Here is a 62,594-nt window from a genome sequence, read left to right as displayed (position 1 = left end):
CCTCATCGAGAGGAAGATACAGCATAAGAGTGTATCACACAGGAACTCAGCTCTTCTTCTGCAGCAGACCTTCCACGGAGGCGAAGCTCTGGACGAACCATCAGCGCTGATTAGGGACTTAGACATATTCGATTTCTCACGCTTTATGACTCTGTATAACCGTTGCCACTTTACTTAATAAATCCAAGGTCCTCGTGCCGATAGACTTTATTACCTCTCCGTCTCATTTCATCTGGTCCAGTAACTAGACAGACCGTTTTTCCCAACAGGAGAAGCGGGGAACATAGGACCCTTTTCTGGAAAAAAGGGTCCTATGTTCCCCGCAATCTATCAATCTTTAAAAATATTTAAACTTTGCCGCGACATTCGCGTGATGACAGCCAATCGGCTTTCAACAGCGTGGCCACTGAGTGACATGTGTAACGTAACAGCCAATCAGCGTTCAACCGGCCAACTCAGTGCATCGCAGTCCGGGGTGAACTGCAGCATGGAGGAGTAAGTGATTGTTGCCGTTTGCGACTCCCGGAGCTCTTTATATAGTAATATAATATAATTGTATAATAACATCACTGCCAAAAGCTCTGTGCGCCTCCGGATGGCCGTAGCGCGGGGAGCTCTCGTAAGGCTTGGGCTACTCTGGGTTTGTTTACCGGCGTATGAATAGACTGCGTCAGGTTCTCCGACGTCTCTCCCACAAAAGGTAAAGACATGCAATGGTAGTTATCTCGGCCGGAATTTGGCAGTAATGGTGGAAAAAGTAACAGACCGGGGAACATGGAACCCTTTTTTTGAAAAAGGGTCCTATGTTCCCCAGTCTCATACAAAGAGGGGAACATAGGACCCGGGGAACATAGGACCCGGGGAACATAGACACGCTCCCGAACTAAATATGTTATGCCAAGGTTACGCTAGACTCGAGCGTGAGCACGTTCTAGATAGCAGCCTTAAGTGGCTATGAAAGCTATGCATGACTATTTTGCGGGTTGTTTTACTTTAGCTCATCTACCAAACATACGTTTCCTGTGGCTGTGTCCCTGCGCGCGTTGGAGTATTGTAAAAGTTGTTAAGTCAATTAGGTCGAATTCAGTTGTTTATTGTGCTCATCATTGGTCTTTTACATACTTATTTTGTGTGTTGTGTAATGTAATCTCATTGAAGATCAATTTTCTGCTGCTTTTAGTGTGTTCTTTACACAGACCTTCTGAGGTTTGTGTGTGTGAGAAATAGATGAGAGGTTCCTTGTATACCTCATAGTTAATAATTAGGTTGTTAAATGTATTCAAACTTGATCACATGAGCTATTTGTTTAACTCTTCACTTTATTCGTTTCCAAACATTTGACATTTTTTAAATGGTGTGCATGTTTACATTGTTTACTCCATTCAGACTGTTCAAATCCCTTTACTTGATATAAGACATTCAACATTTCTTTAAATTTTAAACTTTGTGCATGGCTTTATTAAAAAATATTTCGACCTCACTTTGCACTACAGCACTTTTCTGTGGGTAATGCATGGACTAGTTTTTTAATTTGAACTTTTTTGCGTTTGGATAGTTGATCAATGTATTAATCCTGCAGTATGTGTATTTTACACCAATACCATACCGGGGATAAGTAGCGTCATCATGCGCATGCGCAGAACCACTAGGTAGCAAAATCTGATAGGAAGCAGAGATTGGCAGAACACGTTTTCGTCAACTATCTGTAGAACATGGAGTTGTCGGTAGACCTGTTTAATGTAATGGTAATTTCATCTGCCAAAAAATGTACACTAAAAAAACTCAACCGTGATTAAACCAAATATAAAGCCTATTGTATTGCAACGTAGTTTTGTTAGTGAACGTGTAATCGCTGCTCTATAAGGTGTCCGCCATCTCCTATTCACGTGATCACCAGCTTTTGTGCATTGGAAAACCTGCTCAGCAAGCTGCAGTCTGCAACTTCTGCGGGAGGTATGCAAGTTGCTAATATACAAAAATATTCTCCAACGATGCAAAGCTTTCTGAAATATACGACCCCATCCCGAGTGGACTATAACAGGTATGATAGTAAAATCACAATACTGTTGCATATTCTCGAAGAAAGTAGTTCAATCCCGGGTTGCTTTAACTCACTTCATTTATTATAAAGTCGTCGGCCTGTTTCGGCATGGTAAGTGAAGCTATACGGAGGGAATTCTAGGAATCGTGTAGAACACGTGTGAGAGGAAAATACTGTGATCTACTTCAAGCCCCCCGGGCTTAGGCCCGGGTGGCTCTCTGCCGTCTACCTATTGATCTCTGGCCTTCTCCACCCTTTGTCCGTCAAGTGGGCGTGGCCGGGGTGCCGTATTGGCTTCGGCTTCTTCGTATATATAAAGGTGCTGCTATTTGTGGCTGGAGCAGCCTCCAATAAGGTCTTGCTCCCCTTGTGGCTATGTATAGTATTTACGGCTTATATGTTTGGTCCTGCTTCATTGGGTCTATGTGTGGGTAGCTTAGATTCTTAAAATACGTAACAATACCCAGTCCCTCCAGAAAAACGCGATTACGCGATCGCATAAGTCAACGCATAGTCAGCCTAAGTCCGGGGGCCGCATTTTTTCAAATATACCACACTTTCACTTCATAAATTGCCGTTTTCCGCGAAAAAAACAGCCATTTCCCCCTGTTGCCATGGGAACGTTATGGAGGGACGTAATTACGAGACGTGAACGTCATCGCAAACCCCGCGACGAAGGCACGATGAAGCGGTCTCATTTGCCGACAAAGATAACTGCAAAAGATCGTGCAAAGCAGTTTCCCAGATTGTTACATGACAGTGGGGGCAAATTATTTTGCACTCCGTACAACTGCGTGTTGGACCACAGGCGGAAGTCGACGCTGGAAAACCACACAAACATGCAAGGATGGTTAAAGCAGCAGCAGAAGCAGCTCACCTACGCCAAGGCGTCTACTTTCAAAACAGTTGCTAGGGCTGAAAGAATCAAGGTCAGTAGCCTACAAGATTAAAGCTTGAAAAGGTGAATAGTTAATAGTTAAATTGAAAACAGAATGAAAGATGATTGAAAATGATATTTATTCATTTTTACAGAAGTTGTAGCAGATTCTTTTTGTGAAGCTACAGAAGTTGTACTCAATGTTTTGTAAGTTTGAGCCATGTTTTAAGGTCTCAAATAAAACAATATTCCCAGCACTTTCTGTGATTTAGTATGCTTGTTTATCATAGAAAGTAATAAGAAATTACTCTTTCCATTAAGTTAGTAGCCTAGTGAGAACAGGGTGTTGGGGGAATCACTTTTTTCACCTCTTTTTCATCAAACCGCAATTTTTGCAAGTTCCCGCATTATTTGGCCGCATAAATCACAAAAGAACGCCACATTTTTCTGGAGGGACTGAATACCAAACATAATGACATGCATTTTTGGCTATAAGCTTCATTGGTTGACTGGCTAACTACTAGTTAAAACGAGCAGTGTTGGCATGGAAACGGTGGCGCTATTGTGTTTTCGCTGCAAAAAGTTGTAGCTTGTTGCAGAAAGACCACGTCTTGTAAACAAGCTTAAAGAGTAGGACATGGATCTGCACAGGGCCGACGGACTGCGGGGGAAAGTGAGGCAGTCCTGGGGGGGCCCAAGGCAGAGAGGGGCCCATGGGAAGTTTCGATTTTTGTTTTAAGTATTTTTTGTTCAAATTTTTCAATTACATAACTAACGTCATGATGAATATTGATCTAAATGCAAGCTTAGCGTATTCGTTTATTAGGCTACATATTGTATTCCAAAAAAGTGAACAGCTCTAAACACCCCTTCCAAAAAGCCCAAAATAGTTCAGTCCACACAACTGATTTCACAGCTCGATTGGGCATTATGCCCCCAACATAGACTTCGGAAGGCTCTCACCGCCCCCTTAACATTACCTTAACCATCACTACTGAATGCCTTACCTAACCCTGTGCGCTGCCTAGAAGGCTTCGTTCGGGGAACAGAATTCCGCGATTTCACCGCAAATTGCACCTTGCTAACGGTGAGACTTTTATCTGGATGGAGATGCGGCAACATGTCACAACTACAGAAGTTAAAGTCTGGCTCTCAGAAGAGAAAGGAAAAGAAAGAGAGGGAGAAAAAACTAAAACAAGGAAGTCAGGTTCTTTACAAAGAAAGGTGAGCACAAACGTTTAACCACAAGGTGAAACCCCATTCTTAAAGTATCGTTTTTAAAATGAACACAGACAACAAGTTAGCAAGAGCAGACAATAAGGCTACACTTTCAATTAAATGAGGCCTCCCTTGGTTAGTATGTTAATGGATAAATAAAGTGAACGGTAGGCTAATATTGAAATAGCAGGCTACTGATTTGAAGCAAGCTAATATTAAATTAATACGAGGCCGTTATTAGGCTACTACATGATAAATAATAACCTATGGCATATAGGCTATAGTTAGCCCCATAAGTCATGATATGACACAATGGCTATATCATCCTAGCTGCCTGCTAGTAAAACTTAATTTGCAAAACAAATTACAGAAACTGTCACAGAAAGTGGACCAGCAGCAACAACCCCCTCATTCTCCTCTGATGCAGACTTGAGACAAGGTGAGCTTAGTTCAACATGAAAGCAGAAATAAGCTATTTTGACTTGAATGATTGTAGCAACAAGGTGTTTGAGTGTGTTAGGCAATAATTAAGATGAGAGGCTAATTAGTTAATTATATCCTCCATGCTCCTACAGAGGGGCCTGCTGTTGTAGATAAAGAAGATGTGATAGACACACATGTGATGTCACCTCTTCAGCTCCTTAATGCCATTTATAATCTCCAACTACAGAGCATTTTTGGGGAAATCTGTATAGCATTGAGGATTTTCTGCACCCTACCCGTAAGTGTTGCTGGCGGAGAACGGGCTTTCAGCAAAATGAAGCTAGTCAAAAACGACCTGAGGTCCTCCATGTCCCAGGACAGACTGAACAGTCTTGCTCTTCTCTCGATTGAAAGCCAATTGGCAAGAGCATTGGACTTTAAGGACCTTATCAGGGATTTTGCCAACAAGAAGACCCGTCAGTGGGCATTTTCTGCGACTTGGTGATATGTTTGGGTATGGCCCTGGGGGGGGGGGGCTTCCGGACTTCTTGTATAGGGGCCCAGAATTTGGTGCTACGGCCCTGGATCTGCATATCATGTTGTGGTGGTGTACAAAAATATGATAATAAGCGGTCTCATTTGCCGACAAAGATAACTGCAAAAAAAATCGTGCAAAGCAGTTTCCCAGATTGTTACACGACAGTGGGGGCAGGGGGGTTCTTGAGGGATATCGATTGCCTATGCCTCTCTCATTTAAACTCGCCTTCAAACTTTTCGAGTGGGCTGAGGGGGAATGTTTCAAGACCTCTGCCATCAGAAGCTCCACCTTCTCTTCCAGACCCGGCTTCCATTTCATGATCGCTTCTGTAATTAGATTGAATTTGTGATCAAAAGTTAGGCGTGTCACCCACATTCAAAAATGATTTTTCCTGAAAGCTATTAATCTCTTGAGGATATTTTTGTGTGATAGTAAGTTGGAACTTGTTGCCTTGTGATTTCAACAGCCCCTCAAGTAGCCTTCTCATTAAAAATGAATGGGATTGTATGGATTCAGATGAAGTACGCATTCATTTTGTGCTACATTTTAGAATTCCATGTGGAATAGAAGAGGTGGTGTAGTCTGCTATAATCGACATGTATACACTTATTCAGATTGGTTTGGGGTGGCTGCGGCTCCTTTTTAACTTAGAGAGATGGCATCAGCAGTTGCAGTAGTTCGTCCGTCTGTACTTTTATGCACACCGAACTGGACCGCTGTCAAGGAAAGTGGATTTTTTGCCTGATTCACGTCTTTCTTAACACTCCGCAAGTAGTCCGATAATTTATCAACCCCAGCGTGTCCGGTTGCTAAGCAACGGCAACGTCTTTGGCAGACTTTCTCTGCTGAACAACACTACGAATGGTAAGTGTAAAAAAAACACACCGTGTGAAGATATTTTTTAGCATTAGTTTTATCGATAGAAAATTTAAGTCATCAACAAAATTCTTAATGATCAATTAGTCGATCGTCGATTAATCATGCCCATCCCTAAATGAGGAGTCTTTGGAAGAAACAGATCACATAAGCTAAAAAGTGTAGACAAATAGCTGAAACAGCTAAATAGATTTGTTTGCACATATTTAGACTTACGTTTGATGGTACTACCCACTGCTGTGCCAAGCAGTGGCATCTTCCCCTTCTTTCCCCTAACTGTACGTCCACACCAGAAGCGAATTGAGCGTCCAAATCGCCGGAAGTCATTCACTTTCTATGGGCAAGAGTGACCAAAGCGACCAAAGCGACCAACGCTACCAGCGGCCAAAGTTGAGACCAGAGCGTCAAAAAAAAGTTTAAAACGTTTTAACTTCATGCAAATGACTATGACACGCTTCAGCGGCCAAACACTGACAGGCAATCGGAATGTAGACGCTCTTCGCTTGCGTGGATCCCATGGACATATTAAAGGATAGACCACAGACTGGAAAATGGCCGCCCATTCATTCCTATACAAACTGCTCAGTGGCGCAGGGTAACATACAGGAGCGATTTGCTTCCGCGTTATGTGGCCAAGACACGTGACCTAGTCCGTGACGTACCGGATGCAGAGATCTTCTTCTTCTAGTTTAGTGGAGGATCATAGTTTTTCCCCATATACCGCCACCTACTGGACTACTACACAGGAGTTTGTGAAAAGGACGTTAGCAAATGATACTTTAAATCATAAAAATAAATTCAAAGAAAAAACCAAACTAACGAAACAAAATAAACAAAATAAAACAAACTAACAAAAGAAATGAATAAATAAAAAAAAATATATATATATACTTAAGGTTAAATTCTTCTAATTAGGTTAGTATCTTTTAGCTAATTTATCAGCAATTTCATTGCCACATATTCCATGGTGGGCCGGAATCCAACAGAACTGAATAACTAAACCAAGGCTTATAATATTTAAAAGAAGATGCTTTACCTCTATCACTAAATCTTCACGCATTGAATTATCTGTTATAAAACTTAGTATCTACAACCCATCTAAGAGCGGTTATTATTGTGGCCATCTCGATTGAGTATACTGATAAAGTCACCCACTCTATATCCATATCCTTTTTCAAATTCTGGAATATATATGCCAATACCACATTGTCACCAACTTAGTATCTACAACCCATCTAAGAGCGGTTATTATTGTGGCCATCTCGATTGAGTATACTGATAAAGTCACCCACTCTATATCCATATCCTTTTTCAAATTCTGGAATATATATGCCAATACCACATTGACACCATTCTATTATAGCTGATAACCAAGGTACACACTGTAATACTATAATCAAGAGGACATACAGGCAGTTCAAATAAAAAGAGATAGAACTTTATTGATCTGGAAACTTCATAAATATGTAAGATTGCTCCATATAATACCATAGTAACATAGTAAACGTATGTAGGCCTAAAAAATTCAGTTCAATGTTATTGCTTAAGAAACAGATTCCTTCCAACTAACTATTTACGAAAAATGCAATCAATAATTTATATAAAAGTAAATGTTTACATATCGACCAGCAACGAAGTTGGAGTAGCCTACCCAAATAATGAATTGTAATACACCAACATTGTCAACTGTCATACATAGCTAAACAAGCAAATGAAAATGAAATACCTACCAACGCAACTGAAATGTTAATATTGGACAATTAACAATATTATGAAAATTACGTAGGTCTCCCATAATCATTCAGGTAATCAATACGTCCGTGCCTGTTACAGCTATTTCAATGATATGTGTGTTATATATCCGTGTTCAACGCCATTCATGTTAAGTAAAAGGACAAATCTCAGACTTTGGAAGTTAATGGAGTTAATGGAAGTTAATTCGGAATTTAATTTAATTCGGAAGTTAATGGAGCCGTGCACTTCAAAATAGGACCATAGCAAGGAGCCGTTTGTTTCAGTACGGCTCCTTTCAGCTGCCCACCCAACATAAACTGCTAATAAAACGCTTGAGGAGGCGTTTTGAAAAGAAAAAAACGATAGTTATGTTATTATAACTCTAGTTCTATGATTGTAGGCGTAGCCGTCTAGGCTTCGCCTTATGTGCTTGTCCCGTGCGCGCGCTGAAAATTCAAACTATGCACCTATCAGCGTGGGCACCGCCCACATTTCCCACGGTATCGTGTATATAGCACGGTGCATACCGTCGCTCATCCTCCACGCTTTTCTTTCAGCATTTGGAGGGTACAGCAGGTGGGAAACTAGACGGCTACGCCTACAATCATAGAACTAGAGTTATAATAACATAACTATCGTTCTATTTCATGTAGGCTACGCCGTCTAGGCTTCGCCTTATGGGCTAAGGTGAAGCTGCGAGCGGAGCCCGATCAATGTACTCCTGCTGGACCCCAGTCAAAACGACCTAAGTCACCAGAACACATTAAGACTCAAAAAAGCCAAGGATGTGTAAAACACAACAGCTTAATAAAAAACTAATTCCTCCTAGATCAAGCAAGGCAATGATCAAGGGAGAAAAAAGTGAGTCTGTAAAGACTCCGGCTCTAATCCGTGCTTCATGGAACCCATGAAAAGGAAAAGAAAAACCAGAGCAACACGGTTTCCATTAGGTCCGCTACTACCGGGGGCGGAGCCATAGAATCCGACTCTCCAATAAGGGGACTCTCTCGGCCGTTCTTAGAAGAAAAAACGGCGGGAGTGCCACACTGGTAAACAAAACCACCAGACAATTGGCGAGCCAATAGAAACCCCTCCTAGCCTGTTTTTCATTTGAAAAAAGGTGGAAGAGTAAGACTGGTAAAGTCCAACTGTCCAACTGGTAAAGTCCAACTCGCCAGCCGGCGAGAGGAAATCCAACCACGCCGCTTTAAAGAACATGTTTATATTCTTAAGCCGTAAAAGGGGTCCCGGACTCCAGCACAGAGTTGCCGAGTGAGCCCCTGGACATGTCTAACATGTAAAAACGGACAAAGGGGCCGGGGGAAGACCATGACGCAGCCGCGCAGATGTCTTCCACCGAAACGCCCTTGAGTAGAGCCGTTGAAGCGTCCACGCTCCGTGTGGAGTGAGCTTTAACGCCCAACGGTGGCGCCAAGCCCTGCCGAGAGTAGGCTAAGCAAACACCCTCACATACCCAGCGAGAAAACCGCTGCTTAGAGAGAGCGCGGCCCCTGCTAGCGTCGCTATAACACACAAACAACTGTTGTGTGGAGCGGAACGCGGCCGAGCGATTCACGTACATAGCCAACGCCCGAACCGGGCACAGGAGATGCAACTCCGCCTCCGCCTCACTAGAATGAGGCGGGGGGTGAAAAGCCTTAAGCACAATATCCCTCGACCGAAAATATCAACGCTCTGAATAGTGTTGATAACCGTCTCAGGCAAACCTTTGCCCTGCAGGATCAACCTCTCAGGAGCCAAACCAACAGCCGTCCCGTGGGCCTGTGAAAGCGCATCCGGCCTGAACGGTACTGGCCACGGCGCTGACCGTGAGAGCGCGGCCAGCTCTGGAAACCACAGAGCTGAACGGTTCTCCGGGGCCACTAATATCAGGGACAGACCCTCCTGCCTGACCCGTTCCAGAAGAGGAAGGATCAGCTGGAGCGGGGGAAACGCATACAAGAGAGCCCGCGGCCAAGGTGTGTGTGCCAACGCATCTACCCCCAACGGGGGAAGATCCCGAGGGCTGAGGGAGAACCACCACCTGCAGTGCGTGTTCTCCCTGGACGCGAAGAGGTCCACCTGCGCTGTCCCGAACCTCTGCCAGATCAGTCTGACAATGTCGGGATGTAACCGCCACTCGTCTCGGCGGGGACCGCCTCGAGACATGAGGTCCGCCCCAAAGTTCTGGGCGCCCGCGATATGCAGGGCTCTCAGACTGAGGAGATACTGATACCCAAAGCCAGAGCTCGACCGCCTTTCGGTGGAGAGCAGGGGAGCGGACTCCCCCCTGTCTGTTGATGTACGCCGCCGCCGACACGCTGTCTGTCCTGATCAGAACGTGGCGGCCGCGCACCAGGTGAAAGAAATGCAACAGCACTTTCCTCACAGCGTCGAGCTCCAACACATTTATGTGTGCTGTAGGGGGCGTGCGCCACTCGTCTCCGACCGAGTGAGAGAGGCACGTTCCTCCCCAACCCGTCCACGAGGCGTCCGTGAAGACCACTACGTAGGACGCCACCCTGCCCAGGGGAACACCCTTGAGAAGGGCGGAGGGTCCTTTCCAATATTCCAGGTCTGGCGACACTGAACGGGGGACGAGGAGCACCCTGAGCTTGTGTCGCCTGGGGTCCAACCGTTGGCGAGCAAACCACCGCTGGAGTCTGCGCATAAAAAGCAGACCCAGGGGGACCACGGGGTGGGCAGCTGCCATCAGCCCCAACAGGCGCATGGTGGACAGTGCGGTCACGTTTCTGCGAACGTGAAAACGGGAGAGCGCCGACAGGATGGCGTCTCGCCGAGGAGGCGAAAGCATCGCAGTCATGGTGGCTGAGTCTAGGCAAAGCCCCAAGTAGACTGTCTGCCGGCTGGGGAGCGGGGAGCTCTTCTCCCAGTTGATGGCAAAACCCAGGAAGGAGAGATGGTTTATCACCAACATGGTGTCCCTTCTCGCAGTCTCTTCTGAGTTGCTCAGAATAAGCAGATCGTCTAGGTAGAAGAGAATCCTCTTTCCCTGACGCCTGAGCGGTTCCAACGCCGTCTCCACACACTTCGAGAAGGTGCGCGGAGCCAGGGAATAGCCGAACGGCAGACACTGGTACTCGTACGCCATCTCCATAAAGGCAAAGCGGAGAAACTTCCTGTGCGCCTGCCGAACAGGGACGTGGAAGTAAGCATCCTTGAGATCCAGGGATGTGAACCAATCGCCCTCTCTCACACACCGGAACAATGCTCCGACCGTGAGCATTCTGAACTTTCTCGTGGCAACGAATCTGTTGAACACACGAAGATCCAGAATAGGTCTCATTTCCCCTGACTTCTTGGAAACCAGGAAGTAGCGGGAATAAAAACCTAGGTGAGACTCGTGGGGGGGAACGACAGTGATGGCCCCCTTTACCAAGAGACGTGCCACCTCTGCTACCAGAGCCGTGCTCGCAGCCGGGTCCCGTAGCGTGGTCTCCACCAACCCCATAAAGGGTGGGGGACGACGCTTGAACTGTATGGGATGGCCCCATCTCAACGTGGTGTCCAACCACGATGGCAGAACGCACCGCTCTTGCCAACACGCATAGCGGTTGGAGAGAGGGCGAGCCGACAGCTGAGGAAGACCGTCCAGGAATAACCCGTATTCCTCTGCCCCTACCGCCTCCACACTGCGTGTGAACCAAGGGGGGCTTCCCACGAAAGGGAGGAGGCTCAGCGAGCGTAGGAGACGTACCTGCCGTTCGGCCGAACGGTCTTTCCTTTTTTCTTTATTAGGGAAAGAAAAAGTAGGAGCAAGCGTCCTGAACTTCCCGGTCCGTGGCGCTGCTGCTCTCCCCGTGCGCGGCGGCTGCGGCTGCTGCACCGGGGCTGGAGTCGGAGGCGGCCCCATGGAACGCTGGGACCGGCCTAGACCCCGCTTCCTCTCAGCCTGCTGGCGGGAGGAGCCCGTGAGAATCGCCCCGAACCGGGAACGATTCTCACGGACTGACTGCTGGTGCGCGAGCACCTCGGAGAACCTGGGACCAAATAGGCCATCCGGCGCTAGTGGACCCTGAACGAGGCTGGCCCGCTCTCGTTCCGGCACCGCAGTGTGGGAGAGCCATATGACCCTTTGAATCATGGTAGCCCACGCCATATGCTGGCCGGCCGAAACGGCTATCGGCTGGCATAGCTGGAGGATGGCGCTGGAAAAGCGGGAAACCGCCAGCCATCTCGCGGCTTCCTCCGGGCCGTAGGCCTCCCTGTCAGCCGACAAGGAGACCATGGCAGAGGAGAGCAGGGCGATGTTGTTGACCGCCGCCGCGGATTGAGAGGCACAAACGAACACCCTGTCTGTTAGGCCGACAATCTGCTTCTGGAGGCGGTCGGGGGGCAGCGGCTTTTCGTTAGGGAGCCATCCGGCGCCCGGACAGAGAAGCGCTGCAAGGGGAGGCTCCAGGCGAGGGATCCCCCTCGCCTGAGTATCGGCCCAACCCTCCATGTTGGTGAAATCCGTGTAGGATCTTACCGGAGCCTTCAGGGTCGAAGGGTCCTCACCTGCAGCAATAAACAAGTGCTGCAAAGGCGGGAACAAGGGGCACTGGGTAACCCGCCAGGAAAAAGATGGGGTGCGAAAGCACTCGCCCTGCATATCGTCAGATACGGGGGCAAGAGGCGGGGCCGGCATGGGAATCCCTTTGATGGCCGCCGCCTCACCCATGATCTCCCGGAAGAGATCGGTCATCCGGCGCGGACCCTCGTGTTGTATGACGGTGGCGGTTGTAACCCGAGAGTGGGAAAAACCGGACGCCGAGTCGCCGTCCAGGGAAGCGTCGATGATGCCATCGTCGACGTCAGGGCCGGCCCTGAACAGGTCGATGGCGTCAGCCAGTTCCACCGCAGGGGAAAAGAAGAGATGCCTGGAGAGGATCCACTCTTCAGGTAGCTCCCGGCAGGCGACACAGGAGACGGGGGCCGCCATAGCAGCCGCGGCGTGGTCGGCGCCGAGGCACCGAAAGCACGCCAAATGCCCGTCACCCGGTGCCAGGGAGGCGGGACAGGAGGCGCATAGGAGTCCTGAAAAGGACCTAGCTCCAGGAGCGCTCTCAGGTGGCCCTGAAAAGGGCCGTTTGTCCGCGGCCTCGCCCGAGCCGCTGCCACCGGCTTGGGAGATCTGTGTTGATGTTCTCATCTTCTTAATAGTAGTTCTCAATTTCTCGCTGATAAGCACAAGTGCTGAAAGAAAAGGGAGGATGAGCGACGGTATGCACCGTGCTATATACACGATACCGTGGGAAATGTGGGCGGTGCCCACGCTGATAGGTGCATAGTTTGGGACAAGCCCATGAGGCGAAGCCTAGACGGCGTAGCCTACATGAAATAGAACTTAAATTTTTTTAGAACAGGGTAGAAATATAATTATGAGCCTTTGATTGATATCCAGAATTTTTTTGCGGAGACACAATCCTGTTACCCACTTGTATTGGAGTGGACGGCGATATCTACTTCTGGGCCACATGAAATGACGGACCCCCGTCCACTCCCAGCTTAAACAGCTGCAATACCAGGCTTGGCCTCTGAGCACTGGTGGATTGCGGAAGTATGCGCCTATCCTGGGGGCCTGGTGGATCCCAGGGAACACCGGCAGGCACTTTGGTTCCTACCTACCTTTATTCACTCACTGAACAAAATGTCGGCTGAAGTATTAATCGCGGCTGTAACTAGGCACCCGGTGTTGTACGACCCAACCCTTTTTCAGTTCAGAGATCGAAACGCCATAGTGGTTTGGATACCAAGTGATGATAAGCGGGAGTATTTATACATCTCGAACGTTCGTATTTAAGCGGGAATCATTTATTTGCTTTCCATGCCACCAATCTAACCAACCAATCGCGTGTAGCATGCTTTAAACAAAACCCAAAAAGTTTTTGAAATCGTCACATAAACAAACTAATCGACAAGACGAGGGATAAATGTCAATATATCTCTTGTCTTTTATCCCTCTATTCCCCACTATTCACGGAGCCTGAGGTGAATAATTCTTAATTAAATAGTCTAGATAGATAGATAGCCTAGTCAAGTCTTTATTAATACCAAACGACACAAATCGTCGGGAATCCATTTAGGTGGTTCGGCCCACACAGGACAGTAGCCTACAAGACCACACAGAACAAGTCTGACTGGACATACACACAATACATCACATTAAAAATAGACACGCGTTGATAGATAGATAGATATGTTCCATTATTTGCTTTGCGGAGCCAACCAGTCCTGTGCACGTATGCAAATTAGCCATGTGCGCCAATGTCTATTTGTTTTGAGTGCGACGAATGAGTGCAGATGGAGATCAGTGAAACATATTTTAACTAGCCTACTACAGCACGCAGGGTTTTTTGTTCTCGGTTGTAATTAGCCTACATTTTAGGAGTTTTTTTATATTGGGGGGAATCACTGTTGTCGAAGCACTTTATCCAACAAGCAAAACCGTCTCGACAATATGGCCAAAGTGTATGGGAGTTAACTCCTTGATATGGCTGTCTGTACTAAAAGCAGATGGCTCCTTTAAATGCGTCTGCATAATTGAATTGTACGTCATGAGCGACTTCAGCGACCAAAGCGAACAGAAATATTCGCAGCGAAACTTTGTGAGCGTCTTTGACGCTTTGGTCGCTCCTGGTGTGGACGTACGGTAAGGCTGTAGCTGCTCCATATAAAGTTTGAGGCCACAGAGCGCAACACCCTCCTCACACACTCCCCAGGATTGGACCCCCCAACTGGGCTCAGATGGGAAATCTAAGGAAATCAAACAACCATGTGTGACGGTCCCTGTCTAGTGTTGATGTGGTTGACCAGTTATTGTTTCTCCTATGTCCTATGTCCTTGAAGGTACCATCATTAGAGTGGATTGGGAGCACCTGGTTCAGGCGCTCCTGAAAGTATAAAAACCCTGACTCAACTCTGCTCTCTCTCTCTCTGGCATTCGGCTGCATCCCCGCCAGCAGCAGCAGCAGCAGCAGCAGCAGCAGCAGCAGCAGCAGCAGCAGCAGCAGCAGCAGCAGCAGCAGCAGCAGCAGCAGCAGCAGCAGCAGCAGCAGCAGCAGCAGCAGCAGCAGCAGCAGCAGCAGCAGCAGCAGCAGCAGCAGCAGCAGCAGCAGCAGCAGCAGCAGCAGCAGCACATTCTCTTTGTTTTGTTTCTGCTTTGTTTTCATAATATAATAAATCCATTCGTTTATTGCCATCTTTTGTCCTACGCCGTATTTGCTATAGCCTAGGAGCCGGGTTATGACAAATTGGGGGCTCGTCCGGGAAAGATCGTTCCCGTTTTTGCGCGCTTATTTGTAAATGTAGTTGTAAATTTGGTACTTTGTTACAGTATATCACCAGGCGGTAGGGTGTTTGTTTAGAGCTACACTAGTGGTAGTGCTAGTGGTGTGCTCTGGTATGGATCCTTTGTTCTCCAGTTTACCTGTGCAGTTGCACGCCTGTAAACGTTTTGTTTGCTTTTGTGGGAGAGCGTATAGGAAAGGACGCGTTGGATGGTAGCTTTGTTGGGTAAGTAGACTATTTCAGGAAGATTGTGTAGTGTTTCTTGCCTGAATTTGGACATTTGAGTATTTGTTTGCTTGCCCGTTGTTTTGTGCTGCAATCAGCTGATCCGGATATCATTCGCAGGTTGCTTGTGCGCAGTCTGGTAAAATGGGGAGGAGTTTTCCCTTGTAGGCTGTAGCGACGTTTCCCTTTGGGTTCGTTGAGCTGGTGTGTAGTGTTGTGGTGACCGTGGGTGGAGCAGTAGTCTCGGGAGCACGTCCCAAGCTGCTGGTGGGGTCGGCAGTTACTGCTTGCTCCACCGGGCTTGCGGGTGTCAGTGCATAAATACCCACCACAACTAACCACATGAAGACTAGGGGGGAGATTAGTTAGCAGGTTCGGTTTAGATAGCGGGGAAACTCCAATCTTAAGAGGTTTATTCCTCTGGCACGCGCGAGTGAACGGAGTTGTGGCTATCTGGTCCTTTGGCGTGCGTAAAAGTTTGGTGTTGGCCTTGTTGATTGTAGGCTACTACATATTTTGTAATGTCTCAAGTTAAAGCATTTATTGACGACCTATCTCAGGAATCCCTGGATAAATGGACAAAGGAGCAGTTGCTCAAGGTTGCTGCACATTATTCAGTGGAGGTCGAAGGTGACAAACGTCTCAAAGAGAACGTTAAAGCGGCCATAAAGGATAAGTTAATTGAAGATGGGATAATGTCTGCGGCTAAGGTGAATTTTCCTCCAGATCCTCCTGCTGTGTCTTTTCAGACTCATGGGTTAACTTTTGAGCAACAAAGAGAGATTCTTATGTTGCAGTTGGACCATGAAAGAATGAAGCAAGAACTAGACGTTAAAAAACATCTTGAAGTGGAGAGAATCCGTCAGATATCAGCAAAAGCAAAAATAGATTTGGAGGGATATCGTTTGTCTTTGGTGAGGTATGGCCTATTGTCCGGCGAGGCTGTGAGCGGGCAGCTGCCCAGGTCTTATGATTGGTTTGATATTAATAACTTGCGCTTGTTGCCACGATTTAATGAAAAAGACCCAGACACCTTTTTCTTGCTATTTGAACGCGTAGCTAAGGCTAGGAATTGGCTTGATGCGGACTGTGCCCTCATGCTTCAGAGTGTTCTATCAGGAAAGGCGCAGGAGGCATATTCATCTCTGACTGTGGAGGATAGCTAGCCTGGTTTTACCAGACTCTCGTACTTCACTTCATTTCATTTCATTTGTACAGAGAGTCTGGACCTCTGTACAAACGTTAACTCACTTGAAGGCGGGTGTCTGTTGAAGTTTAAAATGATTGGATCTGCCCAGTGCCACTCTGGATCTGCCATAACCAATCGCTAACGTTTGGTTGTGACGTATGTCATGCGCCGGGAATCACACGCAGGTTGTACACAAACCAAACACCTTGCGCGTCTGGACGAACATGTCCGTCAACGACAGCTGCAGGTTTTGTTCGGCTAATTTAATTTATCAGGGAAAATTTTCACATTGCAAATCAATATTTTATAGTAAGGCCAGAGATGATATATGCAGTCAACTTTCGAAGCTGAGTCTAATCGTTGACAACACGCCGCTTCGGTCGTTTCGGATCTGTAACAAATGCGTCCTGGTGATGAACAGGCTTCTTCGCGATACAGAAATTGTTCAGAAGTGGAAGGAAAAGGAGATGGAGACGGAGACATGCCATGGGGGAGATGCCAGTTCCACTGACAGTGAGACTCCAAGGGCCGTAAAAAAGTCCAGGAAATCCACTGAAATGCCATCAATTCAATTCAATTCAATTCAATTTTATTTGTATAGCCCTTAATCACCATTACAGTCTCAAAGGGCTTAACAGGCCAAATATTTGTACATCGGTCACACCATCAAGAAGCAGTGTGACCGATGTAAGGAAACCAAACAAGATGTTATTTATCTGTAGTCTCAGTCATGCTGTTTTGTCTTTCGTTGTATTGCCTCAGATAAATATCCATGTACTTGTTATCAACAGTAACTGCTAGCCTAGTTGAAAACGTAACCTAATCAGGAATCTCTGACCTCCCCCCTCAGTCAGGGCTGTAAAGCTAACTGTTGTTTATCCTCCCCCCATTCAACATACCATAGACCTACTCCTCTATTTAGGTAGATTTGATGTGAATGTAACATTTTCGAATACAATTTTCATGCAATATTTCCCTTTTGTTGTTCTTTCAGGTTGTGGTGGACTATGGCATCGTGAAAAAGACGCTGACATGCCAATCTGACATAGCATTGTTGAATTTGGCAAAAAGGAATTTTAACAGAGCTGCCCATCTCATTTCCAGACATAAAGAGACAATGGACCATTTACAAGCCAGTGTGTTGGATGTAGTGGAGGCTGAATGTGTGACCCTGTGTAAACTACAGAACCTTTTTATGCTGTGGAGGACAAGTGCTCTAGACATGAAATCATTTTCATTTCAAGAGTTACATGATGACCTGAAGCGACTGTCCCCGTTCCTGTTCAGCATTATTTCTAAAATCACAAACGACTCTCTCCCTCACATTTGTGCTGCAGCCTCAGTGGCTTTGAGAGGAAAAGAAAAACGTTTGTCAGCCCTATCATACTACATAAATTCAGTATTATTGTATGGTGGGGCAAAAAAGTCTGTTTTCCAGCGACTGGCCAAACTGGGCATCTCTACTGTACACTCCAATGCAGTTAGCAAACAGCATGAAATGGCCCAAGACTGCATGCTTTCAGTGATGTCCTTAAAACGGGACTTGGAGTCATTCCTGAATCAGCCAGGCACAGATGAACAAGAGGGGATTATTCAAAGAAGCCTTAAAGATCTGTCCTTATCAGTTGAGTTTGTTTAACTTAACCTTTAGGTAAACATTGGAGGGATGCATTTTTTATATATATATATATATACTATAATTACAAATTTTCTTTTATTTCTTCACTACCACAGAGACCACTGTTCAACCAAGCAAGGAGGTGGACGCCGCTGATGACTTTACATTCAGTACATTGTCAGACTTGGACATGGCCGATTTGGGTGTTGCTCCATTGTCACCTGCACCTCAAACATATTCCATCATATTCGACAACCTGGACTTTTACGTTCAGACGCATCATCAGTCCACCAGCCAGACCAACAAGTCAATTCACTGGATCCACCACATGTGTGTCATCAACAGAATCAACTCACTACACCTTGACAAGTTGAAACCGACAAATTCTTTGATTGACTATGATCTCGGGAATTCACTTCCTGGACCAGACACACAAGCCAGTATGCGTCGGGAATTCGTTGTTTTGGGGAGCCGAGTCCTGACAGCTTATTTTGAATCATTCAAGACCCTCTCCAGTGTGGTTGTTCAACACATCCCCCACCAGTTCTCTGAAGAAATGGCCCAGCCATCCACTCATGTAAGTTTCATGTCCTTTTAAATATCAAATGAAACAAATAAATTTGTAAATTCACAGTGCAAGTTGCAGATGTAATGCACTTATTCATGCTTTAAGTGTTTCACACACTGACACATAATTGTAATATTACACTTTTGTAGTATCCAATTGGACTTCTATTCAAGGACGAAACACAAACTGCCGACCTGGTGGATGTGCTCCAGCACCTTCAAAAGGAGTAAATATCATGCAGATCAATAATTACTTTGTGTACCCTGGGACAGTTTCCCATACATGAATTAGACCATTGGCTGAAAGCGCTAGGGGAAATCAAGTCTGGGAATAGTCTAAACCCATGTAAGAGAAATGGACGGATTGTGTTTAAATTGTGTTTAAATTGATATTCTAACTGTAAGTCCTCTCTAGGTATGTGCCAAGATGTCCTGATGGGCTTGAAAAGATTTTGATCGGGGGTGACGGACTGACAGAGGCCAATTCGCTCTGTGCACAATATGGCGACCGTTGGCGGAAATGATCTGTATAGGATGCTGAGCACTTCCGGTCTTCCGGTCTAAACATCCAGATTTGACAGCGACCACGAAAACAGCCAGAGAGCGAATTAGTTCGTTTTTCAGTTTCACAATGAGCCTTTTTAAAATCCAAGGGAAGCGACTTAGCTTTCAACAGGTGGGAAACACTGTACGTCATTGCTGTGTGCCGTTGTGTACCTGTTCATCGAAGTACAACAAAACAGTTAGCTTCCATTCATTCCCCGTTGACGCTGCGGTACGGGCTGAGTGGAAGCAGAAAATCCGGAGGGATGACTTCATGCCGACCAAGCACACCCGGGTCTGTAGTCGACATTTTAAGCAGACTGATATTGATGTGACTGTCAGTGGACGAAGGAGGGTGAAGAAGGGAGCCATACCAGTTTTATTTTCTTGGAACGGATACCAGCTACCTGCGCCCAGACCGAGTGTGTGGGAACGGCGTCCGCGGGCCGAGAGTCCCCCCCCAGAGCCAGACTCGGACTCGGAGATGGAGACTGGAATGGCTCCTGATCATTATTACTGTCGTCCCCCAAACAGGAGCGAGGGCAAGTAATTTGTCAGACGAAAACGAAGCTCTACGTCGTCAGATCAGGGAGCTTCAACAGCAGGTGGAGGATCTCAATCTTCGTCAGCGTTTTGGAATAGAGCGTCTGTCTGCATCAGATGAGGACGTGCGCTTTTACACCAGGTTTGCCTCCTACAGAAGTTTCATGGCATTTTGGAGACTAATTGAACCTGCTGTGACCCACAAAATGATTCGCACAACCAGCGCCAAGACAGCCTCTGCCAGCATCAGGACAACGGTAGGTTTATTGTTGGTATGTTTTTGTTGATATGTTTTTATGTTTTATGTTTTTGTTGGTATTAGGGCCCGACCGATTAATCGGCCTGCCGATTTAATCGGCCGATTATAGCCTTTTTGAAAATAATCAACATCGGCCAAAAAGACGCCGATTACAACTTATTATTATTTATTTTATTTTTTTTAAGAAATGTTATTGCGCTTAGTATCCTGCCGATTGCGCTCCTACTCGCCTTGCTAACTAACAACTTTAGCTGGAGTAAAAAAGAGGAGATTGAATTTTACCGTACAACATGAAAGCACGCTCGCTCAGGCAGCTGCGCGCTCACCTCACCAATGTACACAAGACGCGTTGTTTGAGCATGTTGTGCCTGTTTTTCTTTAGGTCCCAGGCCATGTTAATTTGTTATATTGTAGACTCGTAACGGTGAGACCATACTGCTCAGCACGCACGTGTTTGTCACTGCTCACGAGCGCAGCACATTGGGAGTTAGTTATTTATTTTACATTTTACATTACACTCATTTTTGACTGTAAATGTATTCTAAAACACTCAAAGGTTCTGCATTCAATTCACATATTAGTCAAAAGTGTTTAAAGTATATTTAAGGTATCAAAAACTACGTTTTATAGGCTTTTATTTTTTATTTTTTAATCGGCCGATTAAATCGTAATCGTAATTTTTCTCTGAAAATAATCTGCATCGGCATCGGCACTCAAAAATCAATATCGGTCGGGCCCTAGTTGGTATGTCTCAACAGAAACTGAGACCCATTGACGAGTTTCTGCTGTTCCTGATGTACCTGTCAGTGGGTTTTCCTCTGAGGGGCCTTGCAGAGAGGTTCAACATCCACCGCACAACAGCAGGTCGTATCATCACTACATGGACCCACTTCCTGTACTGCCTGCTGGGAAGCAAGCGCCTTTGGGTTCCTCCAGAGGTAGTGAGAGCTCACCTGCCACCTGAGTTTGCAAACTGTTTGACAAGGCCATACCACTATCTATGTGGGAACATCGATGAACTGTTCAGTGTGGCCTGCTTCCTGGTCAACTACCAGAATGGGCCTTTAGTGAAGGCATGGGCAACTAGTAAATGAAGTAAATGTTTTATGTTGTGCTGCGTTACGTCTGTTTGTATTGTCACGTATGTCTTGTCCCGTGTTCTCACCCGAATGGTCTGCACCTTGTCGCGGTGGGTGAGCTTTAAACTGAGACAGGCCAATTTTGTGTTTTGTATTTGCTGTCACTGTGTTTGCCACTGTATGTACATTAGCTTTGGGTTTTAAAGGACTTGAAATGAAAACCAGATGCATCATAGATGACACTAGAATATGTAGAATTTAATAAGGAAAGATTGAACAACACTTTTTCAATGATCCTATATCAACAATCCACATAGTTTTACACTCTCATTTCAATCAGTTCGAAAGGTATGGTCTCTGAATGAAACATTCATTTAAAAAAGATCAGATTAAGAAATGATAGAAAAATAAATAATCCCCCCTCTCCCTTATGACCCTGGCAACCTCAGCATCTTTATAAATTCTTTGCACAAGAACATCATCCTCTGCAAAAACCACAAAATCACACCACTGCATCCCTGTGATAAGCAGCTGGCCTTGCACCTGCCAGTAGTAGCTGTGGCTTGGCTTCAGACGGAGGGCGCCATTCTGCATGCGCAGGTACCCGCAGTCCACGTAGCTCTTCACGTTAGGACACTTCACCTCCACCAGCCCAAATGGTGGTGCCTCCGTGGGATCAAAAACGACCCCATCTGGAGAAGAACCGAGCCAGGGAGCATCTGGATGGATGACAAATCCTGATGGCCAGTAGCTGATGTTTTTAATGTGGGCATACTCCTGAATAGCTACTGGCTCCAGTGCAAGCCCCCTCTTCATCAGAGCTGTCTGAACCCCACCTTTGCGGATACGTTCGGCAAGGTTCTCAGCAGAGCTGTGACCTCTGACATGGCACACCTCCCGGAACCTTGAGGAGGTGAGCCTCATCTTCCTCAGGCTGTGCCATTCTGCGCTACCACTCTGTTCCCTTGTGGCCCTCTCAATGGATCTTGCCATGTCGAAATTGATGGTAAGCGCCATTGCATTACATTGTTGTTGGTGAGTGCACACAAAGGAACATGTGCTTGGGTCCAGCCTGTGACCATGTAATGGCAGTGGGGGTGGAGAGGGTGCGTCTGGGTGGTGGATGATGACCCTACTCACTGGCACAGGGTGCTGATAAGAAATAGGGCTTCCATCTTGAACGCTCCCAAAAGTGGAATTGACGAGGGGGACACCAGGACTTATGGAGAGCGTGGTGATTAATGGTGCAAGGTCTGCCATGAAGTCCTGGTATGCCTCGTCGACCTTCAGGACATCTGGGTCTGGCAAGTCCCCCCGCACTGCTTTGTAGCGCTGACATCTGGTGAAAAACATCGCCATCGTGCCGGAAGTACTGAGCATCACAATCGAGGGAGCGGAAGTAGAACGGAAGTAGCTTCTTGCACCGAGCGAATTCCCGGAATATCCAGTTGGCGTTTGCTGATGGGGAGACAGAGGAGGACCGCCTGGAAGGCCTCTGTGTCAAATATGAAGACTGGCACGCAATTCGAAATCTCTTTGAGGTCGGTATTGTAATCATTAACTACATGCACCCTGATACACAAATTCTATTTACAAAAAGCACATAATGTTGATTTTTTTATGATTACAATACACTGCCTTCCAAGGCATAGAGAAGTAATGATGTTTTCTAAGGACTGGTTCAAACATGATGTTTTTGATATGCATTACAGATATATCATCAGATCTTCTTTAGTGAAGAATCTGCCAAAGACCATGGCACACTCCACGCCAACATGAATCTCTTGAGGTAATCAATCACTAAACATCAGAAACCATTTGTTTTCAGATTAATGTCATATTGACATTCATTACTGTGTATGTATCTTATTGTATAATTATTTTCTCTCTACATTTCTTCCCCTAAAGAGTATCTTCGCCAACCATGAAGTTGGCGTGGACTTATGAACTGTGTGCATGTTACCAAGAAAGCACAGCCACCATGAATTCGGCTGCTTTCCATTGGGGATTTAAGGGAAAAGTGGGTCATTGGTACCAGTGTTGGGAGTAACGCGTTACAAAAGTAACGCGTTAATCCCAACAAAAAAAGGTAATATTTTACTTGGCTAACCCTAACCCGACTAACCCAGAAATAAGTTTTAAACCCGAAATTAACTTGTGTGTTTTTATACAATAACTGTGAGATTCACAGAGGAGAAAAAAATCTGCGCAAATGTTTTACTTCCTCTTACTGCTAGAGGAGAAGATCACGGCAGCAGCAGAGTCCAGGGAGGCTGGTTGTAGTCTTTTAGCTTGGTTCTCCATATCAACAGTAGGGCTAGAACAGAGCGAAAAGACTACAACCTGGTTGTAGTAGAAAAGGGGGCTCAATGTGTTTTTTTTTTTTCGTCTTCCCTAGTAGGCTCTAGCTCTATTGATTTCAATATGAATACCTAAAGTTACAGTATTTCTATTATGAAATGTATTGTACCATGAGCCATGTATTGTACCATAACTGCGACCATTATATTGTACTTTTGTTAGCCTTAAGCCTAGCTCAGTCATTATGCCATACCACATCACCTCCTGCAGTGTAATGAGCTGCATTGAACACAGGAAGATCTATTGAGAACAACAAATCCATATTTCCTGTTATTTTGGTAAAAGTCGTGTAATGCCGTACAATTCAAAGACAGTAATATTGCAATGTAACTAATTACTTTGAAATGACAGTAACAAGTAATAAATAATGCATTACTCTTTTGAAGTAACTTGCCCAACACTGATTGGTACTACTAACAAACACACACCATCATGAATTTATGAACTATGAATATAATTTCACAAGCAGATGTTTTATGCAGCCATTTAAATAACTGCTATGTGATTTACAGGTGCAGCAATGCGAAGAAAGGCCCACATGCTGCGTACAACGCTTACAAACAGTTTGTGCAGATTGACACGACAGCACTTTTCCTTGCGGCAGCAATGGAACATTTTCATTTGGATGATGTCACAGGTCTGTATCTGCTACATTGTGTTGAAAGGATTAAAATCAAGGAATCAAACATGACCTTTTCTTGGCATAAGGTACAATGTATGAATACAATTTTTACATATATATATTTTTTGTTTTCTCACAGCTACTCCAGACGGCTTAGTACCAGACCACATCCAGCAAGGCTCTGCAGAACAGAAGAGGACCTGGCTCCATGACTCTGTGGCAGAGGTCGTTGACAAGTTTTTAATGTCTACAGACATTGCTGACCTGACAGCTGGCGTTACTGAAGCGGCAACAGCCCAACGCACTGAGAAGGAGAAGCTCCCTTGTCGTGAGCCAGGTTGCAAGAAAGTTTTCATTTATCGAAAAGCCAGAGAGACCCACGAAGAGAAAGTCCACAGTTTTGTGGTGGCATCTATGCCAGTTGTTGAGCCGGCTTCCTCTGGTCTGATTGACCACAAAAAACAGCATACTGAGGCCAGGCTTAGCTTTGGATTTCTGCTATTCGATATGTTGGATGCAGTGAAAGAGGGAGATGGGGAGCGCTTGATAAGGCTGTACAAGGTGGCACTACTGATTTACAAGGCTTACGGGCACACTAATTATGCCTGCAGCACTTTCCTCTTGACTGTACAAGTCAATGCAACAATGTCCACTAGGGTTAAACATGATGTAACCTGGAACCGATTCTGGAATAGTAGCGGCGGGAAAGGGAAAAATGTTCCTCTTGATCTGCACCTCAAGCACCTCAACAACTTCCTGAAATTGTTTTTGAGGAATAAAGGCACCAACCTTGCAGAGAAAACAGCTGACAGGGTCAGCAGGTCTGTTGGTTTATTAAAAACCCTGATGGATACAACAGACGGAGAGCTGCAGCTATCCCGGCCTAGTGGCATCCACCATGCAGCAGATCTAAAAAACAACATTTTAATGGTGCTTCAGGTATTAAGGAACACTGAGGTTTTCAACCAGCAACCGGGAAGACACTTCTCTGCATTCCCTAAATTTAACAGAAACATTCTGTCCAAGCTAAACTATAATGACGTGTGGCGATGGATGCGTTGCAGGCTGAAAGACTGGAGGGCTGTTGTTCTTTAATCAATTACCTGCCTGGTCTGTAATGGTCCTAGCCTTGTCCTACCAGACTATTTCATTTGAAGCTGTTATAGCCTCCTGACTACCAGTAGTTCAAATTTGTCCTCTGTGGTGGACATTTGTAAACCTGAATATCTCCCACCCATAGCATACTACTGCATTAACTCCTTTTGCTATCTACAGAGGACATTTAGGGCTTTTCAATGATACCAAATGTGAGGGGGTGGGGCTTTGGTACAAATACTTCCTCATTCTGGAAAATGGCGTCCATCAGTCCAAGCACATTTTATGGGAAAAGGAAAAGATGATACTTTTTATTTAGCAAATTTTGACTTGAAATGTTGTTTGCATATTTTATATAAGTCTCTTAAGAACACATTAAAACATTCTCTGAATTATTTTAGATGTATTTCAGCATAGTATTTACATGTTTAAAAAATGTCCTCTGTAGTGGACATTTGTAGTTATTTCTTCCATTTTGTTTGTTTTTTTTCAAATGAAAAGAAAGGGAGTCATTTTTTCAGAAGCAGAGAGAATTTTACTTCGAATTGTTGATGGAAACTCAGATATTGAGTTGTCTGATGAAGAAGATCAGGATGCAGTGTTTGAGCCAGAAGCAGAGAAAGATGATTCAGAGAGCTCTGAGGATGAAACTCAGGCAGGGCAAACAGAAAAGTCCACCACTATGTCCAGTCAGCGTCCACTGTGGAGCAAGAATTCAAAGTACAGATTGACTTTGTATTTAAAAAAATTATAATTTATTTTCTCTAACAATTGAGTCATTTTAATTTTGTTTTTCTCCCTTTATTGGCTTTCCTTAGATTCGAATTCCAACGTGATGATCCTCCCATTATTCACAACAATGATGCCATGACACGCCAAAACTGGACCCCAATGGATTATTTTAAGCAGTACATCGATGACTCACTGTTTGAGGAAATGGCCCTGTGCACAAATCAGCGTGAAGTCCTTGTGTCTGGAGCAACACTAAAAACCACTCCTGAAGAACTTGTAGCGGGCCAGTGGGTGTGGGGTTTCCACGCCACCAAGTCAAATGATACACACACACCGAAAGCAGTTCAATAAGGTGGTTTATTCAAAAGAGACGAATAAATGTCACCAGGGTGGGGAAAAGGGTAATCCAGAGTCCGTAGTCCGTAGTCCGTAGTCCAGGGGTCGTCACCGGGAGGGTTCTCACACAAAGCGGTCGATACACAAATAATCCGTCAATGTTCAGGTTTCCTGCACTCTTTGGCCACACACAGTTCGCAGAGGCTCACGCAGAGGCACTCCATAGTAGGCTCCCCTCCATTTGGTTGCATGCTCCCTTTTATCCCCAAGCACTCCTGCCTAATGCACCTCAGGCTTGCATCGTTAAGGGAGGCAGTCCCTGTAAAGCTTGGGGGTGGAGCCAGCATGCTGCCACATACCTCCCCTCAATCACCACCCCTCCCTGGCGTCTGCCACACACCCTCCCCCTCAGCTCCGACCGGGAGGGAGGGGCGGTCCAGCTCCCCAGAGCATCCCTCCTGGATAGGGCATCCGCATTCCCATGGGCTGCCCCGGACCTGTGAACAACCGAGAAGGCAAAAGGTTGTAATGATAGGAACCAGCGGGTGACCCTGGCGTTACTGTCCTTATTCCTTGACATCCAAACCAGTGGTGCATGATCTGTGACCAGGGTGAAGTGGCGCCCCAACAGGTAGTACTTCAGGGTTTCCAGGGCCCACTTGATGGCAAGACACTCCTTCTCCACCGTGGAGTATTTTTGTTCCCTCGGCAACAACTTCCGGCTGATATAAATAAATCGGGTGTTCCTCACCTTCATGCAGTTGTGACAACACTGCCCCCACCCCTGTTTCCGACGCATCCGTCTGCACCACCATTGGCTTGTTGAAGTCCGGGGTTACCAGCACGGGTCCTGAACACAGTGCGGTCTTTAGGTCCTGAAAGGCTTTCTCCGTCTCCTCGGTCCATGTGACTTGGGCGGGCAGCCGGTCCCTGGTCACATCTGTCAGAGGGCTGGCTACGGATGCAAAGTGGGGAATAACCTGTTTCTTGGTCAGGGGCCGTGGCCAGTCCTGTATCGCCTCCACCTTCTTCCTCTGGGGTTTCACACATCCCCTCCCAATGGTGTAGCCCAGGTACTCCGCCTCCTGCAGACCGAGCTGGCACTTGTTTGGGTTAGCCGTTAGCCCCGCCTCCCGTAAGGCCTGCAACACTGCGCTCACCTGCTTCACATGAGTGTCCCACTCACTCCCATGGATGACTATATTGTCAATATAGGCGGCCGCGTACCCCCGATGGGGACGGAGTACCCGGTCCATCAACCTCTGGAAGGTGGGCGGGGCCCCGTGCAATCCGAAGGGTAGCTTCCTGTAGTGGAACAGCCCGTCAGGAGTGGCAAAAGCGGTTTTCTCCCGCGCCTCGGGAGCTAAGGGTACCTGCCAATAACCCTTTGTCAGGTCGAGCGTGCTGATATACCGGGCGGTCCCTAGCCGTTCTATGAGTTCATCTATTCGGGGCATGGGGTAGGCGTCAAATTTAGATATCTCATTTAGCTTCCTAAAGTCGTTGCAGAAGCGGATGGTGCCATCCGGTTTCGGCACCAACACTATGGGGCTGCACCACTCACTGTTTGAGACCTCAATGACTCCCGCTTCCAACATAGTCTTTACCTCGGTCCTGACGGCCTCTCTCCTGGCCTCCGGTATGCGGTAGGGTCTCAATTTCACCTTTTTCCCGGGCTGATGTGATGATGTGGTGCTGTACCAGATTGGTGTGGCCCGGTTCACTGGAGAACACATCCTGGTTCTGGTCGACCAACTCCATGAGCTCCTGCCTCTGTGCTGGGCTCAGCTGTTCCCCTAGGGGCACCTTGGCAGGCCCGGTCTCACTGGTAGCCTTTGGAGGAATAGAGCAGAGTACATCCATTCCATTTCTTCAACAGGTTTACATGGTCAATTTGAGTCGGCCTCCTTCGTCCCGGCTGTCGGACTCTATAATTCACCTCCCCTACCTTTTCAAGTACTTCGTATGGCCCGTTCCACCGGGCCAGAAACGTACACTCTGTTGTGGGGACAAGTACCAGTACTTTATCTCCGGGCTGGAAGTCTCGCTGTTGGGCCCCTCTGTTGTAGACCCGTGCTTGGGCAACCTGGGCCTCCTGCATGTGTTCCCGCACCAGGGGCCACAGGGTGGCCATCCGGTCCCTCATGTCTCCCACGTGTTCCACCATGGTTTGATGGGGCGACGGTTGCTGTTCCCAGGCTTCCTTCGCTATGTCCAGCAGCCCCCGGGGTCGTCTCCCATAGAGGAGTTCAAATGGAGAGTGGCCGGTCGACGATTGGGGCACTTCTCTGATCGAGAACATGAGATAGGGAAGCAGCTGGTCCCAATTCCGTCCGTCCGCCTCCATCACCTTCTTAACATCTGCTTCAGGGTCCGGTTGAACCTTTCCACTAGTCCATCGGTCTGCGGGTGATATACTGAGGTGCGCAACTGTTTTATTTGCATTAATTTGCAGAGGTCTTTCATGATTCGTGACATGAACGGGGTTCCCTGGTCTGTCAAGATCTCCTCGGGAATGCCCACCCGGGAGAACATCAGGACCAACTCACGTGCAATTCCTTTTGAGGCCATGGTGCGCAGTGGAATGGCTTCGGGGTACCTAGTGGCATAATCCAGTATCACCAGGATGTACTGGTGCCCCCGGCTGCTCTTGGGTAGTGGTCCCACCAGGTCCATGGCAATCCTGCTGAAAGGAACTGAAATAATGGGTAGTGGAATTAATGGGCCACGGAAATGTGGTTTTGGTGCCACCTGTTGGCACTCCGGGCAACTGCGGCAGTAATCCTCCACTGCCCTCTTTACCCCCGGCCAGTGGAATCTTGCCTTGATCCGGTCCAGGGTCTTCTCCACCCCTAGATGAGCCCCAAGAAGGTGGGAGTGTGCCAGCTGCAGGACTGATTGAACAAAGGGACGGGGCACCAACAACAACTCCACACATTCATCATTCCTCTTTACGACCTGATACAACAACTTGTTCTTGATGGCAAAATGAGGGTATGTGATCAGACCTACCCCCTCGATGGCCTTCCCGTCCACCACGGTCACCTGCTGGAGAGCACTCGTCAGGTTGGGATCCTCCAGTTGGGCTGTTCCGAACCGTCCCGATAATGAGGCAGGCTCTGGCGTTGCCTCATGGTCCATCGGGAACAGATTGTCCATACTCGCCTCCCCTGCCTCCTGTCCTGTGTCCCCTGCGTCACTTCCCGATAGAGGTTCAGTTGACCCCTGTGGGTCCACCTCGTGTAGGCCACACATCCGGACCTCCCTCTTATCGGCCCTCGCCCTTCTCCGGTGTCCTCTTTCCTTTAGGTTCCCCCGCTCTCTCCCCTCTCCGGTCAAACTGGCCCACAGTTGGCTGAACAGTGGGGAGTCCCTCCCAATAAGAACCGGCACTGGCAGGTTTGGGACGACTCCCACTGGTCCTGTGTATTGCCCCTTTGTGGTCTGTAGGTGAAGGAGGGTAGTGGGGTAGTTCTTAGTCTCCCCGTGTATGCATGTAACTGCCACAGTGTCCCTCAAGCTCGGGGACCGGGCGAAGTCCGGTCGGATCAGGGTCACCATACTCCCGGAATCCAACATAGCTGTCGTGTCCCTTCCGTTGGCCTTCACCGGAGTGACTGGGGACGGACCACTTTCCTCCCCCCAGCAAACCGTCAGCAATCTGCAGGGACGCCCGGTTGTTAACTCACCAGCTGATGCCGACGGCATCGAGACATCACGACTCGGACAGGTCCATGAGATGTGTCCCGGCTCGCCACACTCGTAGCACTTTCTGCTGTCTGGGTTCAGGAAGGGCCGACGTCTCGGGGGGCTGGCTCTTGGCGTCTCCCTGGCCGGGATCCTGCCGTGGTCCTCCGTCCTGATCCGCTCCCGCTCCTGCTCCTTTGGGCGAGGGTTGGGTTCCCCCCTCAGTGGACGTCCACTACGTAGGACTTCCACAGCCGCCTGGTGACCTTCCACCAACTCCACCAACTGATCTGCGCTCTGCGGGTTAGCTTGGCTGGCTAACTTTTTTGCCTCGTATGGGAGGGAACGCAAGAATTTGTCCATGACCACCTTCTCTGTGGCCATAAGCGTCAGTGGGGCAGCCGTCAGCCAGCCTTTGGCCAACCTAATTAGATCGTGCATTTGTGAGCGCGGCGACGCCGTTGCATCATAAGTCCAATCATGAAACCTCTGTGACCTACTTATCAACGTGTATCCATACCGGCGTAGTATTTCCTTCTTCAGCCCTTCGTAGTTAGACGCCTGATCGTCCGTCAGGTCCTGATACGCCTTCTGTGCTGTGCCCGACAGGAACGGTGCGAGTAGGCTGGCCCATTGTGCTGGATCCCAATTCTCCCGAACCGCCGTCCTCTCAAAGGTATTGAGGTATGCCTCTATATCATCAGTCTCTGTCTGCTTTAAAAGAAACCTGCTGGGGGCAGGACGGGCTGTAGCGCCTGCAGCCACGCCGCCATGTCCGGCTGCTAGCGCTCCCACCAGCTCCCGGGTCGTAGCCTGATGCGCCATGCTCACTTCCACTAGCTGTTTCATCAACGCTTCCATTGTTGTCTCTGTGTTGGTCTATCTATTTGACTTGGTTTTGGCTACAAGCACGCATTCTCCACCACGTGTAGCGGGCCAGTGGGTGTGGGCTTTCCACGCCACCAAGTCAAATGATACACACACACACCGAAAGCAGTTCAATAAGGTGGTTTATTCAAAAGAGACGAATAAATGTCACCAGGGTGGGGAAAAGGGTAATCCAGAGTCCGTAGTCCGTAGTCCGTAGTCCAGGGGTCGTCACCGGGAGGGTTCTCACACAAAGCGGTCGATACACAAATAATCTGTCAATGTTCAGGTTTCCTGCACTCTTTGGCCACACACAGTTCGCAGAGGCTCACGCAGAGGCACTCCATAGTAGGCTCCCCTCCATGTGGTTGCATGCTCCCTTTTATCCCCAAGCACTCCTGCCTAATGCACCTCAGGCTTGCATCGTTAAGGGAGGCAGTCCCTGTAAAGCTTGGGGGTGGAGCCAGCATGCTGCCACATACCTCCCCTCAATCACCACCCCTCCCTGGCGTCTGCCACAAACTGAAGACATTCTTTGGAAATTCTATTCACATGGCCTGTCTAGGATATCCAAACATTCAAATGTATTGGGCCTCAAATACCAGAGTTCAAATTCTGGCAGAATCCATGGCCAGAAATCGGTTTTACAAGCTTAGAAATTCCATTAAGATTGTCAACGACCTTGATGTTTCAGAAGATGAAAAAACAAATGATCTCTTGTGGAGAATCAGGCCCCTCTTGACCAAAGTAAGGCAAGGATGTCTGAGTCTGCCTAGAACAGGAAAGTTGTGCATTGACGAGCAAATGATTCCATTTACGGGTCGATGCCCAGTGCGCCAGTATGTACCGGGCAAACCACACCCAACTGGATTGAAGGTGTTTGTCTTGGCCGCACCAACCAGTCTGGTCTTAGACTTTGTGGTCTACCAAGGCAAGACTACCTTCAGAGTTACAGAAGGGAAGGGTATTGGGGAGCAAACTGTTCTTCATTTGGTAGAGTCTGTTCCCCGAGGAACCCACCTGTTCTTTGACAGGTACTTCACAACGATCAACCTCCTCAACACCCTGATGGCAAAAGGGCTGACAGGGACTGGAACCCTCATGAAAAACAGGGTGCCAAAGGAGTGCAACATCATAGAGGATAAATCCCTCAAAAAGAAAGGAAGAGGGGCATCAGAGATGGTAGTCCGACGAAGCCCCCCTGAAGTTGCTGTCATAAAGTGGTTGGACAACAAGCCAGTTGCCATGGCATCCTCTGCCTATGGCATTGAACCTCAGGACACACACAAAAGATGGTCCAAGAAAGACAAAAGGTTTGTTGTCAGGTGTCAAGGCCACTGGCAATTGCTGAGTACAACACCAACATGGGTGGTGTGGACTTGGTTGACCGAATGTTGAGTTTCTACAGGATGGCCTCTCGCACTCGGAAATGGACAGTGCGTGCAGTTTTCCACTTTTTTGACCTGGCAATCACCAACTCCTGGCTTCAGTATAGGAGTGACTTCCAGTTTCTGGGGAAGAAACCGCTGAAGTTCCTTGACTTCAAACTTCTCTTTGGTGAAGACTTGATAACTCGGGCCAAAGCAGGAATTGCAAGTGACAGGGAAGATGACTACACTCCCCCACGTCAAAAGTGGAAACCGCAGCCAAATGCAGCTCTGAGACACTACGGCGCCATCCATCTTCCAGAGATGGTGGATGAAAAACATGCATCAAGGTGTCGCAGATCCGACTGCAAGAGCAAAACATACGTGATGTGCAGGAAGTGCAAGGTATTCCTTTGTGTTTCCAAGAAGGGGAATTGCTTTTTGAAGCATCATACCAAATAAGCAAAACCCTGGTATTTTCTTTGGGACTAACTGGTTGCCATCAAGGTTCAGTTTCACGTACGGCGTTCCGATGCCCACTGTGGACACAAAAAAAAAAAAAAAAGTGATGATAAGCAGTTATTTGGATGTTCAACTCATTCTCATGTTGACTTTTTGATATTTTCTATGAGATTAACTAGTTGCCATGAAGGTTCCATTTCACATGTATGGCGTTCCGATGTCCACTGCAGTGGACACATGATATCTTAAAAATAAAAACATTTTTTTCAAAAAAAATGTTGTCAGTATTCTAATAACCTTACACAGATTGGGGAATTTAAAAAAAAATGTGATCGGACAATATTTTTTTTCCTGGTAGTCAGGAGGATAGAAGGCCTATTTGTATAAATGTGTAAATAGTTCATATTGTTATGCAAGTACTTTTTGGTTGAATTAGTAAAAAAAACACTTTTTCATAGTACGTCTCGTTTATTTTATAACTTAATTAGGGTCTTACAAGTATGTGTTTTGTACACTTTTATTTAGTTTTGTAGAATTGCACAAATAACAACCAAACACATATAAAACAATATACAACTGACACCAATCATGTTCCTGCACAAGTACACAAAGGGGTTTGAAGTGTTCTGTACATCACAAGCATCACATAATTCACTGTTCAGACTCAGAGCTACTGACGTGGCTCGTGAGTGCATCTTCAACATCATCATCAACATTGTCAAAGTACCGTATTGGTCCGAATATAAGACAGCCTTTTTTCCCCTCGAAATAGGTCTGGAAAAGTTGGGTCGTCTTATATTCGGGGTCTAGTATTCAGAGCGCAGTTTCTCTTCTTCGCCTCTCCCTTTAAATGTCAATACACATTCGCGGCCGCAGGTTGCCCCAGAAATTGGTTCCGGGAAGAAGTAGTCCAGCGTCCTTAACAACCAGACCGTTACCGGTGTTTAAAGACAGGCTGACCATTAGAGACAAGTGGCTCAAAAGTGGGTCAGGTCAATCAACAACAGCGGAGGAGTTATGATGCCAATTTTAAAATAATGGTTGTCAATAAGGCAGAGTCAAGTAACAACTGCCAAGCTGCCAAGAAGTTTGGGGTCACGGAGTAACGTAAGAAGATGGCGAGCACCAAAATAACGTCTCAAAGACGTCAACAGTCAGCGCAAATCCTACCGTGGTCCTCAAAGTGGCCGTTTCAGTGAGGTTGACCGGAGAGTTTTTGAATACGTCAGAGAAAACGCGCTTTGGGCGGAGCCGGTGGAAGCGGAGAAGCTGGGGAGCGATGACAGCGAGAGCGAACACAGCGGGGCAGAGGATGTGTGTGAGCGATAGAGAGAGATCGGAGGAGAAGTTTGGCGAATTTTAGTTAAGTTTAGTTAAATATGTGGCCTGTATTTTTCTATGTTATTTAAAAATGTTCCCAATGTTGATTATTGCTTGATATTAATTTTGAATCATACTGTACATATTTTGCCTTGAAAGTGCCGTGGCCTTTACTGGCATTATTATTATTGTCATTAATATAACAAGTGTTTAATTCACTGTTATAAGACGACGGGGGGTCGTCTTATAATCAGGGTCGTCTTATATTCGGACCAATACGGTAGTTACTGAAATAGAGATCTGGGTCAGTTAAATACCTCTCTGAATCATATTGCAGATCCCCATCAATATCCCCAAAAACATCACTGATGATAATTAAAATCTCCTTTGCATGGTCCAATCTAAACACAGGAAGGTTAGTACTAATGTATGCCAGGTCAAATATGTATTGACAGTGGGTCAATACTGCATCCACCAGTTGCTGACTGAATCCAGTGCAGGCTGCATGTGAGGTGTACAGTGGATTGGATGAATTGATTAAACTATCTCTGTAGTCATTCAGCAAATCTGCAATTAAAGACTTGTCATTTGCATCCACATGCCTAGATCTCTGATGAGTTGGTTCAGCTTCAATCTGTTCATAATTGGGCATGGGTTCTGTACATGTGCCAGATGAACAAGAGAAAACAGTCTGACAGTATGTACAACAGAGATGGTGTGGCTCTACATGGCTGGGTTCTGCTTCAAAATGTGCATAGAGAGATTTCCTGAAACATGTGTTTTTTCCAACAGCAAGCAGTTTCTTTACCTCTTCATCCACCTTGAAGTACTGCCCGGTGTTGTAGAGGATGGCATGTGATGGCTGACCATGCCTTCCAGCCCTGCCCGCCTGTTGTAAAATCGCCTCTAGGTCACCTGGAGCCCCGTACATTACCACGTGTGAAACATTAGCAAAATTCAACCCCATCCCCAAAGCTGTTGTTGAAACAACTATCCAGCAATTCCCTTCCCCCCTCAGAGAAGCCAACACTCTCTGCTTGTTTCGGGGGAGGGTTTTGCTGTGGAACATGCCAATCAGGAGGTTCTCACTTCTACAGTCCGGATCACAGCCCACCCAGGCATGTCCTTGCAATTCCGCCTTTAAATATGAGAAAACTCTCCCCACTGATTTAAGGCTTTGGCAGTAAATTAATATCGGTAGCATTGTTGAGCCCTTGTCTTTTGCATGTTGCACTATCCAGTCTAGGCAGTTCATGTGATGAGTGGGCACCTTGCACAAGCCAAGACGGATGTTTGTCTTGTTGGGACTAGCGATGATTTGAACAGCATTGTCTCTATGGAGTAGTCTGATGACTCTGCTTCTTGACTTGATGTCAGCGGAGGCAGTCAGTGCCAAAACAGGTGTACCTGGGAGAGTAGAAATATGACAAGATAAACACTTGCCCCATTTTATAACATACCCAACAAGTTGTCAAGTGTTTGTTTAATATACTATGGCAGGGAGGACTTAATGAACAGCACTATGAACATGAATGCACTTAATCCAAGTAATCACGCAATTCTGTTTCATTACAGTAACTAATCCTTGCAACAGATATTATCCATACACAGAATATTGACGATACTATAGCATTCAAATTAGATATTTCACAACATGTAAGGTAGGAGCAACAAAGGGCAGTGCATTCAACTTACCCTCCTTGGCTATAGATCTTAGCTCTCCGAGCTAGGCAAAACTCTCTCGGAATGCCGACCCGCCTTTGGAAGCCTCGCCCCTGAGTGAAACAAAATGGAGTACAACATTAGCCTAAGCTATCGAGTATGGAAGAACAGCACTACTCACGTTGTTTAACCTAAGCATTGAAGTATGCAAACACAGCCCTATTTATGTTGTTTAACCATATTTAGTGCTTACTCACCATTTGTACGTAACGTGGACCTCATCTACGACGATACCAATGAGGTTGTTGTTGGGCAAAATAACCTGCTGAGCACATCACATGTACATTATAAATATAGCTAACTCCCACCCTAGCTTGAGGAGCACAACACATGGCAGTCACGTTACAATATAGTCAATTTTTAACACATAACACACACATGAGAACATGGTCAGGTAAAGGCCAGAACCAAGGCCCCATCTCTCCTCCCGGCAAATGATAAACACTCAGACAATGCACCGTTTCATCCTCAGAACGGGAGGGCCACAAGCAGGAGACTCTGTGAGACTCTCCCCCGTCAGGAAGAACACAAGAAGATATACATGCATACACTAGAGCCTGGGAGGCAAGGTCAACCAAAGACACACAGAACCATACACATCTCAAACGCACACACCTCATCGAGAGGAAGATACAGCATAAGAGTGTATCACACAGGAACTCATCCCTTCTTCTGCAGCAGACCTTCCACGGAGGCGAAGCTCTGGACGAACCATCAGCGCTGATTAGGGACTTAGACATATTCGATTTCTCACGCTTTATGACTCTGTATAACCGTTGCCACTTTACTTAATAAATCCAAGGTCCTCGTGCCGATAGACTTTATTACCTCTCCGTCTCATTTCATCTGGTCCAGTAACTAGACAGACCGTTTTTCCCAACAATTTGGTGACCTCCGACGTGAATTTTTTCTGAATTGAACACGCAACTGGGAAACGAGAGACGGAGAGCGGCACGACCTCGGGACCCCGGAGCACCGGACCGATTCCTGCAGTCTCACCTCGCGCGCGCCCAACAAAGGTAGGCAGAACCTGTTGATAAAATCCAAACTCTGCATAGTTATATAGGAATCACTTTAGGGGGTGAGACTGTGAGAGCGGTTCGCTACGGGATATCTCGTGGGGACGAATAGAGCTACATCCCAGCATTTCCCCATAAACCCGATTGACCCTGAACGCGTGACACATCGAATATCGGCTCGTTGCATGGTGAAAGAATACCCTCGAGACCATAGGGCCTATAAGAATCGGGCATAGTGATACAAGACTACCGATGGCCAAGTAATGGATGTGTAATAAAGGCACCAGTGTATCAAGAGGGTTCGAGTCCCCACCTGTGTAAAGAGGGTTCGAGTCCCCACCTGTGTAAAGAGGGTTTGAGTCCCCACCTGTGTAAAGAGGGTTAGAGTCCCCACCTGTGTATCAAGAGGGTCAGAGTCCCCACCAGTGTATCAAGAGGGTCGGAGTCCCCACCAGTGTATCAAGAGGGTTAGAGTCCCCACCTATGTCTTAAGGGGGTTGGAGTCCCCCAGAGTGGGGTTAGAGTCCCCACCTGTGTAAAGAGGGTTAGAGTCCCCACCTGTGTAAAGAGGGTTAGAGTCCCCACCTGTGTAAAGAGGGTTAGAGTCCCCACCAGAGTGGGGTTAGAGTCCCCACCTGTGTAAAGAGGGTTAGAGTCCCCACCTGTGTAAAGAGGGTTTGAGTCCCCACCTGTGTAAAGAGGGTTAGAGTCCCCACCTGTGTAAAGAGGGTTAGAGTCCCCACCTGTGTATTAAGGGGGTTGGAGTCCCCCAGAGTGGAGTTTGAGTCCCCACCTATGTCTTAAGGGGGTTGGAGTCCCTCAAAGGGGGGTTAGAGTCCCCTTCTTTGTCTGTATATTAAATAATTCTATGTGGTAAGCTATATATTCATTGCATATGCGGGGACTGACGGACAGACACCTGAACTGACGCAGACTAGGGATAGCAGAGACCTCTCACCCCCACCTTCACGACCAGAGAGCAAGTGCGTGTGTATGGAGTCGAGAACGAGAGTCAGCGTGGGTGGAAGAATAGGAGAGCATGGGTGAGAGAGAGACAGAGAGACAGTGTGTGTATGCGCGAGTGAGAGAGAGGTTGAGACGGAGAGACTATGTGTGTGTGTGTGTGTGAGAGGCCCAGAGAAAAAAAAAAAAAAAAAAAAGAGAACAAGCGTATCTGTGAGCCGGCTAAATATAGAAATAAATCATTCAATGATAACCCGGGTGTGTGTGTGCAGCGTTCCCTTGTTTTGTTATGCTCAACGCTATGTGTGCAGCGCTTGCTTGCTTTGTTGTGCTCAACGCTATTTTGCAGTGTCTGATGATATGTTTCTGTGTGCGTCTGTGAGAGACAGAACAAAAGGTCCGTTGATATGTTTCTGTGTGCGTCTGTGAGAGACAGAATGAGAGGTCCGTTGATATGTTTCTGTGTGCGTCTGTGAGAGACAGAACGAAAGGTCTGTTGATGTGTGTCTGTGTGCGTCTGCGTGAAAGAGAGGATCTGTGAGTGAGTCAGTGGGTGTATGCGTGGTCCGCTCTATCTTCGCCCGTTGAAACGGGTAAAGGAAAGAATGGACAGATTGATAATAATGAATAATGTCTCTCTGACGTATTGCTTCGGTCTATGGCTTAACCTGCGGACCTAGATAAATTGACAATGATAAATAACTTTTTTACTGCGTTGCTTCAATTTACCGTTTGACCCGTTAAAACTAGACCTAGATAAGTTGACAAAGATAAAGGATATCTCTTTTACTGTGTTTCTTTAAAATTACTACTGGACCTGTCGCATAGATAAACTACGATACTAAACAACATCTCTTTGTCGCGTTGGTTGGCGATTTAGCCTGTTGAAACAGATTAATCAATAAAGATAGATAACGATTATTGGCTATGAGGAATATCTGGATGTATTGAATAACGTCTCTAGGCCCTGTTGTTGTTTTTTGCTTCCCCCCCCCCTGTTTTTTCCTCCTTTTCTCCTCCTCCAAGAGTGACAAGAGTTACCACCTAGCCACTCATCCGCTCTCATGTGTTAGACAGGTCACACAGAGTTATAGCACCACAGCCGCCATTTTTTGAGTTCTCTCACTCAGTCCCAAGCCACACCTCCCCCTCCGCCAAATCTGGACCACTCCAGCCCTGCCCTTCCCCAACTACAGCGCCCCCTACTGGACCACTCCGACTCTGCCCTTCCCCAACTACAGCGCCCCCTACTGGACCACTCCGACTCTGCCCTTCCCCAACTACACCGCCCCCTACTGGACCACTCCGACTCTGCCCTTCCCCAACTACAGCGCCCCCTACTGGACCACTCTGACCCTGCCCTTCCCCAACTACAGCGCCCCCTACTGGACCACTCCAGCCCTGCCCTTCCCCAACCACACCGCCCCCTACTGGACCACTCCGACTCTGCCCTTCCCCAACTACAGCGCCCCCTACTGGACCACTCCAACCCTGCCCTTCCCCAACTACAGCGCCCCCTGCTGGACCACTCCAACTCTGAAAAAACAATCGGCAATATTTAAAAATTAGACCAAATAAGTATGATCAAACGTTATCCAAATTTCTAATTCAGGCTATAAACTAGATAAGGACAACGTAGAGGGTTTGGGTTTGGCATAGTAGTGAATCAAAATGTGGAAAACACTAAATGCAATCAATAGGTAGAATAAAAGGTTTAATTAGGTCGTCCAATTTAAATAGATAGTGAAGGGCAATCGGGTAGGATTATGAAGAGAATTGTGATTTTAAGTAACGGTTAAGACAGAAGTATGTCGCCCAATATTGAAAATGCAAGTTTTAATATTGTGATTTTGTTTTCTTTCACATCTCCCTAGTTCAGGACAATAGGTGGATTGACGCCACATCTGCTGGGAAGGAGTCATACATGCTATGTTGTCAAATTGGATTCGGAAGTAGTGGGTTTACCTTTCAAATGCCACTACTGCTGCTGCAACACTTTAATAATTTTAACTCTGATAAATTACCTTTTGTTTTATAGTTGCCCTGATGTGTATCTTTTACGCACACACACGCTGCATAGGGCAGATGCGGCTGAAGACTGTCTCCATCCCTCCACTTTGCGATCGATACCACCATATAGGTGGGGATTGATCGTATCCCAGGTACGGCATCCTGCACTAAGCCAGTATGGAAGGCTGGTTAGCCAATGACGGGTAAGATCCCACCTTGAAGCCCGGGACAACCTAAAACAGGCACAGTCACGATTACTTGGCAGAGTCACTGTGAGCACTGGCTCACTTGAACATGAAGTGACGAACTGCAACCATCATAGGAAAAGCCGGCTGATGAAAGGTGGAGGGGGAACAGGAGTCAGATATGTCAGCTCTGGCAGCAGAGGTGGTCTTGGAACGGGGCATGTCGCGTTTTATTTTATTTTACCTTTGTGGTATAGAAGGCCACTAACGCATGAACGTTTTTTCGGTTTAGTGCATGACTTTGGAACAGAGTGGTTTCAGGCGGCTGATGGTAAACCCACCCATATTGGGCTTTGGATTTGGACATACTGGTTTCGATTTCCCTTCCCAAAAGATTGGTTTCAGTTTGCTGATGCTTAAAGTTAGACGTTTCGACGTTGGTTGCACCAACGGCGTTCTTAGATTTGCTTATCATTTAATGCGCATGGTTTTGACCATTGCGCAAGGAGGAGGAGGTTTTGAGGAGAATTAGGAACATTTTTGAAAACAAGGTTTTTCTTCACCATACTTGCAAACAATGATTGACATCCAGCTAAATGAGTGTGAAATATTTGAAAAAACAGTGTTCAACAGAGGGGTAGAAGCAGTCCCATCAGACGACCAAAGTGCGGCTACGGTAATCAAGGTTCTGACTAGAGAAGTCATGCCAAGGTTTGGAATTCCGTCACAAATTAGCTCAGGCGATAGGGCAGTGTTTATTCAGAAAACACTCAAACAAGTGATTCAACATTTGCATGTCGAATAAAGACTAGTCTGTGTCTACAATCCTCAAACCACAAGGTATGGTGGAGAGAGGAATGGGACGCTTAAGACAAAGATTAACAAAATTAAATTAGAGTACTAAATTAAAGGACTAATGCACTACGACTGACACTAATGAGTTATCGCATGAAAACTAACGGAACGACGCATCTAACCCCGCATTAAATGCTTAAGGGTCGACCCATGCCTTCACTTAACATTCGAGGGTCCCAAAAGGGACTTCCATTAGAGTAAGTAGAAATAGAATTAAGGAAAATATGTTTGAACATCTAACTGTTGTACATAAGTTTGTAATTCCGGCAAGAGAAACACAAAGTTCCAGGGCCGGAGGAGGAGCCAGATGCAGACACGCCCGGAGCCAACGAACTACCCAAGAATGATGCAATCAAATTTCGGCAGGGTTTGAGTCAGTCCTGTTTTGGTGGTCCACTATTAACAAAAATGTTAATTGGATAAATAATATATACTATAATCAGCAACGGTTTGTCAATTTTTCCACGAATAAGGTCAAGGGACTATATAAATATAGATATGCTATTGGCAGAGCAAGGAGGGGTGTGTGGGATGATAAGGACAACATGTTGTACTTTTATCCCAACAACACGGCCCCTGACGGGTCGGTGACAAGGGCCCTGGCCGGCCTTCGAGCTCTTTCCGTCCAGATGGCAGAGGACTCTGGGGTCGACAACCCCATGGAGAAATGGATGACTGACATGTTTGGCAAGTGGAAGGGCCTTCTCATGGCCGTCCTGTCATCCCTGGCTTGCTTCGTCGGGATTGTGGTCTGCTGCGGGTGTTGCTGCATCCCCTGCGCCCGCACCCTCTGCTCACGCCTCATCACCACGGCCCTCGAGAAGGAGAAACAACAGCCCCCTCCCTACTCCGAAGCAGCCCCCCCTCATGCCCCTTCTGGATTGCCTGGACGAGCTTCCCCTGGACGACCAGATGGTGCCTGAAAAATTTGACTGTGAGTATGGCCTCCCTCGCCCTGCAACCCCTGACTTTGAGTACGAGTTCCCCTACACACTCCCAACCCCCACCATCGACTGTGTCCCCGCCGAGCCGGACGCCTACCCGTGAGTGCTAGTGGCCTCTCCAGGTGCACGGCCCCGGCGTCCTGTTTCCACCACCGTATGCTGAAACCCCACCACCACACCCCCCTTCCCATACCCCCGCCTGTGACGTGCTAGTAACCTCTCCAGGTGGGCTGCCCCATTCCCGTCCCCGCCAACGGCACCACCCCCCCTCCCACCTGATGCGCCCACGTCGCCCGGACCAGGGATCTGCGTTCCGGTACCAGGGGCTGCGGCCCGTTCCCTTAAGGCTTGAGGGCGCCCCTGGCTGTATTCGCTTCTGTACGCTTCACTGTTTTTAGCCGCTCCCATATCTATGCCCGCGTCTACGCAACCGACGCCGGGAACGTAAATGTTGTTGTTTATATCGCTGTACCACTAGATGGAGCTCGGGGATACACACGGGCGAGATTCCAGGGGCCTTGATTGCCCGTTTATCAGATGAGGTCCTGAGCGCAGTTGAATAAAAGGGTTTAACGCTCAGGTGGCGCCTTGCGACCACCTGCCCATGATGACGCTCAGGACTATTCCGTGGTTTCAGTTGTTCCCGTGCCCCGGGCCTGCCCCGAATACCCCATGCGTGTGATTGCTTATTGTTACACGACCAGCTAACTCCTCCTCACATCCTTAGTGTTTGGTCATCTGGGGATGGGTTGAGGGGGATTGCCATTCGTTATCTATCTCATATCTTTCTATTATTATTAATATTATTTAGGGACACGTTTCATGGTTGCATTTCTTTCCTGTGATTGTTATTGTGTAGTCTTTGTGTGATTGTTGCATTTTTGTTTATTGTTTACTGTTTGTTTTATTGTTGCATTTCGTTGTTATTCTTAGGGTTTGGTGTTAGTTTTGTTGTTGGTTGTTGTTGTTTTTGGGTATCGTTTGATATTTTGTTTTTTTTTGTATTATTGTATGCTTGTGGTATGTTTGTTTTTTGTGTATTACCTGCTGCCACTTTACTTGGTATTGTCTGTTCGCGATGTAAGGCCGGGGTGGATGCCACCCCCTAGGTGGGGTGTGTATGGCACACCCATGTCTGAAGCATGGGTGGCGTTTCTCCCACGTGGTTCCCCATAAACCCGGTCCAGCGACTTATTTTAGTCCCATGCTCATGGTTGTTTGTTTTATGATAATTTTTGCCTTCTTTCTGTTATTTCTAAAAAGTGTTATGATGGTAGTCCCGCGCTGAAGTCCTATCCCTCGTACCCCTAATGAGTAAAAGTCGTCTTGCGACGACTTGAGGGGGATATGTTGGGCAAAATAACCTGCTGAGCACATCACATGTACATTATAAATATAGCTAACTCCCACCCTAGCTTGAGGAGCACAACACATGGCAGTCACGTTACAATATAGTCAATTTTTAACACATAACACACACATGAGAACATGGTCAGGTAAAGGCCAGAACCAAGGCCCCATCTCTCCTCCCGGCAAATGATAAACACTCAGACAATGCACCGTTTCATCCTCAGAACGGGAGGGCCACAAGCAGGAGACTCTGTGAGACTCTCCCCCGTCAGGAAGAACACAAGAAGATATACATGCATACACTAGAGCCTGGGAGGCAAGGTCAACCAAAGACACACAGAACCATACACATCTCAAACGCACACACCTCATCGAGAGGAAGATACAGCATAAGAGTGTATCACACAGGAACTCATCCCTTCTTCTGCAGCAGACCTTCCACGGAGGCGAAGCTCTGGACGAACCATCAGCGCTGATTAGGGACTTAGACATATTCGATTTCTCACGCTTTATGACTCTGTATAACCGTTGCCACTTTACTTAATAAATCCAAGGTCCTCGTGCCGATAGACTTTATTACCTCTCCGTCTCATTTCATCTGGTCCAGTAACTAGACAGACCGTTTTTCCCAACATTGTCCTGGTATATGGTTGAGGCTAGCATTCGTCGCCATTTGTTGTTCAGCAGCCAGGACTCGGGGCTGCCGAACACCAGACTCAAGCTTCCATCCAAAATGTCACGGCCATCATGCACGCCGAGCTGCCCAGCACGAACTCCCAACTGTTCTGCCTCCTTCACTTGGTCCTCCATTAGTGCAACGAGAGGGGAGACTACAACAACTATCGGCTTAGCATCGCCAGCATTCGCCTTACCCAACTCCTTCACCACTAACGGAGCCAGCTGGAAAATCAAACTTTTCCCGAACCCCGTGGGGAGAAGCGCCACCACATCATGGCCACCAACAAAACTCAGCAAAGTTTGTTCTTGCTCCGGCTTTAACTTCTCAATATTCGGTAGCGTTGCCACAACAGACCGAATAGCTTCGCTCGCATCGTTCTCCATTGTCTTCTGACTACCGACCTACAACAACAACTCAAACTGGCGCACGACTTTATCGTCATTGTTCTCAGACACGCCCTCTGTTCGCTGATTGGGCGCCGCTGTGGCGGCCCCAGGAAACCAAATTACATACAGCAGGTCCAGACCTAGTACTGAAGGGAAATTCAAATTGAGCGGAAGTACTTAGGTGGGCGGAGCCAGGCTAGAGGATAGCTCTAGCTATAACAAAATAAAAGCAGCCGTACTTGGGGCTTATGAACTTGTGCCGGAAGCATATCGCCAGCGATTTAGGTCCTGGGAGAAAAAAAATGGCCAAACTTACGCAGAGTTTGCCAGAGAATTGTCAGCTCATTATAAGCGGTGGTTAACTGCACTTGAAGTCACTGTTTTTGACGAGTTGTGTGATTTGATGATTTTGGAGCAATTTAAAAACAGTCTTCCAGAAAGTATTGCAACTTACATAACGGAACGGAAAATTACTGAAGCTGCTGTTTCAGCTGATGAGTATGTATTGCTCCATAAGGGCAGTTTCAGAGAGCGCTCCGTGGCTCGTGATGGTGTTGGTACGCGTGGACATTGTTTTGATGCCATTCCGTTGGACATGACGCGTTCAAAGAGAATTGGACATTTAAAACCTGAACTTAAAGCAAGTGCTAACGTTGACGGTGGCAATATCTGTAACTATTGTCGCGAGAAAGGACATTGGAAGGCAGATTGCCCTGTATTAAAGGCTAAAACCAGGGGACTTAAAGGTAATGTTAGACCTGTTGCTGCGCCTGTTAAAGATTGTGTCTCTGAGTTGCTTACCCCTCACACTTGTGAATCACAAGTTTTGGAGGCTTATGCTCCTTTCATTCGTGGTGGATCTGTGGCGCTGGTGGGAAGTGATGTGGAAATCCCAATAAAAATCCTGAGGGATACAGGGGCATACAATTCCTACATTGTTGACTCTGCATTGTCTTTTTCAGGTGACAGTTTTACAGGTGATTCGGTTCTTAGCCGGGAATGGGTTTAAGCGTTTTCCCAGTACCTTTGCACAAGATGGTTCTGAACTGTCAGTTGGTTCAGGGTGAGGTAGCTGTCGGTGTGCGACCAGCGTTGCCCATTGAAGGTATACACCTTATTTTAGGGAATGGCTTGGCTGGGAGCAGAGTTTAGACCGACACTCCTCCCTCACCGGTAGTCACACTGGCCCTCATTTATCAAACGAGCGTACGACAGAAAACGTGCGTAAAATGGACGTACGCTCATTTCAACGTTCTCACGTCAGGTCTGAGCTCGTGTACGCAAGTTTTTTTGGCGCAACATACGGGTATTTCCCTGATAGTGCAGCACAAGTAGCCCATGTTGCACATCTGTATTAATTACTAAATAAATTGGAATTAGCCCAGCCGTTCAAACAATTACAATCAAGTCAGGCCTTGCTATGAAAATAATTAGAATGTGACAGGTGAAATGTTTATCCAGCTGTCTATATTAACAGGAGCTTTGCCAAATAGGTGGTCGAGTCTCAACGATGGCAGATCTGGCTCTGTTATTAGAGGACCTCAACGCACGTCTAAGACGAGAGAGTTTTTCGAGACCGCGCCGATTTTTTTTATGGAGAGCGATGAATGGCTCTTGAGTCGTTTTCGTCTCCCAAGGCATCTCCTGATGGAGCTATGCAATGCTTTGGAGCCACAGTTAAGGCGAGAATAGGCGATCAAACGCAATACCTGTGCTCTACCTTGGGGTTTTTGGCCACCGGGAGCTTTCAGCGGGAGATCAGGGACAGGTCTGGTATTTCCCAGCCAAGTATTAGCCGAACCATGACAGCAGTTTTGGCAGCTATAATGTCCCTCTCCGAACGTTATATTAAATTCCCATATAATAACGATCAGCAAACTGGAATCAAACAGGATTTTTATGCTATTGCTAGGTTTCCAAATGTGATTGGTGCGGTTGATTGTACCCATGTGCGTATGAAGCCACCATCTATTAATGATTACGCGTACATCAACCGCAAAAGCTACCATTCAGTTAATGTTCAGATTATTTGCGATGCCAGAATGTCAATCCTGAACATGGTAGCCCGATGGCCTGGGGGCACGCACGATTCTTTTATTTTCCAAAATAGCAACGTTGGGCATCGTCTACATCAGGGCGCACTACATGGTCAGAGTCATCTCCTCGGTGAGTTACGCTGCAGTTCTCTTGAAAAACGTTTAAGACATTGCACTAAAAGTTTGATGTGATTCATCTAGGTGACAAAGGCTATGCGCTGAACGAGTACCTAATAACTCCTCTGGCTCATCCGAACACGGATCAGGAGCGCAACTTCAACAGCGCTCACGCGCACAAGGGCAACAGTAGAGCAATGTATAGGCCTACTCAAGGGCAGGTGGATGTGCATCGGGTCAGCGGGGGGACCGTTGCTCTACAGCCCAGAAAAGACCTGCAATATTATTTAAGCATGTGGGGTTCCGCATAATATTGCGCTGGCAAATGGGGTGCCATTTGCCGACCTGCAGCCAGATGACCGATGCCCAGAGATCCCTGGCCACTATTTCAACTGGCCCGCTTCACAGCCGCAACACGTTTTTTTGGTGCTGAGCTTCATGTCGGACCATTTTTTCTTCACCTTATTCGGAATAAAATAACTTTAACGCAATGCCAACAATAGCATATATGTGAAATGTTTTAAGCTGGATAACAGAAATTTTACATTTAATTTATTATTTAATTCATTTAATTAACAAACCTCTTCCGTAGCCCGATGAACATTGGAAACACTTTTCACTGCAACATTTATTTCCTTCCATATAGCATTATTTTGCTTGCCTTTAATGCCAGCGTTTAGGCTACCGAACAAAACCAGACGGTTCGCATCCACCAGTGACACAAGGGTCTCCATTTCGGTCTCGGAAAAATTCCTCTCTTTTTTTACCGTTGGACGTTTCTCCATGTCGTAAAAGTTAGGGGCGAGACTTCTGGAGACGTGCTTTTATATGGGCGTGTTACGTTAATTACGATCGATCTCAGCCGCCGTATTTATCAACACCAAGATCCTTCGTACACTGGGATTGGTGTGATACGAAAGTTTTGTGAATCTCACGTGGGTCCTATCGTAAGATGAATCATGCGTTCAGATTTGCGCTCATTTCTACGTTTGTTTGATAAATGAGGGCCACTTTGTCCATCTGATTTGGTGTCTGAAAAGAATCCTAGTCCGTTGCAGGAGATCTCTTCGTCCTGTGTAGTTACACACGCTATGTGTAAAGCAGAGACTGAGGTGCAACCTGAAAGTAATGATACTGATGTGGTTTTGGAAGTTCCATCTTTGTCAGAACTCCCGCTGTCAGTCTCACAGTGAGATGGTGCAAGAGCAATGTAACAACGACTCTTTGAAAGAAATATTGGAGTGTGTTTTGCCTGCCTCGGAGATAAGGAATGTGGCGAGTGGTTACTTTTTGCATAATAGTTTGCTTGTCAGAAAATGGGTTCCTGTGAGTGAGGATGGGGTAAAAAATGATGTTTTCCAGATAGTGGTTCCAACAAAGTTTCGTTCCCTCGTCTTGAAAGTGGCACATGACGAGTGTGGACATTTTGGTGTCCGGAAAACATACCTCAACATCCTAAAACATTTATTTTGGCCTCGGGTCAAAAGGGACGTGTCAGCATACATTAAAACCTGTCATGTTTGCCAGCTCACAGGAAAGCCAAATCAAAAAATCAAGCTTGCACCACTGCAGCCTATCGTGACTGTGAGTGAGCCGTTTACTCATCTCATTGTGGACTGCGTGGGTCCGATGCCATGTGCCAAGTCTGGTTGCAAATATTTGCTTACTGTGATGTGTCAGAGCACTAGGTATCCGGCTGCGTACCCGTTGAGGTCTATTACGACCAAAGCCATAGTGAAGGCATGGTCTCAGTTCATTTCAATATTTGGCATTCCCAAAGTGATCCAGAGCGACCAGGGGTCGAATTTTACATCCCACATGTTCGGACAAGTGTTAAAACTGTTGAGAATAAAACGAAACCAATCATCGGCCTATCATGCGCAGAGTCAGGGTGCTTTGGAGAGATTCCATCAGACTCTTAAGTCTCTCTTGCGTGCCTATTGTACTGAGCTAGATAGAGACTGGGAAGAGGTGCTTCCATGGTTAATGTTGGCTGTAAGGGAGGCAGTACAAGAGAGTACAGGTTTTAGTCCGAATGACTTGGTCTTTGGACATACAGTACGTGGTCCTTTGGCAGTACTTAAAGACAACTGTGTAGATACTGACCCGCCGAAGAATCTGATTGACTTTGTGAATGGTTTTAGACATCGTCTGTTTAAAGCTGGATGTATGGCAAGGCAAAAACTGGGTGCATCTCAAACGAGAATGAAAAAGTGGTATGATCGTCGTACAGAGCGCCAGGAGTTCACTCCAGGAGATCAGGTTCTCGCACTTACACCCATTGTTGGTTCACCATTTCAGGCTAAGTATACAGGCCCATACATTGTCAGTGAGAAAATTTTAGATTTGAATTATGTTGTTGCAACACCAGGTCGTAGGAAAGCGAGGCGACTTTGTCATGTTAATCTGCTCAAACCTTACTACAAGCGTGTAGTGGAGACAAATTTGGACCAGGATTGGAAGAATGTAGTGCATCCAGGTCTGGCAGAGGTTTTGGTGCAGGAGGCAGATGGCGTACCGGAGCCTGACGAAAGTCTGTTAAGTGGGCGTTTGAAAAATTCTGAATCGCTTTGTAATTTGGAGAAGTTGTTGGCTCATCTGTCAGAGTCCAGATGCAATGAGCTGTCGGATTTGGAAAGAAAATACCCAGGTTTGTTTGGTGACATACCTTCAAGAACTGACTGGATTGAGCACGATATAGATGTTGGGGGTGCTCAACCAATTAAACAGCATTTCTATCGTATGGCGCCAGTTAACGCAGTTGTTTGGATGCTGAGGTAGCATATATGCTCCAAAACGATATTGCTGTTCCATCGTCGTCCAGCTAGGCTTCTCCATGCATTTTAGTACCAAAACAAGATGGAACACCGAGATTCTGTACTGACATGAGAAAAGTAAATTCTGTCACAAAATCTGATTCTGTTCCTTTACCGCGTATGGATGACTGCATAGACCAGGTTGGGTCTGCCAAATTTGTCAGTAAATTCGATTTACTGAAGGGTTAATGGCAGGTTCCCTTGTCCAAGCGGGCACAGGAGATATCTGCGTTTATTACACCAGTCGGTCTGTATTCTTACAAGGTGATGCCATTCGGATTGAAGAATGCCCCCACAACATTTCAGCGTTTGATGAATTGTGTAGTGTCAGGTCTGAAAGGTTGTGCTGTTTATCTTGATGATTTGGTAATTTACAGCGACACATGGCACTCACACCTTCAGCGCATCCGTGCCCTATTTGACCTTTTGACGGAAGCGCAACTTACCATAAATTTGGCCAAATGCGACTTTGCTAGGGCTACGGTGACATACTTGGGCCGTGTGGTAGGACACGGTCATGTGGCTCCGTTCCAGACCAAAGTCAGGGCAATAACAGAATATCCACAACCTATGACAAAAAAGGAACTTCAGAGGTTCTTGGGGTTGGTGGGATTTTACCGGAGTTTTTGCAAAAACTTCTCCACTGTCGTGTTTCCTCTCACTGAGCTGCTCAAAGCCAAGGTGAAATTTGATTGGTCATCTGATTGTCAGCAGGCTTTTGATAATGTCAGATTGCTGTTATGCTCATGTCCTGTTCTCGCTGCTCCTTGTTTTGATCGAACCTTTATGCTGCAAGTAGATGCCAGCCAGGTGGGAGCAGGTGCTGTCTTAATGCAGAGTGATGACCAGGGGGGGGGTGAGACCAGTCAGTTTCTTCTCAAGAAAGTTTAATAGTTACCAGGGTAATTACTCTGTTATTGAGAAGGAGGCTTTGTCCCTCATTATGCCTTTTCAACATTTTGATGTCTATGTAGGAGCAGGAGGGCCGACAGTGGTTTACACGGACCACAATCCGCTGACATTTTTGCATTCATTCAGATGTCCAAACCAGAGGCTAATGCGCTGGTCACTGTTCCTCCAGGCATACGACCTGGACATTAGACATATAAAGGGAACAGAGAGTGTCATTGCAGATGCACTGTCTCGTGCTCCTCTGCAGTGAACAGTCATTGGTGTGAATTTCCAAGTTGATATGGCCTCTTGTACTGTTATTCATCTGTTCTTGCTGCACCTATCTTCCTAATTTGCTTCTCAGGTACCAGGGTTGCTGAGGATGGGGGGGGGGAGGTTACAGTTGAAGAATCCAGCGTAAAGGTCATGTATCTTGCTATTTTGTTGAAAATATATATATAATGTATAGATATATATATATATTTTTTTTTTCTGGTTATTTTGTACCTGCGTGGTGTGGTGGTGGTATGCCGGTGATCCATTTGGGACACCGACTTTTAAGGGGGGGGGGGGTGTGACGGTCCCTGTCTAGTGTTGATGTGGATGACCAGTTATTGTTTCTCCTATGTTCTTGAAGGTACCATCATCAGAGTGGATTGGAAGCACCTGGTTCAGGCGCTCCTGAAAGTATAAAAACCCTGACTCAACTCTGCTCTCTCTCTCTCTGGCATTCGGCTGCATCCCCGCCAGCAGCAGCAGCACATTCTCTTTGTTTTTTTTCTGCTTTGTTTTCATAATATAACTTCAGTTGTCTTAAGTTAATATAATAAATCCATTCGTTTATTGCCATCTTTTGACCTACGCCGTATTTGCTATAGCCTAGGAGCCGGGTGATGACAAATGGTTAAGGCAAGTATTTGGATTGTATTTTTCATGTGGTGGTGGTGTTTTCGTTTGAGGTGGAGTAACCAAATTAATAGGTATTTGAAGATGGACTGCTCATCTCTAACTACTTGGCTAACAACAGGGAACTAAAGATGGAAAAAGCTTAATGGCAGGGCCATGTGGCACTCTTGGTGGCATGTGTACATTATAGCCTAAAGCCACTTCACAATTATTCGTACACTTAAAATTTTTTGGGTGAAATCTCTATTTTTAAGGCGCTCCTCGGGTTCCTGCAGGTCGGCCTGAGTTTGCGCCTGCAGTAACTCGACACTAGCTTCCCCAGGGTCCCCACGTCGATTTGCCCGTAGCAGAATCAGAGCCTCTCTTTGATTCTGCTCAACTGTCTCGAGCTTTCGGAGCAGAACCTCCAATGTCGCTGTAAAAAAAATATGTTGAGAGGAGAGGAGTGTATTTAGTAGAAGTTGGTGTCATTTGCATACAGTGCAATATAGTGCAATGCAGGGCTGTACGCTTACTTTTTAAAACTGTAGCACTGGTGCTAGCAAGCGAAAAAATTCAGTAGCACAAAAATAATTTTGGTAGCACGTATACTACAGTAAAAAAAATAAAACAGAATAGGGTTAGAATAGGACGTATATATGAAAAGTTCTGAAATATGGACCTTGTTCTGCCTTTTTTGCATTTGGTTTCTTTCTGTGTTTAATTTCTTTGTGTTTTCTTTTCACCTGAATAGAATCATATGAGCCAAATGAAAATAACAGTGTTGCATGTTTACACATTGTTTGAGAATTGCTGCTTGCACTTTTAACACGAAGTTAATACAGTACACAAGGATGTGCGTTGACATACCGTTGTGAATACATTTTTGGGGTTTGACAATGATGCGCCTCCCTTTGTCCTCCTTTCCTGTCTCCACAGAGGACTTTGTCTCCACCCTCTTGTTCCTCCTGACGGCCTGATCCCAATCATCTAAACAGTCGGGTTGGCCAAAACAATTTGTGGGAATTTTTAGCTCGAAATTACACTCTTTTAAATGTGTTGTATATCACCACTTGTTATTTGTCGCCCATTAACACACCTTTTATTTTTTATTTGATTTTTATTGGCCTTTTTGGCCAGGTTGTAGGATCATGCAGATCTTTTGCCTTTGCCCTCTGTCTTGGCTTGTGGAGTGGCCAGAGCTGCATGTCTTCTGAAATGGAAAACAAAATAGTTTGGCAGAACTTGCATAGAATTTTTGACATGATTGACATAAATGTTTTTAGCATGTACTTGCATCTCCCTCTTTTGTGATCCAATTACTGGCCACTATACCAACAGTCTTTTCCCCGAAAAACTCCTCTATACTATACATTCTGTAATCAAGAACAGAGAGGTTAATTTGATACAGTAAAGAATAATTATGTCTGCATAAGAAATTGCAAAATAATACACTGAGAGCGCAAATGACAACATACTGCAATGTCATGAAGAAAGGCCATGAAGATGATTTTTTTTCCCCCAACAGGTATCTAAATTGCCTTTTTTTTTTTCAGGTTGTCTTTTTGGATCCATCTCAAAACAGTGTCATTGTTGTTGTATTTCAGCACTTTCAGATTAATGAGGAGTCACAAGGGACACTGAGAAGTGGATCTGGGTGCTGGTATACACGGCACACCTGGCTTCCATCCCTCTCCTCTATGACCTCACAGCATTCGCCGCGATTCAAAATAAAAGATGAATTGGACCTCTGCCTACCATACTCTAACGTGTGATTGAGGTTTCAATAGAATCTAGCCATAAACTGTCTTATAGCAGGCTTCAGATCAAAGATTTGTGATGCAAAAGCAGGCTTCAGACCAAAGATTTGCGAAGAAAATACATGCAAAATCCTACAAACCGGCAATATTTTACAACACAGATACCACAATTCAGAAGGGTTCACACCCATGCAACCTCTCACTTTACTTTACTCTCACTTTACAATACCACTCACTTTTACTAACTAGCCTGCTGGTAAAGTTAACCAATAAAGCTTTAGCCAAAAGGTTGTGATTTTATTAGCATACTTGTTACGCGACTGATGTTTTGCAAAGAGTAGCGTTCCTCACGCAAAGTGGATAAGTCTTTTCTTCTACTCTCCTAATCATCGTGAAGCCTCTGCTGGACTTGACTGACGTGAATGGCAAGATGTCATCAACACTGAAGTAAAGGTGTTCTAAAACCTTGTAACTGCAATTCAACATGTCAACTGTCTTACGTCGACTTGCAACGTTCAATCCACACTGCTGCAACCTCTATCTGCAACGGTTTTGTTACGTTGCATTGTGAATCTTTGTTCTGAATTGACTTTTTAAGGCTGACAAGGCTTTATATACATACCTGACAAGAATGAGGTCAACAGGGACTGGAGGGAAGGATCTATGATGCAAAAAGAAATGTATAGGAAATGAATGTCATTGTTTTAAACGGTACAGTATGTGAAACAGTACAGGACTAGGCCTAGGTTTTGTGCAGGTAAAGAAGATGGAAATGTGTAAATTTTCATCTTAAATCAAAACTGAAAGGTCCTAGAAAACATTGGGCAAGGTGTGGCACCATATTCTTGCTTTGCTTGACCTTTATATTGCAATTGCAAATTGCATCTCTAGTTCAGGATTACTATTATTAGCCTATTATAGTGATTGTTGTATTTCTTTAAACTTGAATGACAAAGTGATGTCAAGATCAGTGGTCGATTTTTGTTTCATTTTTTTAGAACATGACGTCACACAAGCGTCAATCGCGTACTCGTTAATATTTCCAGCTTTTATGTATTTTCTATGATCTTACATAAATAAATAAGTGGTTAGATAAGCGGGTGGGGGGGATTTGAATTTGAGTGTTTTCGATGCAGTTTGAACTACGGCAGTTGATCGCGCCTCTTGATGTGTGCTTAAGAAATTGACAGCAGCCTCCCGTGTAATCTACGATGGAGCTGCCAGGCTAATTTCCTCCCATTCCCTGAGGAAATCTACACTTCATGGTTGAGACCCAGACCATAGTGATACGTGGTCGTTTTTGCTTGAAATCCTCAATAAGGTAAGTTAAGATTACCATTGGTGGCATTTAGTCTGCAGACAGAGGGACACATAGCTAACCGAATGCTTATGAAATTCTTGCAGTTTGGTACAACACCAATGCTAAGTGCTACCTATCAGATTCAGTACCTAGTGGTTCTGTATGGAAGTAAATCTGTGCCATCGGGTTTTGAAAATAAAAACACATTGAATTATAAGCACTGAATATTTATGCATTGAAATAACCTATCTGAATTTTTTGCCTCTGAATTTAACTCTTTACATTTTCAATATATCATATTCACCTTCATTTTTCAATGTTAAAAAATTCAACGTTAAAAAATTCAACGTTAAAATATTCAACTCAAATATTTTCAGTGTCCAAAAATTCAGTCCGCCAAAGTCACTATCAAAATTCAATGTACGAAATTCAGTGTTAACATCCGGGGACCCAAGAAAGAGCAATCGATCCTAGATGCTAGATCGCGGTCAAACGAGTGGTCGAGTCATTCGGGTCAGAGGAAAAAACTAACAACCACAACGATGGAGTTTGGGGGATTTATCAATGTTTATTTTGAGCTTGGCCTCAAATATTCGGACATCAAATCAATACTTGCCAGTAGGCACGCCTTCTGAAGAGGTTCCTTTGAGATAGGGGACACTCTCGCCGCAAGGCGTAGGCTACTCTGACCTGTCGGTCCTGGTGGATTTTATTAGCGACCAACTGCAGTAGCCTACTCTGGACAGCTTCACGGGTACCGATGGATGTACGCTAAATGCAGGGAGCATCGACTGCGTGTGAGGAAAGAGGATGTGCGGTTGTTGTTGAAAGAGCTCGATCCCAGAGGAGTGTCACGAAGGGCGAGACGTCTCAGACGACGCAACTAACTACTAGTGTAGATAATAATATAGTGTACATAATAATACAACTAGTATTACTTTTCATACCCTGACATGTTTTGATTGTAAATGTTCCTGCAGTCTTCTTCTAAATGTCACATGATGTTGCTGTGGTGTCAAGACAGCTGATTTTATACAGGTTTCAGGTTATCCTACTTGAACCGGCAGGACGACCGCACCCCCTGCTGTATACAATCAGCTGTCTTGACACCACAGCAACATCATGTGACATTAAGAAGACTGCAGGAACTTGTCATGGTATGAAAAGTAATACTAGTTTGATTACAAGAATAATTAAGTCAATTGTTCTTGAACAAGTACAATTATTAATTCATTACGTTTTTCATCTAGCTCATGTGGCCAGTGAAAAATATGGAGAAAAAAATCAGGAAACAGCACTAAACTTGTTTGGCAATTTTTTGTTTATTCAGAGTTCCACATACGGGATAGCAATATAGTTAAAGTAATAAAAAATCGTCCATTCTCAACAAAAACATGAATAGCGTGTGTTGTCGTTCTCTCAGTATTTGAAACGACAGGTTGTAAATGCACAGATAATTTCAAAATGCTTTTCTGTCGGTAACATGTCAATATTTGTACTGATTGGCCATCAGAAGTTCAGAGTTCGATAGATACATACATTTTTTTGGTCCCATCATTTGAAATCCAATGATATTCTATCATGAAAGTATTCACATTTAGTTACTGAAGCCAGTTCCCTTTTTTGTTAAATACAATTCTAACTGAAAAAAGTGATACATTTGTTAAAGTAAAGTTCTGAAATTGATACACATTTGATTTACTTTTTACAGGCTTTGTCTATAAAGCCCCCCCTCATTTCTGTGTTTCTAAACTATCGTTTAAAGGAATATAACATTTGCCAAAAGCTAGAGATGTTGAGCTATGACTTTAAAGGAAACTTATAAAGGAAAAGGACAGCAAGGTGAATTACTTATGTGACCAAAAAATCCTGCCACTTCCAAGCTCGACACAACTAAACACGTCTGACCTACACTCATGCCCTGATGGCCTCTCTGAGGTGCATGTACAAATTCACTGCCTGATATGAATCTGTTGCTAGAGTGAGATTGGACTCAGCCATAAAGATGTTGCATAGTTCATATAGATCTGGATCACACGGTTTGGTCTGGCGAAAGATACATTCATTTTTGCACAGTTGAAAATCATAATCTTCAATTGGGGAAAGGAAGTCTCTTGTCCCATAGAGTTCAGGTAATGCAAACATCACGTTCGGCCGACCCTGGGGACGTTAAGGTTTTTCGATGGCCTGATGGTGTGTGTGTTCCAGACCTGTGCAGTGTCATCCAACTCATCCTGTTAAAAGCAAGAATATAAAAACAGTAAATACATTAAGGAAGAACTATAAATGCATATCCAGGGCTGTTCGCTTATTTTTTTTAAGTGGTAGCACTGGTGCCAGCAAGCACAAAAATTCAGTAGCATAAAAATAAATTTTGTAGCACAGTGTGAACTTGCATAACCATAACCCTTGCATTTCACTCTAATTACCTTTGAGCATGTCATCTTGGTCCATTGGCCCATAGAACAATAATATTAATATCTATATCTGTATATTGTTTATCTATACACATAATTATCATAATAATGATAAACATTTTTAGAACATTTCCTTTTAATTAAAACCAAACTTTATACATTGAACACAGCCTATTCAATTAATTACTATACATATTTCTACAATCTAGGATAAATTAAATAGATTGTTGTGAATGTTTTTGGAGTAGTTCTTCCATGGCTTATTTCAAAATGTGTCTATATAGGCTACTGTTGACTGCTCTCAGCTCTCTGCAGCTGAAGGACAAGATGTGTCCAGCCAAAGTGGTGGGTGGACTCAATAACTTAAGACTACTTTACCCAGTTTGGCGAGTGTTAATTTTGAGCCCTCTAAGCAGTGTTGTGCATCACTTATGGAAGTAAATCTGTGCCATCGGATTTTGAAAATAAAAACCCATTGAATTCTAAGCACTGAATATCTATGCATTGAAATAACGTAACTCAAAATAAAATGTTTGTATTATTGGATATTTTGAATAATTATTAGCTATTGCATATATAAACCCATGCATAATCCCATTCACAAATATATACAAGTTTTAACAATACTTGCTACACTTTTGTAGTTGATGTTATTTATTTAGTTTAATTGATTATTTATGTTTTTTCTTGAAGTGCTATTTTTTTTCATTACATACATTGCACATACTGCACCCCTGAAATATTCAATATATACGTTATAAAACAATGTACATGGGGTGAGTAGTGGTGTAAAATAACGTGATTCTGCAGTGGGAGCATTATTTGATAGAGCCAATTGGTCTATCCACATACTGTGTAACGTGCGATGGTACAGTAGGTCAGGGTTAGCATGAAGGAGACAACATGCGAGATTCTCCTCACGGTACTTTTAGTATACTATAAGCTTTTGACCATACCACACCAGGTCTCCACGGCACTATATTTAACACACAGATGGAAAGTCCGGGATTCCTGCCTACAACAAATCAGTAACTAAATAACTCATATTAGAAAGGGAGACTTCGATCGTATACAGCTGTTTATTCTAGCCGAGCGAAAGAGCACGCACTTCTTCACTGTACGTGAAGAAGAGGGAGGCGCCACCTAGTGGCGCTACATATTATAAACCTGACTGTTACAACTGTACCCCTGAAATCTTCAATAAAGACGTTATAAACCAGCATCAAAATATGCCCGTTGACTTGTGGCTAGCCTAGCTAGCCTAGTCTCCAATGATAAAGAACACCAAGGCTAACTTGGGAATCAGGCTCTATGTCCAAAATTCCGAACTACCCCTATTTTTCAATTCGACGTCCTTCTTATGCATAAGTGTCCGTTAGTATTGTCCATTGCTGAATCTTACAGAAACAACCCATACGAATGGCATATATATATAGAAAAATGTAGCCTACTCACCGAAGCACTATTACTGCTGCTGTTGCCGTTGGACATGGCAAAATCTGTTTTGCCTTCCCGCGTGAGAGTCAGGTATCCAACGACGCGCAGTGCACACTCATTTGACCGCGATCTAGCATCTAGGATCGATTGCTCTTTCTTGGGTCCCCGGATGTTAACACTGAATTTCGTACACTGAATTTTGATGGTGACTTTGGCGGACTGAATTTTTGGACGTTGAAAATATTTGAGTTTAATATTTTAACGTTGAATTTTTTAACGTTGAATTTTTTAACATTGAAAAATAAAGGTGAACATGATATATTGAAAATGTAAAGAGTTAAATTCATAGGCAAAAAATTCAGATAGGTTATTTCAATGCATAAATATTCAGTGCTTATAATTCAATGTGTTTTTATTTTCAAAACCCGATGGCACAGATTTACTTCCATAGTTCTGCGCATGCGCATGATGACATGTGTAAAATTGTAAAACCCATTGTACCCCTGAAATCTCCAATAAAGATGTTTTAATGCAGCATCAAATTATGCTGTATTAAAGCATATTGTCACGATCCTACTGTTGGGTAAGGTTAAGCTGGTTGGTAACTGGTGGTCATGGTAACGGTGGGAGTGGCTCCCTTGATTGGTTGATTGTGGTCACCTGGGGGATCTAAGATGGGGGATATACACAGCATGGTGGCCAGTGGTTACACCCCAGCAGGATAAGACTTTGTAAAGCCATTCACCCATATGCCAGTACACACCAGAGCTAAGGAGTCCAACGGGGGAACGTGACCGCCCCTTCACCGTCTTTGTTTGTCAAGTGTTTGTCTAAGTATGTAAAACCATAACTGAACGAGACAGCTACCGTTCACCCCAACGCTTGGGCTATCTCCATAGCAAGAGAGAGAAGGACCAGCGCTCACCAGGAACCCAGGTGAGTCACTACACACGTGCCCCGGAAGCTAGTTGCCTACCAGCTGTGGTTATACCACTTATGTGTCTCGAATCCTGCCTAGACAGAGAGCCGGTTTCCCTAGATACCAGTAGGGTCGTGACATAATTGGGTTGCTCTTCCGGGATTTGACTAGCGAGTGTTACAGGCAGGCAATCTGTTGGCGAGAGAAGCGATACAGGAGTTGTATTCAGCTCATTAAAAGTTATGTGCCGTTAGCATTTGAGGAGCACATGGCTAAGGGTGGATTAGCCACTCTGTATCAGGTTCTCATGTAAACAGATGCTTGAGTATGTAAAGAACGGTAGTTAGCCAGCTTGGATAGCCAGCTTGGAAAGCTAGGGCTGTGGTGATTTGTGATGATGATTTGTGGTGATTTGCAAACTAGCTTAAGGATTGTGGTTGTTGGCTACATGTAGCTAGGTTTAGCATTGAAGAGATCACGTGTTGGTATTGTTTGTAGTGGGTTGCTACATAGGAAACTATTGTTTGGTTGTGTCAGGGTAGTCAGTATGGCGTCCGCACACGTGGATCTCTCTGAAGGGTGCGTGGGTCTGACGCGGGACCAGTTCAGGAGGCTAACGAAGGGGCAGCTCATCTCCTTGGCTGGAGTTGAGGATATTGAGTTGGCTAAAGATATCAGGAAACCAGCAATAGTGGCCTACTTGACTAGGGAGTTAAACCTGGAAGAGCTGTGGTTGGAACAACAAGGGCAAGCTACCCTTCAGAGTGAGAGAGTGGAAAGAGAAGCAGCTTATGCACACTCAGAGAGGTTGGTTAGGTTGGAGGTAGAAAAATTGGCCTTCATTTCCGGTAGGCATGCTGAAAACAGGGGCTCAGGTTTTGATTTAGGTAGGGCCCGTACATTCATGCCTGTCTTTAAGGAAGACGCAGTGGATATCTTTTTCGAAATGTTTGAGAAAGTGGCCAAAGAGAGTGAGTGGCCACAGGAAAAGTGGCCTCTGCTTGTACTGAGTGTAATGACTGGTAAAGCACAGAGGGCGGTAGCTGCTCTAGACTGTCGGTTGGGTCTGGAGTATGATTCACTCAGGAAGGCTGTGTTGGAGGCCTATGGAAGTGTGCCTGAAGCCTATAGGCTTAGGTTTAGGGAGCTAAGGCGGCAGCCTGGCGAAACCTATCTAGACTTCTGGCGGAACCAGGAAATAGCTATTGATCGCTGGCTTAACTCCTGGGAAGCCTTTGATTATTCAGAGCTAAGGGCCTTAGTCTTGTTGGAACAGTTTAAAGCTAGTGTTTCCAGGGAAGTAGAAATTGATCTTAATGAACGGGCAGTGAAATCTCCACGAGAAGCGGCTGAGCTTGCAGATTACTATTTATATTTGTATTTTAAAAAGTGATTTTTTGTGGACATAATCTCTACTTGGTTCCCTGCAAGCTACATCAGCGACGAAAAGCAAGCTTATGGACTGTCTTTAGTTGTTCCAGTGTTATTGTGAAGAGCCGTGTAGCTCACTTGCTATTTTGGAGTCCCTAGCAACGGCTAAAAACAAGTAGCCGATGTGACATTTTCCTGGTCACTGCTGGCGTTTTTTTCGGTGATCCTGGTGAGGAATATGCCCTGGTCAACCTGCTAAGCTGTCTCTACTGTCTCGTGGATTTTCTGCACTGCCTCCCAGCTCTTCCCCAGATGCTTCGGGTCCGTACCTAGCTGCTAACAGGCAAACATCACTCAACATCAGGTTCGATGTTGACGTACTTCGCCCCACAGCTGCTGAAGTACAACAATCGCTCCATCCCACCCTGTATTTCCACCATTAAGCAGCTAGGACTATTGCGTAGACCTCGATATATCCACAGAGGCTCAGGGAGAAACTTTATTTATGGTCAGCCTGCCGGCTTCATCACATCCATCAGGTCCGCTGAGACGGCTGAGGGCAAAAGACGAAACATCGCGAGATCCCCGCACTCCCGGCTGGATAGATTTCATGGAGTGGATTCCAACCTGCGCGGAGTGGATTTTAAGGCTCTGCGACCTGTACAGAGAATAACCCCACAGTCACTGGTCAAATTTGAACTTTTCAACACTCAATCCTTAAATAATAAATCCAGCTTGATTGAAGAGCATATCAGGGAAAAAGGACTTGACTTCATGTGTCTAACAGAAACCTGGCACCAGCCAGAGGTTTACTCTGCCCTAAACGAAGCCTGTCCCCCAGGCTACAGTTACTTGGAGGCAGCCCGCAGAACTGGACGCGGTGGTGGCCTAGCTGTCATCCACAAACAGGACCTGGAGTTGTCCCCCATGGTGCTGCCTACAACTTCCTCCTGTGAATGTCTTGCATTCACATGCAAGCCCCCCCATCCCATGACTGTTCTACTCATATACAGGCCCCCAAAACCCAACTCTGCTTTCATCCCGGAAATGTCTGATCTCCTCACAACACTCTGTACTACCTCTGCCAATACCATCATTCTGGGTGATTTAAATATTCATGTTGACACCCCCTCATGCCAGCCCACTGCTGATTTTCTTCAGCTGCTATACTCCCTCAACCTACAACAACATGTTGATGCCCCCACACACTCCAGAGGACACACAATTGACCTGGTCATCTCAAACTCCGCCCCCATCAGCAACCTACAGGTCTAGGATCTTGGCGTCTCGGATCAGAGTTGTGTCAATGGAGCTCCCTTTTCCTTCCTCCCACACCAAACCAAAGCGGCAGATCCACTTCAGGAATGTGAAAAATATCAACATGGATGCCCTGGCCCTGGACCTTCAACATCTCTCCTCTGGCTCAACTGACTCCCTCTCTGTTGCTGACTCAGTGGACTTATACAACCAGTCCCTGAGCAGTCTCCGGGATCTCCACGCCCCCTTAACATCGAGGTCAGTCTCCTTCTCGCGCTCCGCACCCTGGTACACCAGTGAACTACGTACAATGAAGGCTGCTGGGCGTGTCCTTGAGCGGCGGCTCAAGGCCTCTGGTCTGACCGTTTACAAACAGGCATACAGGGAACACAGGAGGGCATATGCTGAAGCCCTGAATAATGCACGGTCCAGGTTCTATTCCACAATAATCAACAATAGCCCTGGTAACTCCAAACAGCTCTTTTCAACTATCAATCACCTTTTCAAACCCCCTTTACCATCCCAATCTGATGTCACCACGGAGAGGTGCAACATGCACATCAACTTTTTTAAACAAAAAGTGAATAACATCCGCTCACACCTCTCCACCACTACTGTCCTGCCCCTTCCAACTGCTGACCCACCGATTGACTCTGTCCAGACCCTCTGCTCCTTCTCCAGCATCACAAAGGAAGAGGTGGAGGACGTCATCAGGAAAATGAAGCCATCCACCTGTGCACTAGACCCCTTCCCTACAGCTCTGCTGAAGGCCAACATCTCTGCTGTCTCTCCACTCATCACCAATATCATTAACCACTCCCTCCTGGCCGGCCATATCCCATCTGCATTAAAAACTGCTGTCATCAGACTAACATTAAAAAAACCTACCCTTGATCCAGAAGTCCTCTCCAACTACAGACCCATCTCAAATCTCCCATTTCTGTCAAAAGTTCTGGAAAAAACAGTTGCAGCACAACTCCAGGATCACCTCATACAACATCACTTGTTGGAAAAATTACAGTCTGGTTTCCGCTATGGCCACAGTACAGAAACAGCCTTGGTCAGGGTCACAAATGACCTCCTGATGGCAGCAGACACCGGCTCCCCATCTCTCCTCATCCTCCTGGACTTAACAGCTGCTTTTGATACGGTTGACCACAATATTCTCCTTCACCGCCTGCAATACACCATTGGACTATCAGGAAATGTAAAGAACTGGTTCACCTCGTACCTCACTGACAGAACTGAGCACGTTGCCCTGGGCAAAGCAAAATCACACACCAACAACGTCACCTGCGGTGTCCCCCAGGGCTCGGTGTTGGGCCCCACACTGTTCTCACTGTACATGCTCCCCCTGGGTAGTGTCATTAGCAGGCATGGCTTATCTTACCACTGCTATGCTG

General features: G+C 45.9%; 2 protein-coding genes and 2 long non-coding RNA genes across 4 annotated transcripts; 3 read left to right on the top strand and 1 right to left on the bottom strand.

The window, feature by feature from the left end:
• Positions 1–18,248: 18,248 nt before the first annotated feature.
• LOC132468320 (uncharacterized) lies at positions 18,249–19,086 on the top strand. Its single transcript, XR_009528205.1, has 3 exons — positions 18,249–18,609; positions 18,750–18,826; positions 19,015–19,086. It is a non-coding gene; the product is annotated as an uncharacterized LOC132468320 (long non-coding RNA).
• Positions 19,087–22,456: 3,370 nt separating this feature from the next.
• LOC132468356 (uncharacterized) lies at positions 22,457–25,166 on the top strand. The gene is made up of 3 exons (XM_060066084.1): positions 22,457–22,812; positions 22,932–24,021; positions 24,146–25,166. The coding sequence occupies exons 2-3, from the start codon at positions 23,832–23,834 to the stop codon at positions 25,099–25,101; spliced, it is 1,146 nt and encodes a 381-aa protein (XP_059922067.1). The 5' UTR covers positions 22,457–22,812; positions 22,932–23,831; the 3' UTR covers positions 25,102–25,166.
• A 7,972-nt stretch (positions 25,167–33,138) lies between these two features.
• Positions 33,139–35,840, bottom strand: LOC132467567 (uncharacterized). Its single transcript, XM_060064920.1, has 3 exons — positions 35,792–35,840; positions 34,152–35,647; positions 33,139–33,146 (listed from the first exon to the last, which is right to left on the bottom strand). The coding sequence occupies exons 2-3, from the start codon at positions 35,125–35,127 to the stop codon at positions 33,139–33,141; spliced, it is 984 nt and encodes a 327-aa protein (XP_059920903.1). The 5' UTR covers positions 35,128–35,647; positions 35,792–35,840.
• Positions 35,841–45,408: 9,568 nt separating this feature from the next.
• Positions 45,409–46,034, top strand: LOC132467690 (uncharacterized). Its single transcript, XR_009528057.1, has 2 exons — positions 45,409–45,661; positions 45,730–46,034. It is a non-coding gene; the product is annotated as an uncharacterized LOC132467690 (long non-coding RNA).
• The last annotated feature ends 16,560 nt before the right edge of the window (positions 46,035–62,594 follow it).

This window comes from Gadus macrocephalus, chromosome 11 (assembly GCF_031168955.1).
Source record: "Gadus macrocephalus chromosome 11, ASM3116895v1".
NCBI classification, from domain to species: Eukaryota; Metazoa; Chordata; class Actinopteri; order Gadiformes; family Gadidae; genus Gadus; species Gadus macrocephalus.
Note: the sequence above shows the minus strand (reverse complement) of the source record. Positions and strands in the feature narration are given on the sequence as shown.

What these genes read in the sequence shown, in the direction of transcription:
- LOC132468356 (XM_060066084.1), top strand. Translation starts at nt 23,832, where the DNA reads ATGAATATAATTTCACAAGCAGATGTTTTATGCAGCCATTTAAATAAC. An exon ending in TCATTTGGATGATGTCACAG is followed by an intron (nt 24,022 to 24,145) that starts GTCTGTATCTGC and finishes GTTTTCTCACAG; the next exon opens with CTACTCCAGACGGCTTAGTA.
- LOC132467567 (XM_060064920.1), bottom strand. Translation starts at nt 35,127, where the DNA reads ATGAACTGCCTAGACTGGATAGTGCAACATGCAAAAGACAAGGGCTCA.